General features: G+C 30.9%; 7 protein-coding genes and 1 pseudogene across 12 annotated transcripts in view; 7 read left to right on the plus strand and 1 right to left on the minus strand.

The window, feature by feature from the left end:
- LOC114162355 overlaps positions 1-336 on the plus strand; it is a 3,789-nt pseudogene extending 3,453 nt beyond the window's left edge.
- A 1,483-nt stretch (positions 337-1,819) lies between these two features.
- LOC114196062 (probable 1-acylglycerol-3-phosphate O-acyltransferase) lies at positions 1,820-7,657 on the minus strand. Its single transcript, XM_028086562.1, has 10 exons — positions 7,583-7,657; positions 7,183-7,346; positions 6,791-7,027; positions 6,427-6,473; positions 6,176-6,294; positions 5,913-6,073; positions 4,787-4,896; positions 4,610-4,709; positions 2,524-2,647; positions 1,820-2,199 (listed from the first exon to the last, which is right to left on the minus strand). Exons 2-10 carry the CDS (start codon positions 7,320-7,322, stop codon positions 2,074-2,076), a joined length of 1,164 nt encoding a protein of 387 aa, XP_027942363.1. The 5' UTR covers positions 7,323-7,346; positions 7,583-7,657; the 3' UTR covers positions 1,820-2,073.
- A 307-nt stretch (positions 7,658-7,964) lies between these two features.
- Positions 7,965-14,948, plus strand: LOC114196063 (protein DECREASED SIZE EXCLUSION LIMIT 1). 2 transcript variants are annotated; one of them, XM_028086564.1, is made up of 14 exons: positions 7,965-8,277; positions 8,709-8,823; positions 9,119-9,181; positions 9,280-9,351; positions 9,470-9,526; positions 9,662-9,864; positions 10,677-10,735; positions 10,841-10,928; positions 11,127-11,193; positions 12,494-12,576; positions 12,650-12,741; positions 13,774-13,880; positions 14,476-14,539; positions 14,623-14,948. In XM_028086564.1, exons 2-14 carry the CDS (start codon positions 8,720-8,722, stop codon positions 14,722-14,724), a joined length of 1,161 nt encoding a protein of 386 aa, XP_027942365.1. In that variant the 5' UTR covers positions 7,965-8,277; positions 8,709-8,719; the 3' UTR covers positions 14,725-14,948. The 2 variants fall into 2 exon arrangements, with proteins under 2 accessions (XP_027942365.1, XP_027942364.1); XM_028086563.1 differs by having other exon boundaries at positions 7,967-8,277; positions 8,674-8,823.
- An 11,782-nt stretch (positions 14,949-26,730) lies between these two features.
- On the plus strand, positions 26,731-28,886 carry LOC114162622 (aldehyde oxidase GLOX-like). Its single transcript, XM_028046574.1, has one exon. The coding sequence runs from the start codon at positions 26,984-26,986 to the stop codon at positions 28,706-28,708; it is 1,725 nt and encodes a 574-aa protein (XP_027902375.1). The 5' UTR covers positions 26,731-26,983; the 3' UTR covers positions 28,709-28,886.
- A 7,085-nt stretch (positions 28,887-35,971) lies between these two features.
- On the plus strand, positions 35,972-37,778 carry LOC114164612 (aldehyde oxidase GLOX-like). The gene has a single exon (XM_028049341.1). The coding sequence runs from the start codon at positions 36,021-36,023 to the stop codon at positions 37,671-37,673; it is 1,653 nt and encodes a 550-aa protein (XP_027905142.1). The 5' UTR covers positions 35,972-36,020; the 3' UTR covers positions 37,674-37,778.
- A 4,882-nt stretch (positions 37,779-42,660) lies between these two features.
- On the plus strand, positions 42,661-46,620 carry LOC114162628 (protein BASIC PENTACYSTEINE6). Of its 5 annotated transcripts, none has more exons than XM_028046581.1 (4): positions 42,661-42,820; positions 44,717-44,760; positions 44,927-45,090; positions 45,246-46,620. In XM_028046581.1, exons 3-4 carry the CDS (start codon positions 45,022-45,024, stop codon positions 46,188-46,190), a joined length of 1,014 nt encoding a protein of 337 aa, XP_027902382.1. In that variant the 5' UTR covers positions 42,661-42,820; positions 44,717-44,760; positions 44,927-45,021; the 3' UTR covers positions 46,191-46,620. The 5 variants fall into 5 exon arrangements, with proteins under 5 accessions (XP_027902382.1, XP_027902385.1, XP_027902383.1 ...); XM_028046582.1 differs by having other exon boundaries at positions 42,721-42,743; XM_028046583.1 differs by lacking the exon at positions 42,661-42,820 and adding an exon at positions 42,838-43,924.
- Positions 46,621-51,684: 5,064 nt separating this feature from the next.
- LOC114163831 (protein RCC2 homolog) lies at positions 51,685-58,222 on the plus strand. Its single transcript, XM_028048184.1, has 16 exons — positions 51,685-52,145; positions 52,263-52,324; positions 52,410-52,477; positions 52,782-52,903; positions 53,976-54,081; positions 54,206-54,257; positions 55,216-55,333; positions 55,418-55,448; positions 55,527-55,550; positions 55,689-55,813; positions 56,094-56,175; positions 56,292-56,414; positions 56,518-56,571; positions 56,861-56,930; positions 57,389-57,422; positions 57,620-58,222. The coding sequence occupies exons 1-16, from the start codon at positions 51,950-51,952 to the stop codon at positions 57,988-57,990; spliced, it is 1,638 nt and encodes a 545-aa protein (XP_027903985.1). The 5' UTR covers positions 51,685-51,949; the 3' UTR covers positions 57,991-58,222.
- A 9,493-nt stretch (positions 58,223-67,715) lies between these two features.
- LOC114163089 (protein IQ-DOMAIN 32) overlaps positions 67,716-72,089 on the plus strand; it is a 6,066-nt gene continuing 1,692 nt past the window's right edge. The window contains exons 1-5 of the mRNA XM_028047167.1: positions 67,716-67,890; positions 69,652-69,981; positions 70,076-70,288; positions 70,619-70,699; positions 70,805-72,089. The exon at positions 70,805-72,089 is cut by the window's right edge and continues 477 nt beyond it. Coding sequence (XP_027902968.1) covers positions 67,807-67,890; positions 69,652-69,981; positions 70,076-70,288; positions 70,619-70,699; positions 70,805-72,089 — 1,993 coding nt within the window. The 5' untranslated portion in view covers positions 67,716-67,806. The remainder of the gene's footprint in view (positions 67,891-69,651; positions 69,982-70,075; positions 70,289-70,618; positions 70,700-70,804) is intronic.

Consider the following 72,089-nt stretch of genomic DNA (forward strand, 5'->3'; position numbering starts at 1 on the left):
AGCAACGGATCCTCTTGATCGACCGTCGATGTCTGACGTTGCTTTCATGCTCCAAGGTTGCCGGGTCGGACCGGAAATCCCATCATCGGCGGATCCCACAACACTACCATCTCCTGCTTGATTTTTTATTTTATTTTTTATTGTTGATGAAATTGTATTGCTATTTTTGCTGAATTGAATTAAATTAAATTATCCAAATTTTGGAGGGGGGGTCCGTCCATATGGTTGAGTTCTTTAATAATCTTTTGTTGGTCCTGTTATTATTACTGTTGTTGGCTGCGCCAAAAGAAGAATTCGTGTGGCTTTGACGAACGGCGCCGTTTTCATGTGGTCAAATTACGCTTGTGCGAGAGAGATGGAGCAAATGATTCCCGCCAAAAGGAGGAGCTTCATGATGGCCATCGCACAAAGACATGTGCCCACGTGTCGAATCAGGAACATCCAGGAAAGTTACCGTTATGATGACATGGAGCTTCAAATGGATCAGACAGACGCGTCGAAAATGGGGAATAGGACGTTTGAATATGTCGGGGTTTCAGATTTTTCCTTTCCTTCTACATTTATTTTTAATAATAATAATAATAATTCTGGATCCGAATAGAAAACGAAAAGGTAGGGGAACGAAAAGATTTCATAAAAAAACTTAGTGCAAAGATTTTCTTTAACTTTTAAAAATCTTTTGTAAATATCAAATGGAGTAACATTGTAGTGGAGCAGTGTCACTGAAGTTCGTTTTCGAGCTTTTAAAATTATTATCCTTTGGTTCAGAGAATCATTTGAGTTACACGGACTTCAGTATGATTATATTTGTTGTATTATTATTATTACTATTTTTATTATCTAAACTGTTTCAATATGATTATATTATTATATACTAATACTTTCGAAACATAATTATATCGTTCATTATTACATATGTACGTGCCTTTGTTATTTTGAGTATAGTAAGCTGGGGACGAGGTTATAGTTTTATTTTTTGTTTTGAAGTATATATGTGCAGAGGAAAAATCCAGATAGAAACGACTAATATTTGATGATGACAATAACTGCCAAGTGGGGTCCATGGTAACATTTTTAACGTCACCATCATTTTATATGTTGCTGGAAAATAGACTCAATACAACATTGGATTGAGAGGGGTTGTGCGCAGAGTGCGTTGTGGCAACCTCACTAATTTTGTGAAGCCATTAGATATATAGGCACGAAAAATGTCATGTATGTGATGGGTCCCAGTTAAAGGAATCCAATTCCGAGGCACAGACACGGTAAGATGTTACGTTGTTTGTTTGTGTGATAAAATAAATACGATGTAGGTTTGTGTTGCATTGCATTGTAGAAAGGAAAACAAAAACATGCGTTAATGTTGAATTCATTTGAATATGTAAGAAAGAGGGATGGTCCACAACCCAAAACCCGGAATTTAAAAGCTCATGCACTTCTGCACCTGCCAGATTCAGTGACTCGGCGTATTTAGTGCAGTAAACGATGGGTCCTTTTCAGTTTTCCCTTCTATGACAGTCCACGGGAGAGATGCGAGTGAATAGTACAGGGAAAGCATGTGAGTGTCATTGTATATGACATTTTCTTTTCAATTTAAATCAACTCAATTATCATCTCAGTAGGAGTTTAAAATACATTCATCCAGCATTGGTTAAACAACTTTTCGCACCTGAGAGCAGTGCTGCAGTACCAATACTCCTTTCTTGATTGGGACATCTTTTCACTACAACCAGAGTTGGAGAAAAACCGAAAAGGGGTAAAAAGGTGTAACTTATTAATAACCAGACTCAGCAACGACTCAGAATAGTGAGTGTGAGGGTCAACAAATAAATCAGAAGATATTTTATTTTCTCTCATGAAAATATTTGCTCATATTACAATATTTCCTAAATTTGCCTTCACAACATAGATCTATCGAATGGGTAAAGAAGCTTTGAGTGGAGCAAATTTCAGTAAAGAAATTTCTACTACAAATAGTTTTCTTTTTTTTTTCGACATTGTAATTACAAATTAGTCTCTGTAAACTCTACTTCAGTAAAACTATGCATATATAGGAAGGATTGGCACTAAGACCTATGCAAAGGTTAACCCTTTTGGAAGAGGTTCGTTGTCTGGATCAGGATTAAAAAATCTTCGACAAGCATAAAAAACAGCTGAATGGAAGGCAGTTGAGTTGTCAATGAACACAAAGTGCCCGGCCTGCAACAAGTAATTATTATTTTTAGTTAGAATAATATAAACAAGGTTAAATATATTTTTATTCAGGTGACATTCTGTTTAATCTCTCTAAAATAAAAAAATCGTGTTGTCATGATTTCATTTATAAAATGCATCAGATTATTCTTGACGGGAATTCGTCTCTTATTTTAGTCGCTTTGTCATCATACATGACATATTTTCATAAAATAATAGGATATTTTTTGAAGGGTTACAAGTCAACATTCCATAATTTGAAAGGTTAAAACCATATTTAATCTCATTAAAAATAACTATGCATCAGGAGAAATGTGAAAAAAGATATACCCGAGGAACCCTGATGATTTCGCATGGAACCTTCATATGCTTACGAGCTTCCTGGGCACCCTGATAATTCATCCAGTCTTCGGAACCATATATGAAAGTGGTGGACACCTTCCACTCGGAAGCACTACAACACCAAAGCGATGGAGCATAAACACATGCTTTAACTTGTTCTGTTCCACTAATTTCTTGATCCACCTTCCATGCATTCCAGAATGTATATTTTACATTCAGGAACGTGAGAGGTGACCGGATGAAAAAACAAAAAATTCTCGTGATGCAGGAAAAAAGAAATGGAAAATAATATTTTGACAAACTTTTTTAACAAACTTTTGAAAAAATTTCTATAAATAGAATTAAATAGATTAATTTTTTATATTTTAATCAAAATAAAGTAATAATAGTAATATTTTTTTTACTTAAAAAGGTAATTTGTGGAAAGTTTGTCAAATTATCATCTTCCAAAAAAAAATGGATGCAAGAAAAAACACCGATAAAACATTGTACACGAAGTCAAGAAAACTGGGCCCTCAAGTAAACGAATAACTAGGTAAAGCCTTAACGAGAATTCCAGTAAAGCCCACATACGGTATTGACATTAAAATTTACTATATTTATTCAGCCATGCCTGCAAAGCGAGAAAGTTTATGTTTGCCTCATGGTCTCTCTATGAACTATTTCTTTATAATGTTTTAGTAAATAGATACCTTGAAATTTATTTTCATTCTAATCCATCTTTACAATTGATCTTTTTCAGAAATAGTTATCTATATCAAATTAGAGTTAAATTATTTATGTTGAATGTCAATCATTCATTAGTCATCATCTTCTTTTTTGTTACAGTCCATTTTTTATGAATTAAAATAATCAAATATAAATTTAGAAAAAATAGAAACAATAAAAAAGTCCAATTGATTATTTTAATTGTAAATTTATTGTATTTTAATGTTGGGAAAATTATTTATAAAATATTACTAATAAATGATAGAGGTTTAAGATAAATCAATTGTTAGGATTTCTTCTTTGTTAGTAGTTTAACTCTAATTTAATAATTAGAACAAGAGACTACTTACTAAAGGGTAAGTTTTTACGGATTAATTGAGATGAGTATCTTTAAGAATGCAGATGAGTATCTTTAAGTATACAGATGAGTATCTTTAAGTAGTTTATTCATAAACTTCTTATAGTGGATATGACAGTTGAATAGGAGTGGAAGTTGTAATTGAGGTTCTGCAAGACCTCAATATTAGTTAATATTTATTTAAATTGCTCTTGGTGATATGTGGAAGGTGGTTGGGGTTATATTTAAAACATGCAGATTTGAACAGCAGTGGTGCTTCTAACGTCTGCTAAGATTTTAAAAGGTAACACAAAAGAGTTCAAGGAAGCACTGGAAATCACATCAATATATGGGATGCATGGCATTGAACATAAGGCACCAATATCCAGTAAAATACATGTATTAATTTTTCTTGAATGATTAGCTGGTGGAAGTGTTTTCTGCATCTCCTAATTTGGCTGTATTTCTGTTTTACAGGGGCTTAGTTACACCTTCAACTTAGCTTTTTGCCTGTCCTTTTAATATAATTCATTTAGCTTCAGAAAAGAATTGAGATGAAACTAAAATTGATGTTTATGCACAAAAACAAATAAAAGCTAAAGGATTAATTGGGGCAAAAAATTAAAATTTAAGGAATTTGTTTCAGAGAGAGTAAAGTTAAAGGATTAATTAGAACAGAACTGAAATTGAAGGTGTCTATTTGCATAAAAAAAAAATTAACTTTAAAAGAGTTGAGTACACTTGTTCAAATGTCTGTCAGGAGTCCATCCATCCTTGGACGAAACTGACTTAAAGATGACTCAAACAGTGTTTTTCAACTAAAAACTTGTTTCAGAAACAGTGTAATGTATATGCTGAATTTGTACTATAAATAAAAAATTATTCTAATTATGACATGTGATTGTTGAACTCCAGTTAACGGAAGACTACATCAGAAATCTGAATACATTTTTGAACGATAACAAAGTAAATACGAATCAGTTGAAGACAAATTGTAATTTAACAGTAGGAAGAGAATAATCACCAAACCTGCGAAGAAGGGGCATCCTAGCAAATGCTCCAAATGAAAAAATATATTTTAAGCACAGCTCTCCACTAGCTTTGGCCGCCAATGTGTGGTAAACATAATCTTTAATGCACAGAAAGACTAAAATTAGAATGCGCTCTTACATTTATACCATATTTCAATGAACTATCTTGCAATACCTGTCAGCAATGTTGATTCCTCTTCTGTCAGTATTTCCCCAGTAGAATGTGTACCAAACCTTGCACTCGTATACTTGCGGACTATTTTGGGTCCCCAAGGACCTAAACCTCTGCAAAATATATATAATAAATATATTAAACAAAGACAACTTAATAAAATCAAATGTTCAACTTGGGAAAAACTAAAGGTATGTTGGTATTAAAAAGTGATGATTCCATTGCAATGCTTTATTGTATGGAATATGCGTTCTCATGTTTGTTGACCAAAAACAGCATGACTCATTCCACAGAACTTTGTTTCGCCATTCTTCTCCAAAGAGGCGGCGTTGGTGATTCCATAATAATTCATGGAACGAGATTGAATTTCTTTTCCAAACATATTCTCATTTTTTTAAAGAATGACTATATTGTCAACCTTTATTAAAGTTTATCTTCTATAAAATCTCATTTTATGTTTAACCAAACTGTTGTGTGTAAATTAATTTTAAATATTCATGAAAAAAATTAAAGAATAATGATTATATAGCAGTGCTGTTTGAATGCAATTGTGATCCAAAGTTTTATCAAGAAAGTTTCATGAAAAATGAATGAAGTATTTTATCCAAAACATGTGCATATACTCAATCCTTTTCCAACAAAATAATATATTCTCTAGTTTTTGGTAACATGATTCTCTATTAAATTTATTAAAAAAAATGAATTTAAACAGTATATAGTACAAGAATTGATTCTCATTTCAAGTAAGTGTATTTATATTATTTGGATATTTAATCCTGCATTTATTCCATGTACCAGACAATTGAATTGCTCGGAAAGTTATTCCATTTAAAAAACGAACAAATTGTATATCGGGAATGATCATTTTAACCAACTTCATTCTATTTCAATTCCATTCCTATTCTGTATATTTGTTATTTCTTGTACCAATTGACACAAACATACCAAGTGGCAAACAAAACTAGTGCATTAAAGATAAACCATATGGCTTGATTTATAGATTGGCTGTTAGATGTGGCATACAGAGAATACACATTTCTTCGTTCAAGTAGAATCAATCCCTTGTCACCAAAGCTTGTTTCACCCGAAGGCACTTACAGATAAAATAACAGAGACAGAGTAGTTTTACCTGACAAGTTTTTGAGGTGTAAAATTAGATTCCCATAGATGGTTCAAAACTGCTCCCTTCCATGTTGCTCGAAACCTTGTAATCCGCTCAGACGTTGCATCTGATTCTGGTGAAAATCCAGCCGATCCAACCAGAATCAAGTGTTGTACATGCTCAGGGTGCTATATTAAAATGATCACAACAGGCATCAGAACAATCAATAAAATAAAATAAAAAGTCACACTATGAATTTTTAACGCCGTGCAATGTGGGAAGAGATTCACCTTCAGTGCATATTTAGCAGCAACATAACCACCAAAAGAATGTCCAAGTAGTATAAAATTGCTCAAGTTCTTGGCTTTTCTCCATTCCTCAAAAGAATCAATGAACCATGCCTCAGTTTCTGCACGATCAACAACCAATTGTGATTTCTAGGAAGTTACCCCAAGTAGCGACTTCCAAGTTGAGCAAAACTTCACAGTTCAAATTTCAAACCAACTATATCATTGCATTCTTAACATAACTCTTAACTAACCTTCGGTGCTTTTGCAAGTAAAATCAGGTCTACTTGATCCACCCCAGCTGCAAAATAAGTTTCAAATTTGGGAGTGAGAAAAAGACACGATCATATGCACATGGCAAATTAGAACGCCAAATTTTGACACTGCTTCTCCCCTCAGTTACCATAGTAAACAAAAGAAGCCCATCTCGAAGGTCCAACAGCAACACACTTATTAAAGGGCTCAAATAAGATAGATAAATGAGCACCCATCTTTTTATGATACATCCAATCCACTTATCCTTTCCCAGAACAAAATGAAGCACAAGACCAGAAAAGCAGTTTGAGACAACAATAAAATGCGGCGACATTAGGATGAAGAAAAGCATAACTCACTCACCCAAGTTGATCAACAGCAATGACTCTAAATCGAGAGGCAAGCACATCAAAATTGCGAAAAAAGAACCCCTGGGAAGCAGCATAACCATGGATCATCACAAGCGTAGGAGCATCAGGTTTACTGTCAAATGTGACGCTGTGAATAAACCGCGGCTCGTTACTAGCAGAGCGGAACCATCTCACTTTGGAGCCAGGAGGACCAGCACCTATGTTAATGTGCTCTTGAACATAACCGGTTCTGCCATACCCAAACAATCAATCACCATCGTTTTAATAGCCAAACGCACATAAAAACCCGGGTGTATAAATACAAGATTTTTAATTTTAACACAAAGAATCCCCGAAAATTTTTGGGGCGAATAAATTTGAAATTTAGGGTTTAGAATTAGTTACTTGACGACGGAGAGAAGGCGCTTCTCCGCAGCGATGATATCATCGACGGAAGTGGGAATCCAACGAGGCCAGAACCTGGAGCTTCTCGACTTTTTCAACGTTACTCCTCCGACGTTGTTTTCTCTTATCGTTTCTGACATTATTAAGAATCTCCGGCGCTATTCCTTCAAAATTGATTGTATGATGAATTTATTAACGGTGGTAGATTGCGGAGCACGCAATACCAAAACAAGAAAACAAAAACAACAGTGATTTAGACGCGGAATCAATCAATGGAATTGTAATCAATCGGTTGAAATTATCATTATCATTAAAGTAAAAAATAATGGAAAGAGTTTGAATGCGAATTGAGAAGGCAACGGAATTAAACTATTTATATGAGATAGCAAATTATGGATACCGCAGGAACTGCTTACGCGAGCAGTGACGCGCATCCATGATCATGGTGCATGCTGTAAACGCAAACACGGTATCCTTTGACTTCAATTTAATAGAACAAAAAGTCTCCCGCAAGGTCAAGATTTTATTCAATCTTAAAAGATCATGATACTTAATATAACTTCTTTAAATTTGTTAATAATTAATTTATTCTAATTTCGTGTTTTCTCTTATTAGCCATCTAACATCTTTTCACATTGCTCTTAAGTTTTAGGAATAGGTTTTGTTTTTAGACAATAAATTAATGATAAAAAATTGTCCAACAATTCCATTGAAAATTCACTTGAAAAACCTTCTTTATAAAAATAGAAGATTTAAGTGTTATCACACATTAACAAGAATCCAAGAAAATCAAAATCTTGAAAGAAATTATTTGATAAAAAAATAAGTGTAGATTAGCGAACCAAAACCATTTGAGATCCCATTTGTGAAGCTTGCGTTTTCAACAAATCAAATAAATTTAATTTAGTGAAAATAGATAGTCTTTGAATCGGCACACTAAACTTCTTTCTACTTCTTCTCCTTCTCCCTTTGCCGCTACACAGACCCCTGATAACAAACCCCAGCCACGCCACACGGTAACCATCTCGACTGCGACACTGCAGCAACCTCACTCGACTCCGAGAGGAGCGTTGAAAAAATTCGACCCTCTTTTTGGTAAATTTTCTTCCTCTTTTTTCATTGAACATTTGAAATGTGTGTAGGAATTATATATCATTGGTTCCTTAAACATTTTTTGGGTTTTTGCGGGGCGGCCACGGTCTATAAAATTAATCTTCGTTTAAGATATAGGCTGTACCCGTGGGCTTTTTGTCTTCGGGTGCAGGCTTAAACGGAAGGCTGGCCAAGATTTTGTATTCGGTTTTTGCAGTTTGCGAACTCTACCATCATCACCATTGTATTTGCTGTTATTGATATGTTAAAGGTCTCTGCGATTTTTTCTTTTTTCTTTTTTCGCTTCTCTTATAGTCTTATTTAGGCTTTTAGAATCAACTCTGTCGCAGTGACTGTTATGATTTTATTTTGACCATCCTAATGGATTTTTTATGGAAGGCCTAATGTCAGTTCATTTCAACTGGACCATAAAGGAGAACAGAGAATGAGTAGAAGACCTCCTCCTGATCCCGTGGCAGTGCTACGAGGCCATCGAGCTTCGGTCACAGACATTTCTTTTCATCCCTTTAAGCCGATATTATTCTCCGGGTATTCATTGCAAATGTTTGTCGTTATTTGTTTTATGGGAATTACTCTGGTACACATTTTTTCCCTGGGTATGGTAGATTGGCATCCAATATCTATCAAGCATTTCTTTGGCTGCCAGTTACTTTTATTATAGTTTTTAACACTAACAGTAAAACCTGTGTTCAATAAATGTTTAGACGACTTGCCTTGGATGCCATACCCATCAGTGTGCCATAAGAACTCCCAGATTTAGTTGGTTGCGTATACAATTAGTTTCACTTAATAATTAGTTGCATCATCCTCTTCTTGCTTGCAGTTCTGCTGATGGTGAAGTGCGAATTTGGGATACCCTTCAGCATCGAACTGTGTCATCTGCATGGTGCTTAGTTCTATGATTTTTGGGCATTCATATTTGTGAAGAATATCATTCATTTTCAGAAATTATGATCCATGATACAAATTAATTTTATACTGCAGGTTACATAGTGCTGCACATGGTATTGTTGCTGTTGCTTGTGTTTCTTCCCTCGGAACCAATAAATTTGCCAGGTGCATCCTTTCTACTTGATCTCCCCGTGCATCCTTTCTACTTGATCTCCCCTGGTTCTGTTTTAGTATCTAAGTATATTTTTGCTTTATCGATATTCATTATTCTGTATATGTGTAGCCAGGGTAGGGATGGAACTGTAAAAATTTGGGAATTTGATGATGCTGGTTTGTCAAGGTGTTGTACTACTTCAACTTCTACAAATGTCTCATCCTTTTTTAATTAAAAGGATAGCTTGTGTTTTTTGATAGAAGCTACGGAAATGTTCTTGTTATTATCTTACCTTCTGTTTTTCTGCACCTCCAAACACAGGATCCCATCACTTACAATCAAGACAAACAGTTACCACTTTTGCAAATTTTCCGTGATGAAGAATGATTCTGTTTGGTCAACACAAGGGAAAGAATTAGAAGATTGCTACAGAGGAGAGCCAGGAGGAATGTCTGATAGAGAAATTCCCGAGGTTAAAAGGGACGAGGCTTACACCAATCAAAGTTGTTCTAAAAGCTTTGGAGGTTTGTTAGTTGAATTCTATATTTGAAGTTTATGAAGTTTTGAAACTTCTGACAGTCTTTTTATTCTGAATTTAGAATTCCCTCTTCTTTTTTTTACAATATTAAAATAACAAGGCATCAATGAACTCTAGTGATTTCAATACTATAACTTAAAGGTATTGGATTAGGTAATCTTGTGTTGGCATGATGGTTTTGGAATGATAGAATCTTATCATCTAACTTACGTTGTTTTTATCTTTTGCAACCCTAAGCATCAGCATGCATACCCTGGCTACTTCTGTAAAACTTGTTGTGAATGACTTGCACATTTGCAAAATAGAGGAAAAAACTGTATTTGAGCTTGCAAGAAGTTATGTGAACATATTTATTACTACTACTGCTGTTATTTTTCTCTTATACACATAAAATAGTATGGTTTGACATCATCCTAAAATTTTCAGACCTATATTGTTTGGTTCAACTTATTTTTAAGATATAGTTGCTTACTTTATTAGTTTGAAGAAAAAAAAATCATTTTTCCAAAATTAACCTCAACCAAACATGCACTCAGTACACTTTTGCTTGTGTGCATGATAATAGATATTTGAAATTTAATAGTTCCACTGTCAACTTTTTTATAGGGTCTTCTTTGAGTCCTTTAATCTTATTTTTAAAGGCTGCAAATTTGGAGATACTGCCGTGGTGGACTGAATTTCTCATCTTGCAGTTCTATATTTTTCCTTTTGTGTTCCTAAAGTGTTTATACTTTATATTACTGAAAGATACTTTGATATTATACAAGTGAGATTCATGAAATCTCATTGTATTCACAGAAAATACATGTAGTGAAGGGCTACAATATGTGGCTTTGTCAGGGGAGAACTCTTCAGAGGTATGCGTACCTTTCTCATGTAAAACTTAATTTATTCTTTTTAGATATATTTCATTGTCAAATTATGAACGAACCCGTATGCTCATCTATTCAATCACTTTAAAGGTTGAAATTTGGGATCTCAAGTCAGCTCAAAAAATTGTACAACTCGCTTCAAGCAATCCCAGTAACTCTTCAAGTGTTAGCAACAGAGGTAGAGATTTGTTTTGGGTCTATATTGAGGTTCACCTTTACCATCAATTTTTTAAAAATCTCTTTTCTCAGGATACCTTGTGCTTTCATGATGCTTACATTATTTTTCCATATCAGCATCCTCCCTTCTTTCTAACATTTTGTTGCTTATAATTTATAAAAATACTTTCACTGAATCAGCACAGCTTCTTCTTGTCAGGGATGTGCATGACCCTTCAATTGTTTTTATCATCGGAATCACAAGGATTTTTAAATGTCTTGGCTGGGTATAGTCTCAAACCTCTTTTCTCCTCCCTTCCTCTCTCAGACCTGTAAGTGTATTATGTTGAGCATGTAGTGAAGATGTCTTTCAGTGGAGAGAGCAAAACACGATGCTTGGATCAAGTATATATGGTATAGGGTTAGAACATAATAGTCTGTGACTTTTCTTTTTCAGTGGTCTTGTTCCCCAAGTTCTGATACTGGCCATCCTTGTGAGATTGAATGGTCAATGTTTGTTCCTTTTGGTTCCTTTTGATCTGTTCGAGGTTATATGATGTGAGACTAATTATTATGAAAAGTGAAATGAACCAATGTTGACCATTAATTATCACATGGATGACCAATATTAGAAGTTATTTAGGTGTCACATAATTACTATAAACTTGATGTTCTCTTGACTGTTCATGTTTATTCAATGATCAAGATGTTCTCCTCTAACCGTTAATTAAAAATACCCATAATCGGTGTAGTTCATATTTGCTATAGAATATAAGAAATGTGTTTCGATTATAAAATTTTGATGATTTAAGTTATTAGTCGTATTGTTGCTGGACACTTCACCATGGTACAAGGTTGAGATTACGGAATCAATCTTGGATGGGTTCCTTTTTTGTGGCTTGGTAGTGAAGGCAAATGACACAAGAAATTAACTGTCAGATGAAAAGGAGAAGATTACTCAATGATAAACCCTCTAAAACTCAGTTAATGCACCAAGCCATTGGCTCCACTACCAAAGCTTATACCTGAAAGACTAGCAAAGAACCACACCAAAATTTCTGTCTCTCACACCTGGCCAAAACTGCCTCTCTTGAGTGGATGACCCATTTAAGTATAACTAGCCAAATCAGCAAGTTCTTCCACTCTCTTCCCACTCCTGCCTTTTTTTATATCTTCGGAGAGAACCCTTTCAATTCCAGTTTTTGCTTCTATTCATTCTACCTGTCTGGATTTTGTGTAGTATCTAGCGAAGGTAGCCAAGTTCTGTACTGAATTGAAGGCTTTGTGATTCAGGGAGGGTGCTAGTTGGCAAGTTCTTTGGCTAGTTGGACTAGTTTTCTTTCTTTTTGTGAATGCATGTTTTCTTCCTGTAACAAAACTTTTGCTGGAAGGAGTGTTATAGAATATCTTGAATATCATATATAAGGATTCTCTTAGATTTTTTTTCCTTTTTATGTTTCCCTTTATTTAACTTTTTAGTGGCCTTGAGCTTGTACATGTAATAGGGGTACGTAACCCAATTAGTAATAAATAGGAGTCTAAGGTTATAAGGTATTGACTACAGTCTCATCCTATACCCCAATGTAGATATGAGGATGGTTCCATGCTTTGGTGGGATATACGGAATCCTAGAGTTCCGGTAACTTCTGTAAAATTTCATTCTGAGCCAGGTGTGGAAATTAGCTTCCTAAGATTTCATTTTATCTTTTGATACAACTAGTTAACAACTGATTAATCTTTTAGTTATGAGCATCTGTATTGACGGGTCTTGCAAAGGGGGTATCTCAGGAGCAGCAGATGACAAAATTATAATGTACAGCTTGGAGCATTCTTCGGTAACATCCTTTTACTTTTAATTTCTTCTACTGAAACTTCTTGCTCCTAAAAGTTGTTGTTAATTGTCATCATTCCAATCTTCATGTGATAAGAAGAAAAGTCTTAAGAAGTAATCTGTTATGCTTCTTATAATTAACATTATCTGTAGATCCTGCTTAAGTTAGTGTTTATGTTCCAATTATCAGTTTATTTTGTTTTTATGATTTTCTGACTCTCTGGCTTCCTTGCATACATGGTAAAACAATATCAAAACAACTGTGTTTTCTTCTGTCTTTCCCTTTCGTTATGTTCTGAATCACTTCCTGGCCACAGAACATTTTCCCCTCCAATGCGGACCTATTCCTTTCTTTCCATATACATGAAGGTAATCACAAACCATAATAAACCCCATATCTCTTTATTAAATAAACTCTGCCCTTGTTAATGCTGCTTAAAGTATGCTTCCACTGACTCCGAGAACACAGTACTTACCTCCACCCAGCCATAACAAGTTTTCCAAACCCAATCAGCATGTGAACAAAATGTGTACTAATGATTCTGGTTTAGAGTACACATCGGACAGCTCCAGTCAGAATCCTCGTGAGGAATATTCCTCCTAAACAAGTTATCCCTAGTTGGTAACCTGTTTCAGATCATCCTCCATGTAAAAAAGCTTATCTTTGGTGGTACCTTAGCCTCCCATACTTCTTTGTAAACTTTGTCTTACCGAGTTATTACCTGTTGCCCTGTAGAACTAAGTAAGAAGACTTCACCATATACTCCCCACACGTCACCCTTCCACTCGTCTTGAACTTTTGTTTTAATTTTCACCACCCTACTTACAGTGTTCTCCAACTCAATTAAGCAATCTTCTCCCGCTCAACTAGCTCTCTTCTCCATTTGAACTTCCAACTCCAGGTTCCTTCTTCCGAGGTCCCCATGTCGTTAACACTATCCAATTTTTGTTCTGACTGTACAAACAACCACACATCCAATTATGCCCTGTTTCAGCTTCTTTGTATTTTTTCTTATATAAATCATGTTGACTGTAGGGTACTTGTGTAGTTAAGAAAGAAATCAGTTTGGATCGACCAGGCATATCAGGCGTCTCAATTCGACCTGATGGAAAAATTGCTGCAACTGCTGGCTGGGATCACAGGTATCTATCTAAATGACCGAAATATGTGACTATCAATTGGAGAAATTCCTTTACATAAACTATAAAGTTTATTATGCATTGCACAAGCATTTTTAAATGAGTTAGGATCTATGTGCCAGATGTAATGCTTAGTCAAATAAAACGAACTTTTTATAAAATGCAAATATATTGTATTCAACCGTTGAATTCCATGCCTTTATTGATTAGATTATGTATAGAAAATTTATACGATTTGAAATTATGTAAAAGTTTATCACATCACTTAATTCTAATGAATAATATGATATTTAAAAATATGTCAATTTTCATTATTAGACCATATCTATAAACATTTCAATTATTTGAGATTTGATAGAAATCATTAAAAATATAACAAATCTCTACTATTAGATAGATTGACTGAATTTCTAGTTTCAATATATATTTGATTTAGCATAAATCAAAACGAGTGGTGCATTTCTTTCCTGGGAGGTGATCTATTTAGAACCCATTTTTTTTCATACACACAAGTTTGAGCACAAGACCGGGTTCAAATGCTACTCCTCATTGGTGGTACTAGTGCTGCAATTTGATATCTCTGTTGTGTTTATGGTAGGGTGAGGATATATAATTACCGCAAGGGAAATGCTTTAGCTATTTTGAAGTATCACCATGGCACAGTAAGTCACTGTTTCTTATATCTGGGGCAATCTGAAGTATCTATTTTCATAATTTGACTCACTGTTTTTGTCTGACATTGCAGTGCAACGCTGTAACTTATTCCTCTGATTGTAAACTTATGGCCTCTGCATCGGAAGACACAACCGTGGGGCTATGGGAACTGTATCCTCCTACAACATCATAGTGAATTTACTCAATGCTGTTGGTAGTTCTACAATTTAACTTTACTATTAATGGTCAAGTAATTTTGTGCTAAAAATATTTCATTCTAGGTTTGCACCTGGTATAGTTAATACTAGATTGAAAAAAAATGTTTAGTTTTATATGGACTTTTGTAACTTTGAGTGTTTATTATAACTTTCGGATGCTTTCAAATCTTATAAATATATAGTCTTCTTAAATCTTATACATTTTTAAAAAATGCAATTTCATTATTTTTTTGGGTCTAAAGGTTGACAAAGAAATGTATTCTTTGACTTTGGCCACAGTGTCCATGTGAGAAATGTCTGACATACATTATGTTCATTTAGTATGTGGGTTCCCAACCATTAATCACCAATACAATAAATTCAACAAAAAAAATGAATACCACTCTTCTCAAACTCCAAACAACCCTATGTTTTTAATATTAATGCAATTATCCTCGTTCCATGATTTCCATTTGATCTTCACTTCAAATTGATATGCGACTCATCAATCTTTATCGAACAGTTCCAAAACTATTAATTACGTGATTCCACCTAAATCAAATCCCAATATTTCACTGTAGGGAATAAAACATCTAAATGTTGTTATCATCCACATTTAACAAAACAATAACAACATAACAAATATTTTGGCTTATGTTCAAGTATATTTAGGAATCGACAACGTCGAGATTAAATTGGTTAAAAATATACTTTATGAGGGTGATAATGTTAAAAATAGAAAAAAAAATTAGAATTAATTATCGTGTTTCTAACTCTGAAATGAAATTATTAGTTGTTACTATTTTAGGTTTACTTTTATACTCACGTTTAAAGGTATGTTTAGATATAAGTTTAAAGTGTTTTTAAGATTTTTTTTTTAATTCTTAACACTTTATATTAGCCTCACGATTTATTAATTCATATTTAGAAGTGATATTATTAGGGTACGAACTTAGATTACTTGATTAAAAGTTACATATTGTTACTGTTGTACCGATCAATGTTGTTTTGAATTTAGTTGCGTTTCCATATATGTATCACGTGAAAGAAATAAATGTTTATTTTATTACCAAAAGGATAAGAATCATAAAATTGAATGCATGGGTATACTCTATAAAATTTCTGCAGTAAAAGGAAAATCATTCATAGCAAGGTAGGAATATAAATGAAATTAATCGATCGAGTTGAGCGTATAAAAGTCAAGCTTCATTTATAAAAAGAAAAAAAAAATTATGGTGTTATAAAAAGCTTAATTTTTTTAATTTGATAGTTATTAGACATTTTTCTTCTGACAGAAAAGAAATTTCAAGAAAACTTTTGGTGATACTGGTTAAAAATCTCACATCAACTAAATCTCACATCAACTAAAGATAAGATAATTTCATAATATATAAAATATATAAATAGGGTGCAAATATCACCTCACAAACTGGTTTTGTGAAGGGTTGAGATAGACTTAAAGTCTACTTCTCTAACATGACACCAGAGCAATTATTTAAAAAATGTATGGTTAAATATGTTTTTGGTCCCTCAAGTTTAAGTGAAATTTGGAATTGGTCCATCTTTGAAACTTTTGACCAATTTAGTCATTCTTCTTTAGAAATGTATGGATTTAATTCTTTTAACCAGATTTTGTTAAGTTTATCTAACGTTTCAAGGACATTTCATGATAGTATTTGAATTGTTTACATCGTTTGACCAATTTTCGTTTAAATATTAACTCAAATATTATCATAAAACGCGTTTAAAACTTAAAATAAACTTAACAAAATTTGATTAAAAGGACTAAATCCACGCATTTCTAAAGATGAACAACTAAATTGGTCAAAAGTTTCAAGGAGAGATTAATTTCAAATTTTACTGAAACTTGAGGGACCAAAAACATATTTAACCCAAAAATTTATTCTGTTCACCTCCTATCGGACTATGAATGCAAATCTCACTTTACAAACTGCTGATTTGTGGGATTGGAATTAGACTAAAACCCACTTTTCATCGTTAACAAAATATTAACAATTAATGTTGATAAAAAAATATATAAAGATTTGAACTAGTAAGTCTAACTTACTACAATATATATAGTAACTTCTAAGAAAGATGAATTTATATAAAAAATAATTTTAAAATAGTATTTTTTCTATATTTGTAGCAAAGTGGAGTTTACAAGGATTTGACATTGAAAGAAAAAGGTTTAAAAAATTAGAGGAGGAAGTAAATAATTGCAGTGACATTAATTATTATGAGATTGAATTGAAACTGTGTGTATCATTTCACCTAAAATAGGTAAACATGGTAGGGTTTGAAACAGGTGCGTAGGACCAAATAAACCTAAATGGAAACTATTTGCCTAAATGGCATTATTTGGGTTGATGTGAGAGATTAATTGTTAAACATATATAACACATTAAAATGGAAATTATATTGACTTCAAGTAATAAGCTTTCTGTTTATCAACACTTCTGTGCATAACAACTTACTTTCAAACTGCCACTGAATTCAGAGGCACACTATAATTAAACGATAATTGATTTCGTACCCACAATAGTATTCTATCTTATCAAACAGAGTGCAAATTTTTATTTTATAATGAGTTAATAAGTTATAAACTAACTTATACGTGTAAGAATAATTCTTTAACTTATAAGTATTTGATATAACTGAAATAAAAATGAAGTTTGAATAAATTAGTATGAATGAAAACATAAAAAACATAGATTAACTGAAATAATTTATAAAAATAACTTAAAATAAGACTATGTATGGAATCATCTTGCTTAATCAAATTCACTTATAAGTTAATTAAGAAATTTAAAAATTATTTTAATGTTTCATCTAACACACTTTATAGATTAATTGCTGTAAGATTGTTTAAATCTTAAATTTATGTTGTAGATATATATATATATATAAAAGATTTTTATCATTCAAAATATTTTTATTTAACTCAAACAGGATTATTCTCATGATGCAATGTTTTAGTCGAGTCCAAATTTGAATATCTCATCTTAAAATAAAATAAAATAAAGTAAAATTGATCACTATTCTCATATTTAATGGATATAATTTTTTTTCTCATTTGTCATTTTTATCTCACAACAACAACAAAAATATCATATTATCACATTAAATGACAAAATAATGCACATTTGTTTTTCTCCAACATCAAATATAAAATAAAAAAATTACGATAGTATAAAGTCCAAATAAGATATTAAATAATAATTAAATAAAGCTAAAACAATTATATAAAAGAGTCAAAATAATCAAATGTATGACTTTTAAAAGAGTTATAAAAACAAGGATCAAAGAAGAGTTAATATAAATATTTTATACTACCAATTAACTTGAAAGGTGTGTTAACAATTTAAAATGAAAATAACTATAGGACGGAACTTATACATATTCATTCATATGTTCCCATATCAATTTAACAAAAGAAAAACGGGTATAATCGATATTCATACTCATATTTCAATCAATATAAAAAAAAAATCGTTAAAATTAGAATAGACTTAAATATAGAGATGTTAAAACAGATTTTAACATGAGACAATCCGTCTCACTACGAATAGAAGCTGGATTGGATTGAAAAATATTTAATTTTTTCAAGAGTCGGTTGAACTTAACCCAACTCATTTAACTCACCAACAAATTTTTAAATCTTTTTGTTATAATTATTTACTACTTCTACTTATATAGGTTCACAATCTCATATTTTTAAATATTATAATGTTGCTCAATAATATTTGAATGTTTAATTAATTTATTTGTTAAGTTATATATATATATATATATATATATATATATATTGATTTTAATATTTAACTATTATCTTTATAATAATATTTCGAGAATTGGATTTACACTTTGATTTCACTATTATAAAAAATAAATTAAGTTAATTCATTCTCATTGTAATACAATAAATATATAAAATAAATTATAAAAAAGAAAACATTCGTTAATGAGCAGTGAGTCAACCTATTAACCCATAATGGATTAGGTCGAGTAGCAAAATTTTTGACTCACACAAAAATGAGTCGAGTTGAACTGACCATGTTTTAAGTCAACCTATGATAAGTTTACACCTATGAGTCGAGTTTGTTTGTAATTCTTAATTATCTCTAATGAAAACAGTAGAACAAGATTAAAACTTATTTTCATTGATACTTATTTCAAATATTTAATGAGATCAATTTTGTAAACCTAGGTAAGATCTATCCGCATTTGAAACATGACCGCTTTAACCGAATTGGTTAACACAATACCCATCTGAATCATACTTTACATAATATTTTAGTATACATGATATTATTAAAAAAGAAGGGTTGGGTTGGGTCCAAGTTCTTGAAGCTGAACCTGTAAATGTTGGTTTGGGTAAAGTAGTTGATATTGAAAAGTGTGAAAATAGTGTGTTATAGAAGTAGATGAATGAGACAGATTCCATAAACATGTGGAGAAAAGTTGTAAAGAAAGGAATTCTCCAGCAACTACTTACTTTCTTCTTCACATAAATTCCAAATATGATATGCTTTCACCAAATGAGGAAGAAAGTAACGTATGGTTTTGCTACCTAAGCCACCTAATTATAAGAACTACCTTATTCATTTATGTGTAGACAACTTTTAAATTCGATTTGAAACCCATCCAAAATTTTACCATTAACACGCTCAAATGATTAAGATTTAGATTAAGACACCACAACCACATTTAAATGCCCCTTTTATCGTCTTCTAATTTATGTGCTCAAGTCTCTCGCTTTATCCTTTTTCCTTTTATGTCACCAAATTCCAAACTCAGAACTTCATGTTGTTTTAGCTAATCAGGATACAAATTTTCTGTTCGGTTCAACACCTAATTTTACGCTGTATTTTGTTCTTCAAAATGGTTTTGGGAAAAGACGAATCATTTCAATATGAATAGATACTATTTTTCTTTAAATAAGAGTAAAATTAAAGAACGAGCTGCATGATTGATTCCGAGATTAGAACATGTGATATCCTTCAAGAATCATAAAAGATTATTTTTGTCATCCCCGATCTTATACTTTAAATTTTCGAAATGTACCTGGATTTATAATCTACTTTTACATCTTTCATTTTTTTTTTCTTTTTTAACTTCACGTAAAGAATTTACGAATAACTTTATTGAAAATCTTACATCGATTAGAGATAAAGCAATTTCATAGTACATAAGTAGAATGTAAATCTTACAATATAAACCAATTTTGTAGAATTAAGTTAGACTTCAAATTCACTACTAACAAACAAGTCATCAATTAAATATATAATATTTAGATCAGATAAAGTTTTTATTTTAACCTCAGACTTTTACTTAAAAGTGTACATATTTAGATATGACAACAAATGGAACGTGGATAAGTTTTATTATCTTATCTTCATCCCAAATAAAAATTCACATGCATACTCACTTTTGTTATAAAAAAATATCAAAAATTAAATATAATATTATAAAATATTCAATATAAAGAGATGTATTTAGTGTTATATAGTTAGAAATAAATAGTAATTGTATAACTTTTAAATTAGAGTATCAAATAACAAATTAGATAAAAGTGAAATAATTATATAAAATATTATGCAATTATAGATAAATAAAATTCCATAACAACCAAAACATCCATTAATTTTTAAAAGGTTAATGAAACAAAATTGATCAAGTTAAAAAAAATATTTGAATTTAAAAATATCTCAAATGTTTACTTCCTTTATGTAGATTATAATGAAATATTTTTTTATACATTAATAAAGATTATAATTATAATGTACTATTTAAATAAAACCACGAATAAAAAAAGTAACATTAATTCAAATTTAGACATAAATTCTTAATATTTTGAACTTCATACAATGAAATTAAATTATTATATTATATTATAGTTATATAATTGTGGTGATAAAAATACATTTATAGTAATGAATTAGAAAATTAAAATAATTACGTAAAAAATCGTGAAAACAATATTTTACATGATAAAAAATAGCAACAAAAATATTAAAAAAAAATAAAAATGATCAAATATTTGACATATATATATATATATATATATATATATATATATATATATATATATATGATTTGATACATCATTAAATGAAATTGTATATATAAGATATATGTACAATTAAGTGTGTGATAAGATAAAAAATATATTAGAGATCAGAAAAAATATTCTAAATATCCAACTAGTTGAACTAGTAAGAGATAATGAAAATTATTTTAACAAAGTAAAAAAAATTATTCAAATGAAAAAAAATTTAAAGAAGGTTTATGCGATTGAAAAGTTAAAATTAATAAAGTAAAATATTTTCATGTAAAAATAGTCAAATATAAGACTATAAAACCATTTAATTAACTAAAATGGATGATAAAAAAGATACATTGAAAATTGAAGTGAATCTTATGAATATAAAACAAGCTAAATAATTAGAAGAATTACGAAATTAAATACTAATACACACGTATATATCACATCATATTGGATTTTTGCATTATCACGTGGTGTATCATATTACATCATATTGACTATATACATTTGTTAATATCATTATGATACAATTATTGAATTTTTGCATTAGCACAATTTGTATTGGTTAGAGATTCCCAACATAAGTACCTCTTCAATGTGCATCTCCTTTCGTTTCTTACTTGGCTTTGCGATAATTCTAAACTCATTTTTTAACCCAAATGATGTCATGACAATATAAGATGATATAACATATTCTTGTATCTATTACCATATATAGTTATCATTACTTACCGGTAGAAACAAATAACGACGAAGCTCATAAGGGATAGAGTAGTCACGTCATATACACTATTTTTGTGATTAGTAAAAAATAACTATAATAACTTTGCATTTGCATGAATATTAAACATTAAAATTACATAAAAGAAATAATGGATTGATTTGCAATGTGAAAGGAGGAATAAATGAGTTAGTGTAGATGCAGATGGAGAAGGAAAAGAAAAAGTAAAATCTTCTACCAAACCATTTATTCTCACACCTATAACATTAAATTCGCTCCTCCATGGCTTTGCCCAGACTCTGATTAACAACAAAACATAAATATTCTGTGTTTTATTTTTTACAAGAAAACAAACCGAAGACCACCGACGAAACAGAACATTTGATGTCAAAAATGAAAGAAAAAAAAAGTGCGAACGAGTTGAAGAATGTTAGTCGTTAGTGACTTATTGAGAGAGAGAGAGAAAGAGAGAGAGAGAGAAAACGATTTATGTGTGTCTGTCCTGTACGCGAAGAAGACATAGTATATGGTTCTCCCCTACGCCCACGCGCGTCGGACCCTATTCAACTCTTTCACCAAGTTAACATTAATGAATCTATACTTTATTTTACAAAAAATATTTTTTTTAATTGAAATTTTATTATTTAATTTATCTATTAATAGGAGTGTCACCTTATTAAGTTGTTTTTACATTATTTTGTATTAATATTAAATTGTATTTAATTTATCTATTAATGGGAGTGTCACTTTGTTAAGTTATTTTTACATTATTTTGTATTAATATTAAATTGTACCTCTCTAGTGGCGTCTGGACAATCTTAGTGTCCGATCTAGATCTAACTATCAATTATATCTTGAAAGTCCATCTCACCTTTTATAGGTAACGATTATGAGAAAGGACACATCTTCGAGTAGATATTAGGGTCACATCAGTATATGAAGACGACTCACTTACTTCCACAAATTGAGGGAAAGTTGAGATCAAGTACTACAGTGGTTAGATATAAAGAGGGAAGTGTCATCTTGTTAAAGGGGCGAGTCAGACTGGCCAACACTAGGGAGAGAATCTCAATTTCATCTCAACTTCATCCCAGTTTCATCTCGACCTCATCATGAATCTTAAATTAACTAATTCCACTCAATGTCTCCTCGACTAGGGGTGGAAAAACGGGTTGGGCCCAATGAGTCAACCTGTGTTAAAAGGAACGGGTTGGGTTGAAGATTTCAACCCGTCAACCCATTTTGGCCCGTCTCGTCTAGCCCATCAACTTGACGAACCAAAGTACGGGTTAGGCCATCCCGACCCGTTGGTCAGTTTAAAAAAAATAAAAATAAAAGTAATCAAAAAGATTAATTTTTTATGGTATATATTTTAAATGTATAAATATATAATATTATTATAATTTAAATCATTAACACCTACAAATTAAGTTTGAATTATTAGTTATAATTTAATAATTTAATATGTAAATTTAATAATTATTTTAACTTATCTAATTAAAAACATTAACTAATCAATTAAAAGTTTAAAATATATTTTATTTGATTAAATATGACTTTAATAATAATTTATATGTATATATTAACAAATTTTAAAAATAAAAAAATAAAAAATTTGAAAACAAATTAAAAAACTTAAAAAAAAAAATTGGATGGACCAGCTCGACCCGATTTGTTAGCCCATTCTATATGGGATGAGTTGTGATTATTGGTCCGTTTTTGTTTGACGGGTCAGTCCGACCTGACCCGTTTTTTACTGACTATATACGGATCAGGCCAAAACGAGTCGGACTGGCCCATTTTACCACCCCTACCCTCGAAACATTGACGAGAACATAAATCATATAATTTTGTTATTGATATAAGGTGACTTTTATTATTGAATGAGAATAAACCGAAATCAAAAGTAAAACAAAAATGTAAATATAGTGTTGGGAAATTATAGAAGTTCGTCCATAGAAATGCCTATCATATAATATTATCAAAGACCATTTTTTACTCGTATGTTTATTCAAAGATCAAAGTCATCAATTACATAATTTGATTATTATGTTTCATTTTGATCGGTTTACGTTAGTCAAATAAGTAGTATTATGTACTTTTAAGTGTTTACAATTTCACGCCGTTTGTGTTCCAACCTCACTTTTGTTCCGCAACTTTCTAACACAATATTTATGTTTTTGTTTTAGTTTATCCTTATCTGACAATAAAATCACCTCTTATTAATCACAAAACTATATCGTTTAATATTAGTAAAAAATAATAACATGTAAAGATAATTAAGATAACATCACATCACTCAATTAATAGAAAAATTAACCAATGATATCTTAATTAAAAGATATAAAATTTCTTATTACTAAATAGGTAAAAAAAAAATGTAATAAATACTAAACTAAAAATACTTAAATTTATTATAAACTTAAAATTTAGTTGAGTGTGTATTAAATAAAAACATAATAAATTGTTAAAATTCATGTAACAGAATCTTTTTGTTGTTGAGCTGAGAGGATTCAAATTCTTAAATTATCACAAAAAAGTTGAAATTGTAAGTAATTGTTAAAGTAAAAAGTAGTTTTCTAATTTTAACCAAACAAAGAGCGACTTTTAACTTTTTTCACAAAATCTCAAAAGTAATGAGTTTTGTATTAAACTGGTGAGGGTTTAGAATCTTCTCCTTCTTACCTAACATGCCATTGTTGTCCCAGCATTGGACAGAAGGGATCTAAGACTTTGCTTTCTGCTTTCGTTTACGTTTCAAACCAAACAAAAAAGTTTGTAAGTTCTTCTCAAAAGTCCTTTTCAATTGCTCACTATGCTTCTCACAATTATTGCTTCTCATGTAAAACTAATTACCATATCCATTTCTTTCAATAGCCTCTTCAAAAATCGTATTAAAATGAAAGTAATTTGTATTAAATAATAATCAGTTGTAGACCAATATTTTAATATTTAACCCTGATGTGTAGGACAATGATTAAATATAGTTATTTAATTTACCACCACCACTAAATGTGGTAAAAACAAGAAAACATGGAAGAGAAAACAGTGAGAAAAAAGAGAGTATAAACCTGTGCTTTTTATTTATATGATTTATGGCATAATCGATGAGAAAAGGAAAGAGAAAATAGAACCCCAATAAATGTTTCTTGTTTTTATACTAAATAAACAAAGGGAACAAAATTAATACCAGAACTGTTGTAGACCATAGTTTTCTTCCTGGGTTTTCTGCTACTTTTCAACAAAATGAAAAGAAAAACATTGCCTCTGATGTAATCATCATCCTACCATGCATAGAAGGATACTTCAATTTTTTATGATATATGGTGGAATTTTATCACCAATATTGATTTGAGTAAATTCTAAAATATTATAGTTTGAAGTAAATCGTCATGGTTTGATAATTTTGGTCTAAATAAATCACAATTGTTGAATTTAGCATCAATTTTTTCTATAATAAAGTCATATTTTAATATTGATTTCTTTCGATAAGTGATTATTTCAATAAAATTTTCCCTTTTTCTTTTCAACAATAAATAGTATATTAGTGGAATAAAAAGTTTTCAGGTCTATATACATCAAAAAGCAGAAATAAAAATACAATAATAATTTATACTCTCCAAATTACTAAGACTTTTTTTGGACCGATAAAAATAACATCGATCCTAACACTTTTCAATACAATACAAAATTTATATAATCTGTCAAATATAAAAAAAATATAAAATTTATCATTTAAACAATGAGTACATCTTAAAAATAATTAAATATCTAAATCTTATTTTTAAATATAATACTATTACAAATATAAATATAAATTATAAAATTTTAGTTGACAGCATAAATAATTTTATTATATATTTTTATAACTAGTTTATATACTTATATAATTAATAAAAGAAAAAAAAATAATTATTAGAGTGATTTCCCTCTTAGAAAAGAAAAGTCATTATCATATTAATGACTTTAATGTAAAAACAAAGTCAAAGATATCCATTCAATGACTATTTATCTTTTTTTTAGTTATTTACCCCGATAAATTTTTGTTAAGGTTGTCTTCATTTTGACATTTACTTTTTATAGACTCAAATATATGACATCATTTTAATATAAAAATGTTAAAGAAAAATAAATTTCGATATTCTCTTTTAAAAGTAATTTCTTAACAACTCTTTTTATTTGAATAATAAAGTAAATAAATTCATTACTATAGTAATAAAGTGAGTGGTTAAGTAGTTATTATTTTAAATCGCCTTTTTTTTTTCCTGAAATCTATATTTCAATTAGGTTTTCTAATAGGCGGCTAGTTAGCTTGCTATAATTGTCTTCAAATTTGTCAAATGAAGCTTTTAATGGTGAACCATGTTCCAGGAAATTCATCTTTATTTTCCAACTGTTATTCACGTCAATTCATAAATCACGATAACTTATGTTCTTACTTACCTCAGATTTTTCAAATCACGTTCTTTCCTCTAATAGAAATACAACTGTTCATCATACACACACTTAACTTTCTAATATTAAATGTGAAAAACAGTAATGTTAATAGTCCTCTTTTGAATCTACATAATCATACGACGTAAATGCTCTCTAATAAAATAAAAATGTAACTGTTTTGCAAAACCAAAAAATGTCATGTGTTGCACAAAGGAACATGCTAGTGTATATTTTGGTGGTTGTTTATGAGACATCCTACGTCTGATTCATGCATTTTATGCGACAATAAAAGAAACATAAGTAGCATTGAAGAAAACTATAACTAAAACGCACCAGTAAGTCCTACCATTTTCCTCTCCATCCAAACATAGTTCTTTATTGTTGAATTTACTTTTTTCTTTTTGCAAGTTTTTCTTTTTACATTTTTGTTATTCTCTGACTCATAAACTTTCTACCGTTGACCAAAATTAAAATTCTGTAATACTAATTTTAGTCAAATGGTTATATGTTTTCATATATTAATTTCGGTAAATTTAAAAGTAATTAATCACTAATTTAGGTAAGGAAATATATATGAATTCTGACCAGATTTAACTTCCATGTCAGAATAGACAAAAGTTTTTACAGTTCATTTTAAACTACAGATATGTTTGGCCATGATTGGATAGGTCAATACTTGCGTTCTTAGAGTTTCACTTTACTTCCACAACTTGTCCAAATACGACCTTCAAGAGTGGCAATAAAAGCTCAACCAAATAAGCCATGGCAAGCTGCAGCTACCGATCTTTTCACCAACCTCTTCTTCAAAAGCCCCCCAAAAAAAAAATCAAATTTTTATAGATCTAACATACAGAGGAATCGTGACACCAAAACAAAGAAAGAAACTAAAGCACGTTGAAACTGAACAAATCTAAGTGATTTTGAGCGTGCAAAAGAGACTTGAGCAGAACCCACGCGTTGGCTTGCGTGTGGGATAAGTATTTCTTAGATTCTCTATCATTCATCTTCAACTCTTGGTATCAGAAGTATTTAAAGCCCTTTAGTAGCCATGCTCTACTGCACTGCACCATATCTCACCCCACAACTTTATCACTCTTCCCTATTCTCCAAGCCGCCAAACCCACCAATGATCCCTTCACTCTCACTCCACATTATTCCTCTTCTCATTCTTCAGCTCCTCGTCCTAGCACCGCCGTCGCCGGCGGAAGCCGGCAAGGGACAGTGGCAGCTCCTCCAAGAAAACATCGGCATTGTCGGCATGCACATGCAGCTCCTCCACAACGACCGCGTCATCATACTAGACCGCACTGACTTTGGATTCTCCAACCTAACCCTCCCCGACGGAAGATGCCGCAAAAATCCAAATGAGATGGTCGTCAAAACCGACTGCACCGCACACTCCATCGAATACGACGTCGCAGCCAACACAGTACGCGCCCTCTTCGTCCAAACCAACGTCTGGTGCTCCTCCGGTTCGGTTTTTCCCGACGGAACACTAGTCCAAACCGGAGGCTTCAACGACGGAGACCGCACAGTCAGAACCTTCACCCCATGCCGCACGTGCGACTGGCGCGAAGTTAACAGTGGACTCTCAGCACGAAGATGGTACGCCACCAATCACATCTTGCCAGATGGACGACAGATAATAATCGGCGGGAGAAGACAATTCAACTACGAGTTTTACCCCAAGACACAAACCACGGCCAAGAACACTTACAGTTTACCTTTTCTCGTTCAAACAAACGACGCCTCCGAGGAAAATAATCTCTACCCCTTTGTTTTCTTAAACGTCGATGGCAACCTTTTCATCTTCGCAAACAACCGCGCTATCTTGTTCGATTATAATAAGAACCGTGTCGTCAAAACCTACCCTCAAATACCCGGTGGAGACCCACGGTGCTATCCCAGTACCGGTTCTGCGGTTTTGCTTCCGTTGAAGAATCTTCGAGAATCCAATGTGGAAGCCGAGGTTTTAATTTGCGGTGGAGCCCCGAGAGGGGCTTATCCGGATACCCTCTCGGGTCGGTTTACCGGAGCGTTGAAAACGTGTGCTAGGATTAAAATAACCGACCCGAACCCGAGTTGGGTGATGGAAACCATGCCAGGTGCGAGAGTCATGAGTGACATGGTTTTACTCCCAAACGGCGACGTTTTAATTATTAATGGAGCTTCACAAGGGACTGCGGGCTGGGAAATGGGTCGGGACCCGGTATTGGATCCATTTCTTTATAAACCGAATAATCCGATCGGGTCGAGATTTGAGATCCAAAACCCGTCAAATATTCCGCGAATGTACCACGCCAGTGCCATTGTGCTTCGTGATGGTCGCGTTCTTGTGTCTGGGAGCAATCCTCACACGTACTACAACTTCACCAACGTAATGTTCCCAACGGAGTTACGGTTGGAAGCGTTTTCTCCTCCTTATCTTGAGCCCGAACTCTCTAACCTGCGTCCCACGATAGTGTCCCCTTCGTCCCAAACAGTAGTAAAGTACGGGGAGACATTGAAGGTTGGATTTGAGGTGACCGCGAGTTTGTTTAAGGATTCGGTGTCGGTTACGATGTTGGCGCCGCCTTTTACAACGCACTCCTTCTCCATGAATCAGAGGCTATTGGTTCTGGAGGCGCAAGATTTGAGCGAGGTTGGGAAATTGTCTTACGAAGTGGAAGTTACGGCCCCGGGTTCCAGTGTTCTTGCACCACCGGGTTTCTATCTGTTATTTGTGGTCCATCGAGAAATTCCAAGCCACGGTATATGGGTTCGGATGGTGTGATTTTTTCTCACTGGCTGCTCCTTCCTATTCTTGTTATTTTATTTGTGTTTTCTTCTTCAATTTAAGTTATTATTTTTGTGAATGGCAGGGAGACAACAGATTTGTTGGTGGGCATTTATTAACTGTAAGATATGGGGAGATAAGAGAGTCAAATAAAATTATTTATATTCTTCTTCCATTTTTCTTTTCTATTCTTACACATTTCTAATGTACACTATTCAAATCAAAACTTTCAGTTTATTCTGAAATTAATGTACACTATATTTTAAACTATTTTTGTTTAAGGGGGAAATATGGAGAAAGAAAGTGAAAAGGAGAAAGATAAATTATAACTTTTTTTTTCTTTGAAAGTGAACAAAACGATAGAGAATTCATTTTTAAAGGGGACCACGAGAACAAAAATCTCTTTAACGAAGTATTTTTTTTCAATAATTTTTTTATGTCATAAAATAATGAAATAAAAGGTTAAATTTCGAAGTTTAATATATATATATATTATCTACCTACTAAAGTTCACTATGGCATCCTCCATTTAAGAAAGTGGAAATAAATTTTTCAAGTTTCTTTTTTTCTTTTTTATCCACTAAATAATACATTTTCTTATCTATTCATTTCTCCCCTTATTTTCTTCTTCTTCTTTATTTCATTCACAATATATATATATATATATATATATATATATATATATTTTGAATGAAATAAAAAGGATTTAATATATATATATATATATTTCATTCACAATATATATATATATATATATAATTCACGATGATTTAATTTTGAAACACTTACGCTAAAAAAGTTTATACAGGAAATCAGTTTAAAATCACTCTAGATATAATATTCAATATAATTATTATAAAAAGGATTTTTTTTTATCTATAAGAAGATTTATAATTTGAAAGGTAGGTTTATATTAAGAAAGTGACACCTTTTTATTTTCTATACATTATTTAAGACTTCTTTAACCTCTGTGTTTTGGATTGAATTATGGATTTGAAAAAGTGAATTTGAGTGAATATAAGATATTTTGAATTAAGTAAAAAATAGTGTGATTTTAGTAGATTTGAGAGAAAAAATTGTATATGATGTGATAAGTATAATAAATGTAAAAATAATTATTTAATAAATAAAATTATATGATTATTATTTTATCTTTGATGATAAATATAATATAAATTTAAATAGAAATAGGAAAAGAAATATTAAAATAAAATTGAAATTGTTATTTAATATACAAAAATATAATTTACTAGTATTGCTATAATTATTATTACAGAAATATATTTTAAATATATTATTATTATTATAACTTATAGCGCCTCCATTTCGATGCAAATCGTTGAATACAAACCCACTCTACACTTCCTTTTCTATCTCTGAAAACATACTTAAGGTTAAATCTACACTTTTTTTTAATCTTTATTGTTCAATAGAGTTTTAACATTTTAAACCAAACTATAATGGTTTAAAAAAAATAGTTGATGCAATATAAACTATTTACCATAAATATAAATATACTTTATATGTAGAAAAATATTTATTTATGGTGTATTTTAATTATGATATAACTTGTTTAGTAAAAGATATTAATTTATGACAAATTTTAATTATGAAGAGTAAACCTTTATTCTATGAAGTACACGTACTAAACTACTAGTTCTAATATTTTAGTCATTATAATATGTTCCATATGACTGAAATAGTAAAATGTATAATATATAAAAAAAATTAAACACCAAATAATTATATTATAGTTACAGTTCGTCCTGCCATCTTTAAAAAAAAAAAAAAAAAAAAAAAAAAAAAAAAAAAAAAACTCTTTAAGAGTACCCTCACGTGTAAGAGAAGGTTTCTTAATTTGTGTATTGTGAAACCTAAATCAATACTTTTGGAAGTGGAAGAATCTAAAATAAAGGGAGCGTGAAGAAAAGTATGGCAATAGTCTGTCTGTGATGTGAGTCCAATTCATGCTTTCTGTTCAAAAAATATATATAAAAAAAATGCAGCTAAATTAAAGTGCATTGCATTGTTTAAACAAATGCTAGTACAGATTATAGAACTTAGTGATGAAGGAATGCATAAAACTATATAATTTTATGGATTAAGCATATATAACATACATAAAACTATATAATCAATTAATGATGACTATTCTTAATGACCTAAGATTTTGTGAGTATTTATGAGGGAGGAGATAAAGACTAAATCTATTGGTGAAACTTAGTTGCAGTATAAAATTTTATGTTTGGCGAACTATAAAACTTAGTTAATGTAAGTTTATAAAACTTTGTAAAATTTATAAAAAATTAAATTGAAAGAAAATTTGCAAAAAATGTGTTATAAGAGACGTGTAAAACCTTTTGTATTGGGCTTGTCCTAACCAGCAAGGCAAAATGTGACACTTCACATTGTAATGTGCTGTAGCATATACATGCTTGAGAAATTTTATTCACATGCAGCAATGTCATTTAATATTGTATGGTCGTTTTCATCCTTAAAATATAGGAATCTATTTCTGTTTGTTTTCTGCATGTGCAACTACCTATAAATTTAGTTATTAAAATTTAAAAAAAAAATTGTAACATATATAAACTATTATCACTTTGGTTTCTAATATATTTCTTTGTATTTGTCACTTTAGTTTTTAAAAATAAAATTATGTCTTTGAACCATCTCTCTTAACTCCACATATCCAAACTCATACCAAGTCTAATTTAAATATCATAATAACTCTTCTTAATGGTCATTCTTCAAAACCCTCTCCATTATCTAACAATTAATTTTTATTACTTTTATAATATTTTATATAATCTTTATTAGACACTAATAGATTTGCATATACATATTTTTCTTAAAATTTTAAAATAAAGTCATGTTAGATGTATTATGAATTTTAATATCTCAATTATGGTCATATTTCAAATCTCATTAATCATTTGTTATTACTTAGAAATTTATTAAAAAGAAAATAACATAAAAAAATAAAAAAATACAGGGGACCACAACAAATTCATGATAAAAATTACACTTCTCAAAACATAAACAAATTATACCTATTATGAAAAAATATAAATAAATACGTACAGGTAAAATATTAAACCACTTATATTATTTTATATAAATCAAAGTCAAATTAACTAACTTATCAGCATAATGATTTCCTTTACGAAAAATATGAGTAACTTTACTTTGCATATTCTTACAAAAATGTAACATCAACGTCATTTTTTTCTAAGAGCCTAAAAAATCACTATTTGATCCAAATAATCATGATAGGCTAAAGAATAATCACTTTGTAACCAAATTTTCTGAAAGTCTTCCCTCCAAAGCATAAATGACACCATAAACTTAGCATAAATAGAAGTTTGTTCCCTAAAAAAATGGAAAAACAACCCACATATCTATCCCGACTTCCTTTAAAAATACCAATAAATGAAATCAAATTAGGACAATCCCTAACTACACCATTAATATTCAACTTAAGCCAAATTAACAAATGAAACTTGCCATATGATATCTAAGAATGAAACCACCCATTTAAGAAGCATATAATATTAATTATATACTTCTTAAATTTATTTCCAGCCATACATACTAACTTTTTAATTTGAAAAATAACAGAAAAAATGCAATTGAATTATAAAATTTATTATAATTTTTGATCCTCCAAATCATTCAAATAAGTACATTACATACAATTACTTTAATCATTTTAAATAAAAATAAAAAGACTTTATAAATTTAACAACCGAATTCAAAGAAAAAAACATATTTTTTTGAAGATACAAAAATTAAGATATTACACAGTTCATTTTTAAAATCAATAGTTTTTTATATTATTATCTTTTATTCAATCTAAAATCTGTCTACCTCTTTCTCGAAGTCAAAACTAATCTTCTAAAGTATTAAAATTCATTCAAGACAGTTACAATTTCGTATTTCAAAAATATATTCTGGAAATACCAAAGTCAAGGTACAATAGCTTTAAAAAGCTTTAATTAATATCAATAACTCTTTTATAGTAATATTTTTATTCAGACGTCCTTATTTACAAGTATACAATAATGAATATTCATCCAACATATAATACCAAGATAATCATAGCAGTTGTTTATTTTATATCAAATGGATTAGTTATAATAACTTTAAAAATTATATTCAAAATATCTATCATTTAATTAGAGGCATAAAAGTATTACAAATGTATGAAATTAAACCCGGATATTCAAAAAGTTAAAAGTTTGGGATGAAATAGTACCCCTTTCCCTCCTTTGATTCGAGTGTTATTAAGATTAGTAGTTATATCAATATTATGAAAATATTCCACTTGACTCCAAGGTAGCTGTCATTTGATTTGTATATATAGTGTAGTAATAAAGTGTGTTAGTCCACCTTTAAAATAGTGTATTCAATTGTTTTTTAAAATTATCATGTAATAATTTAATATCTTAGTATTTTAAAGAACGCATATTTATCATTATTTTTAGTTTATTTTATAAAACTACTTTTTCTGATATTAATAAGAAACTAGTACTCAAATGATATTTTTATTAAATTATTAATAATTTAAATATTTTTAATTAAATTCCTTATTTCATTTATTTTTTACAGTATAAATTTTATTTTTTTCTTATTATCGTTATTAATATAATATATTACTGTATTAGGCTCTAGTGTTTATAAAGCTTTCAAACTTTTCTTTATCAAATTGGATTGATCATGTATTTAGGAAAAGATTTATGATCCTCCATGATAGTATTGGGCTTTCTAGTATTAATTCTTATTATTTAATTGAGATTAACATTTCTTTCAAAAGATAAAAATGTTATATTGGTTTTATAGTAAAATATGTATCTTAATATTTCTAAATCAATATCATCAAAGTAATTTATCTTTATATGGTTTTAAACATGTGAGATATGCAGGTATGAGTATATATAAATACGAGTTTTACGTTTCCCATTTCATTCTTATGTTAAAATATATATTTTAATCCACTTAGTTCATAAATATTGTTAAGAACATCCTTGTAAGATTTTAAGTATATATTTTATTAAATTATTTTGACATACTAATTTATTCTTGGCTCACTTTATATTTTAATACAAAAATATTCAAAATAAATAGAAATGATGCTAAATAATATTTGAGAAAGGTAAGCAGGGGACAACTGTTATATGTAAATAAACATGTTACCAATATGTATATGCATGGAATATTTTTAAAAACATTTATTATTACTTTATTTAAAATTTGAAAATTTAAAATATCTTTTAACGCATACGTCTATTATTGTCATCATTTATTAAATTTAAATGCAAGCTTGAAACAATTTTATTATATTTTAATTAATAATGAAAATTTAACATAAATACACAAGTAGATTCACTAAAACTGTCCTACATTTCATATAAATATATTATTATTGCATTGTCAAAATACATATATATAGGAAAAAATCAACTTATATATGTTTATGTAAATATTAAATTAATAGGATTAATTAAATACTATATTAATTATCATGCTCAATTCTATTTTATTTACATTTAATCATTTTCCCTTATATTAAAATTAGTTTATTTTAAATTCAGCATTAATGTTATACCAAGAAATTTAAAAGAGTAATTGTTTGTTGAAAATAATAATTTTTTAAAATGGTGTGAATGAAGTTAGATTGGGTGAAGTGCAGTGCACATGAACATATTCACAAGATGGCATGAAACCTTACATTAACCAAGTTTCGTATTGGAAACTTCATAAGCTTCAACAAACATTAAAATATTGGCTTCATTGGCTTCTCGATTTTCTGCAAAAACGCGGTTTATCAGTGTGTCGGATCATACTGTTATGTTCAATCAACTCTGAATTCTTCTTCACGGGCCATTGTTTATAGTAATCAACTTCCAATACCAGTATATGTCATTAGTATTAAGTCTAATTTATTTATATTAGTAATAATCTAATTGAAAAGACTTGTTTTACGGATTTTTAAATAAAATTAGTTCATAAAGTAGTTTTCAACTGGTAATTTAATCGTTATAGATAAATTACTTAGTAGGTTATAACTTATTGTTTTATAAATTCTATTTATTCCAGAAGAAATTCTAAAAAGATAATTTAGTGATTAGAAATATTCAATAAAACAAACTGTTGATAAACTAGTAACTAATATAAAACGAAGAATATAATTATATAAATAAACTGTGTGTTTTTATGTTAGTTATTTATTTGTTTGACAAGAGGCATTCTACAGATTCATGAACTTTAACAATCTGTTTATGAAATAATGAATACAGAAGTATGCGTCGAAATTAGGTTGATTTTACGCAGACTTGTAACTATCATTCCAATTTAGAGATTCAAGAAACATTCAATTTATCTCTCCTAAGTAGAAGAATTGCTAGAAAGGTTTTATAAGAGGATGTACAATTATTTTTATCAGGAATGAGAAAATCCATACTCTATTATTTTTATCGTTAGATTAAATAATTCATTTTTTAAAAATTGAGAAATTCACTGGGTTATTTTTATAGCAAACTACAGATAAAGTCTAATTTTTATATGTAACATAATCTCTTTTTGCAATGATGCAAAATTCAACATGTTCAGACATTAATGTATCTTAATGAGGCGTAAAGTAAAATATTTATTGAAAAAAAAATCATCTAAACACGTAATCAGTGGAATTGTTATTCAGCAAGGCCATTTCTTTTATCAAATGTTTCTGGCCTGTTCCAGGTTTCAGTGAGGATGAGGCGAACAAGAGAAGGGAAAATTAATTACAGTTAATTCGATTAGACAAGATACAGAGCATGCTAGTACCATCATTAATCGAATCTGTAAATTTAATTGTTTAAACTTCATCAACAAGCATTTTTAAATATCTTAAAAATTAGCCATTCTTAGAATGTGAAACATTAAAAAAATTCAGATTTAAAAAAAATTAATGGAGGAAATTACATGTATTACTTAAAATTATCTGAATAAAAAAATGTTTACAAGTAAATAAATTATACAAATATATATATAATCAACGAAGTGTTTTTTTTTTTTTTGAAAATTTAAGGTGTATTAATAAACCTTAAATGATGCACCAAAATAACAGTGATGATGTGAAACATAATAGCCTCGCCAGTTTGAATACTGGAAAATGAATGCATAGTGCACGCATATATAGAAAAAGAGCAGTGCTGTGCTGCAAATGCAGCTGTATTTAAGGACTGGCATTGCATGCAACCACACACACTCATTGTCAACTTCAAAGCATTAACTCAAATACCATCTTCCAACAACACCTTCTGCTGTTATGGCTACGCATCATCTTCTTCTTCTTCTACCTACCATCTTCTTCCACCTTCTTCTCCTTCCCTTCCCCTCCCAAGCTTCCAATGCCCAATGGAATCTCCTACAAAACTCCATAGGCATCGTCGCTATGCACATGCAGCTCCTCAGCAATGACCGTGTCATCATCTTCGACCGCACCGACTTCGGCTCTTCCAACCTCGCTCTCCCCAACGGCACCTGTCGCCACGATCGCTCCGAAATGGTTATCAAAACAGACTGCACCGCTCACTCCATCGAGTACGACGTCGCATCCAACACCTTCCGCCCCCTCTTCGTCCAAACAGACGTCTGGTGTTCCTCCGGCGGAGCCGTCTCCGACGGCACCCTCATCCAAACCGGCGGCTACAACGACGGAGAACGAAAAATAAGGTCCTTCACTCCATGCGAAACAGGTGAGGACTGTGAGTGGCAAGAAACCGACAATGCTCTCGCAGTAAAAAGATGGTACTCCACCAATCAGTATTTGCCAGATGGACGACAGATTATAATCGGAGGGAGAAAACAATTCAACTACGAGTTTCATCCTAAGAGAGACGCAGCAGAGAATAACAAACCCTACGTGTTACCGTTTCTGTTGCAGACTATTGATAAGGGCTCCGAGAATAATCTTTATCCGTTTGTTGTTTTAAACGTTGACGGGAATCTTTTTATTTTCGCCAACAACCGTGCGATTCTGTTTGATTACCAGAACGACGCCGTTGTGAGAACGTACCCCGAGATACCCGGGGGAGACCCAAGGTGTTATCCTAGTACCGGTTCAGCGGTGTTGCTACCTTTGAAGAATTTGGAAGCGGCGAGTGTGGAAGCTGAGGTTTTGGTCTGCGGTGGGGCCCGCAGAGGGGCTTTTCAGCTTGTGCCCAAGGGGGTTTTCTCCGATGCGTTGGATTCCTGCGCGCGGATTAAGATAACGGATCCGAATGCCACGTGGGTGGTGGAGACCATGCCGATGGGGCGGGTGATGAACGACATGGTCATGCTCCCCAACGGCGATGTTTTGATCATAAACGGAGCTCAGTCTGGAACAGCGGGGTGGGAGAATGCGGAGAATCCGGCTCTTCAACCGGTTATTTATAAAACCAACGGTTCGGGTGGGTCGCGGTTCCTGTTGCAATCCGCTTCGAATATTCCTAGGATGTATCATTCGACGGCCGTTTTGGTTCGTGATGGAAGAGTGATCGTAGGTGGGAGCAACCCTCACGAGAAATACGTATTCTCTAATGTGTCATACCCTACAGAGTTGAGATTGGAAGCTTTTTCTCCTTACTATCTGGACTCTCAGTTTTGTCCTCTACGTCCCATGATTCTAGAACCTTCTTCTTACGTGAAGTTGATGTATGGCGAGAAATTGAAGATGAGTATTAAGGTGAACGGAACCCTTGTGCCTGAGTTATTGTCCGTGACGATGTTAGCGCCGCCTTTTAACACGCACTCTTTTTCGATGAATCAGAGGTTGTTGGTGTTGTCGATGGGTGAAGTTAAGATGACGGGAAATTCAAGTTGTGAATTTGAGGTGACGGCGCCAGGTTCAGCTGTTCTTGCACCACCCGCGTTTTATATGCTATTTGCGGTTCATCAAGAAATTCCCAGCGAGGGAATTTGGATCAAGATGCTATGATTTTTCTTCTTTCTTTTTTTTTTTCTAGCTGCTGAGAATAATTCATTCTGTCTCACTAATTCTGTAATTTTATTTTCAATTTGTGTTTATCTTTGAGTATCTAGATGGATGAAATGAAACTCATGTCCTTGAGTTTTGTTTGAAATTAAAAAAAGTTAAAAAAGTATCAAATCTTCTTTTTACTTTTTTGTAATTATTTTAATTTGGTAAAACAAAAAATAACTGCATCTGACCATGTAACGTAGACTACTAATATTGTGTTTCAATTTTTTTTTATTAAATATGGTAATGAAAGGTGAAAAATAAACACAATGGTTTTAAAGTGATAATGTATCGATCAAAATAAAGCATATGTGAACAGAAAAAAAATAAAAACTAAATTCTTACTTTTTTTATGGATAAAATTTAAGTTCTATAAATTTTTGAGCAATTATGTTGCTAAATTTTTAATTTCTTTTAAAATTTTCTATTTAAGTACAAAAAGAAAATCTCAAACACTTTACAGAAATTTTACAACAGAGAAAATTTAAAATTAATTGAAAAGAGATAGTTGAAATTTTCAAAAAATTAATTAAAAATACTTAATTTAGTAAAATTAAAAACAAAAAATGAATAATTTATAACCTTTTAATACCTTGCAAAATCTGACTAATCCAAATTTAATTCTTTCTTCTTAAGTTGATAAACCTCACATCTCAACAAGTACACTTGTGAAAGAAAAAATCACATAATGTGTTAATGTGTTTCCTTCATGATGAATTTCAAGTTTTCTTTTTTTTTTATTGAATAAGGTAATGAAAAGTGAAAATGAAACGCGATAAAAAAAGGCTTTTGGTTGATAATGGTTTTAAGGTGATAATGTATCGATGAAACTAAATTCTTACATTTTTTTTTATAAATAAAATTTAAGATATATTTTTAATCAATTATGTTACTAAAGTTTTAATTTCTTTTAAGAATTTCCATGTCATGAAACATTTAAAATTCTTTATAAAAAAAGTTATATTTGAAAAAAAAATTCTCAAACACATTACAGGAATGTTACATGTTACAGTAGAGAAATTTTGAAATTAATTGACAAGAGTGAGATAAAATTTTCAACAGATTAATTAAAATTACTTAATTTGATAAATTGAAAAATTAATGAATAATTTATAAAATTTTAATAACTTGCAAAGTCTCAAATTAATTAAAAGTACTTAATTTGATAAATTAAAAAAATTAATTAATAATTTATAAATTTTCAATAACTTGCAACTCAGATTAATTAAAAGTACTTAATTTGATAAATTAAAAAAATTAATGAATAATTTATAAATTTTTAATAACTTGCAAAGTCTAATTAATCTAAATTTTATTATTTCTTCTTTAAGTTGATAAACCTCACAAAACTCAAGTCTCAATAATCAATAAGTACAGTGATGAAAGAAAATTTGTATAAGAGATATTTTGTTTGTTTTCGATGATGAATTTAAAGGAATAGAGAGGAAAAATAAAATTGTTTATTTTGAGGGACCAAAAGGTAAATGATTTTGATGATTAATTTTTTTTAATAAATAAAATTGTTAGATTATTTTTTTCCTTATAACTAAAATTAATAAAAATAAAATGTAATTATAATTATTAGTATTATCATTAATATTATTATTATAATTATTATCAATTTTTATATAAACAATAATAATATTAATTATTATTATTAATCTTATCATGATGATTATTACTAATGATATAATAATCATTTTTATAATAATTATTAATATTTTTATAGTAATTACAATAATATTAATTAATATTATTAATGTTGTTGTCATTATTATTACTATAATTAGCAATATCTATAACTATATATAAAGGGAATTTTCTTTTTTGTGTCCACATTTCATAATTCCAACTTTACCCTTTACAATTTAATTATTTATTAAATTTTTAAAAATTAACGGTTACTTTTACAAGTTTTTATAAAACTATTTACTTATTTCTTTCTTATTTTTTTTTTTACTATTTATCAACAGTTATTTTTCTCATATTTTTTCCATACATTTTACTTTATTTTTATTTTGTTTGTTAACTTAATAATATTACAATATCATCAATTATTAATATAATTCAAAAAATGCGTACACACTGGCGCGCATGTGTTTACGCTAGTTATTATCAATAATAATAATATTATTAATATAATAATAATAATATTATTATTATTATTATTATTATATTAATAATATTATTATTATTATTAATATTATTAATATTTATCGATAAGGTTTAATAATTATTAATATTATTATTAATTATTTTTCAAAATTCTACATTAGTAGTATTGATATTGTTATGTTATTATTATCATCAATATAATAATAATAATAATAATAATAATAATAACTAGCGTAACACAGTGCTATCGCGCCTGTATAGATTTTTTAAATATACGTGATATTATATTAATAGGTGATATTATATTATAATATATATTAAAATTATATTTATTAAAAATAAAGTGAAATATATCAGAACAGATAAAAGACTAACCATTAATAAATAAAGAAGAAGAGAAGAAATAGAAACATCTAACGGTCAATTTTTAAAAATTTAATAAATTATTATATTTAAAGTGGTACAGTCAGTATTTTGAAAAGTGGACACAAAAAGGGGAATCCCCTATATATTGTTATAGATAATAATAAAATTATTATTTTTCAATAGTATTAATTTTAAAATTAACATTAGTATCGTTGAGATGTCATTATTATTATCATCAATGTTATTATTTATATAATTAAAAAGAAAATAGGAAATATTTATGTAAAAATTATGGGTAAAATTGTGAAGATGTATTTGATGATATTGTTTTCCTTCTTATCTATTGGTTTATGTGGGAATGAGAATCTTGGATATCTCAAATTCATTTTCTCATCCCTTACGGCAAACACATACATGACTCTCCCTTCTTCACTCAAAGTAAATCTGTCAAAGCAAACATGTAAAATTCTATGTATCATCAGTTTATTACATGAAAAATTATTGTTATCAGTCACTATTGAGAAACTAAATTTAGATATTAAAAGGTCATATTTTTATAATTATCTAAATAAACCCAAATATCATAAGCCCAATTATAAATGGAGTATTTCTTCCTGCACCCCCATGAAATTTATTATCCCAATTTTATCCCTGCAGCAAGGTCCACCATCTTCCTTTGTAGAAGAGGTATGGCAATGCTCACAGTTGCACTACACTCTCTCACACATTTCCTCATCACAGTTTTCCCTCTCACTATTGGTTGTCGCACTCATCGTCGTGTTCGTGTCACCAACCAGAATCCACAAGAAGAAGAACCACGCAGCGGCTTAAAAAAAGTCACTGATGGTCGACACTATGCAGTGTCGTGAACATCTGATGGTGCTTCTGGTGGAGTTGCATATGCATGGGTTTGCATGGGCTTCCGAATTTTTGAATTCAGCGAGAGAATTCACCATTGTCATGATTTACTTTTACTCCATCAACCACTTAGTTGCATTTTGGATTGATCAATTCAAAATTTATTATGTTGACAGCCATCTGAAGATGATAGAGATGAAATTGGTGATGGACGAGGAAGATGATAAAAATAGCACTTTGTAAACAAGAGAGGTCTGTGTGAAGAAAGGAGGAAAAATTAGGATTTTTAATATATTTTATTCAGGGATAAAATGGCCATAAAATATTTTATGGGGTGCAAAAGAAGAAAGGGGGTGCAGGAAGAAATGCCCAAGTGGTGTTATAATATGTTAGCCCAAAGTTGATATGAAAAACATGAAAAGGGGAATTGGGCCACGCGTGATGTACACTGTTCAAAGGAACAGTATAGCGACAAAATAAAGACCCGACATATTTGTTTTTCTCACCCTGTATTTATTAAGTTCGCCTCCAACTTTCTGAAATGTAAGAATACTGCTAAACCAACTAATTTGAATATAGTTTTTCGTGTGTATTTGCACTTGAACTTTTGAGATATTTATATAAACTAAAATATAAATAAAAATAAATAATGCTAAACTGATTAAGAAAATAGGTTGACATGTTTCAAAAAAAATATTTCAATTAAAAAAAATTTCCTTTAATGTTTCAAAATAAATATTACTATGGGACGAAGGGGTAATTTATTTTAAATATATTTAAGTGTAGAGTGGTACGCGATATTAATTAACAGATTTATTTTAGTAGTGTCCGTGAATAATATTGATTTAGATATAGAACAACGATATATTTCCATATATGATAGATTTTGTATAAATACAGAACAAAATCTGAAATTCAGTTCTTACTAATAAAAAATACGATTGAAATTGAAACTAAATTCTCTGATTAGTAACCGAGTATTATTAACGAAATTTGAAGCATTACATGAACAGTAATGGCGAGTGGTGCAGGCATGAAGTTTTCTGGTAAAGGCCACAATGAATCAACTAAAAATGTTTTTGATGACATGGTGGTGGCAAGCAACAAGACCTGTGCCACTAACTTAAAGACCCATCTTTCTTTACTTTCAACCAAACCAACCCAACAAATCACAACCCTAACAAACACACGTGCCCCATGTCACACACCACACCAACACAACACTAATATCTTCCTTATATTTCTTTCCAAACTCATCACAAATATAAATTACATGGAAAAAAGATGGATCAGAAAACAATATTTTAAACAACTTTTAACTATGAAAAGAATAATTTCTTTGTCCGTATTAATTATTTGGCAGCATGGTCGGTTTTAGCTTTCATAAAGTCAAGATCAAAAAGGGTAAAAAAACTGAAAATAATTAGAAAAGGTTATGGAAAAAAAAAACAATAATTATGCAGCGGTAAATAAATATGGATGTGCATCGCAATTGGATGGTTGAAAGTGGAAAGACAGACAGGAACCGGTGACTTGATAATTCACGTATTTCATTTATTTATTTTATTATTTTTTCTGCGTTATAAGAAATGATAAAACCGAGAAAAAAAAAAAAAGGAAGTAAAGAGAAAAATGTAAGTGGAAGAAGAGAAAGTGGCATCGCATAGGTACAGATACAGACACAACCCGGTAAAACCCCCCTCACCCTAGTGCCGCACGATTTCTCTTTCTTCTTCTCTCTCTCTGTCTTTCTCTCTCTCTCTGAGGTTAGGGTTTCTTTCTTCGTTCATTTTTTCAGTCTTTACTTTCGTTCTGCTATTTATCGTTAATTTATCGCTGTTTTATCGTTCCGACTCAATCCAACTTCAGTTTATCGCTTCGTTTTGTCTTTGACTTGCTTTGACTTTGTTTTCTCACCTTCGAGTATCTGAATCTTTGTGCATCCTCTGATTTTGGTTCTTCTCTTAAATATTTGCTCACGTTCGCTGCAATTGCTTCTTCTAGATATATATAATTTTTTAGTTCTAGCCTTCCAGCTTTCAGGTCGGGTGCGACGTTTCACTGTGTCGGAATCTGTTATTGGTTCAAAATTTGGATCTTCAACCGCTTGAGATCCAGGAGGCGTGGTTTTTAAAAAATTGTACGGAAATGAGTTTCAGTTTTGTCGTTTATTGACCCCTCATGATTTAAGGAGGGGCTGTGGTGATAGATTTTGCTCTGTTCCGGAGAAGAAAAGTAAAAGCCAAAATTAGCCTTTAGAGAAATTAAATGAGAGGCCTTTTAAGAAAGTTGAAGCATCTAATTTGATTTTAGATATTTTTTATGATGGGTAGTTTATTTTAGTTAATTGGGCAAACTTCATTTATTTTAGTTAATTTTTTCTAAATAAATATTTATTCAGAATTCTGTCCTAACAAGTGCTGCTACTGGCCTATGGGAAGAGCTAGTAGCGAGTGTTTTGGGTGTTTGTCTTTGGTTAGATGAAAAGCAAGTGCGAATGAAGATATATTTATTGATACTTAGAATTCATCTGGTCATGATATTCAGCTATATACATTTGCTGAATGTAGTCAGGAGGATTATAGTTTTGGGTAATAAAAAGAATGTCATGCGCCTGGCTATTAATTGATATCAAGTTATCCATCAGGTCATAAATACGATTGTCTTTTTTTTAAAAACTCAGTTTTTGCTGTACTATCGTATCCAAATATGAGTTCCGGAATGATCACTTCTTTACCTTATTTCCTCTTGCAGTACTCTTCCACTGTAGTTTTCCTTTTTTATTAAGTTTTGGAGTTGCACTGGAGTGCTGGATTGTTTATGAAGAATTTTTTGTGTGGGTCTTTGCTTGACTCGTATTAGATCAGGAGGTTGTTATGTCTCCCTTCCACTTGTTTATCTTCTTTTAATTAGCAATCAACACAGGATATTTTTGGATTTTGGATGTAAATTATATTATGTTTCAGAGCAGTGATTTTTAAACTTGCTTTTCTGTCAAATGATATTGGGTTTTTAGGAGTTTGGTCTTCCTGTCTTGTAAGAAGTACTGCTTGAAGAGGAACTTGATCATATTGTTGTCATAATTATTTTTGTGATATTTGCCCATGCATTATGTGGTCAGAACATTATAGTCACATTAGGATTCTTTCTATCCACTCATTTTATCTCTTCCCCCGCCCCCAACATGCTTTAACTTTCTTCATTTGTTCTACTTTAATGTTTATTTTCGGCTTCCATGGAAGCTCTGAAATAATAACAATAATGACTAATTACTTTGATATGATATTGTGGTAAATTCTGGAACTTCAGTCTTTTTCTATTGTAATTGCTGTGGTAACTTCTTAGTTCGTGGCTACTATTGATGTATCTGTGGTAAACCTGCTTACTACATTATTACCATGTCTGCCATTCATATCCAACTGTTCCATTATTTCCTTTCAAGGTTTTTGGAAACTTCTAACTGTCTTTTATGCTTAAAATGCAAGTATTTTAATCATACATGAAGACCAATAGACTTCCCCTGCGCTGCCAAAGTTTCCTTTCACTATTTTAATCCCAGATTTTCCTGTAGCTGAATATTCAAGTCTTTTATTAAGTGGCAGTTGTTTGTAAGTTTCATTCATTACTGTTTGTGAACTTACCGACTTTACATTCTTGTATAGGTTTACTTTTGATCAAGTACCTGCTATCCCTATGTATAAGCATGGTAAGTATTTTAAATTTTGCGACACCCGTCCCGTTCTTCATGGAAATTGTTGATCGAGTGATTCCTTCCTACCCAGTACTCTTCAACCTGAGAAGGAAGAGGACAAAAGAGATACACTAACTATCTCAAGTTGCCAATATAAACTGAAAAGTTCCTGTGAATGCAGGACTTCTGGCATACTGTTGTTTGATCAATCAGGTTCCATATTGGTTGAGGAAGCCTAGAGTCAATATTTAGTTATTGCAACCGGTTGTGTTTCTGATGGATGATGCTGGGCATCGTGAAAATGGTAGGCACAAAGCAGATCAGTATAAATCTGCTCAGGGGCAGGTATATTAAAATACATTTATTTATGTTCGTGTATAAATTCATCAACAAATTTACTATTCAATTTTCCACAAACAAACAATTAGTAACTGCAATGCCTCCTCTCTGTTAATTAAGATGCTGACTTTGATAATATTTATGTTGATGTTGCGTTGCAGTGGCTGATGCAACATCAGCCTTCCATGAAGCAAATCATGGCAATTATGGCCGAAAGAGATGCAGCCATCCAAGAAAGAAATCTGGCCATTTCTGAGAAGAAGGCAGCATATGCTGAGCGTGACATGGCATTTCTGCAGCGAGATGCTGCAATTGCTGAACGAAATAATGCAATTTTGGAACGGGATAATGCGATTGCAACTCTTCAGTATCGAGAAAGCTCGATAGGTAGTGGCAGTATGCCATCATGTCCTCCAGGATGCCAAATTTCACGTGGTGTGAAGCATATACATCATCCCCAGCAACAGGTACACCATATACCTAACATGGGTGATCCTTCTTACAACGCAAGGGAAATGCACACAACCGATGCCCTCCCTGCAGCTCCCATCACTTCTGAGGCAGGGAAATCAAGACGGGCCAAGCGGCCCAAGGAACCGAAGTCAACTTCACCTAATAAGAAGACTCCAAAAGCAGCAAAAAAAGTGAAAAAGGAGAGTGAAGACCTGAATAAGGTTATGTTTGGCAAGGCACATGAGTGGAAAAATGGTCAGGAAATGGTGAACGGAGGCGATGATCTTAACAAGCAGTTAGTAGTGTCTAAGGCTGATTGGAAAGGTCAGGACTTGGGATTGAACCAAGTGGCTTATGATGAGTCAACGATGCCAGCGCCAGTATGTTCTTGTACCGGTGTCCTGAAGCAGTGTTACAAATGGGGGAATGGAGGTTGGCAGTCTGCCTGTTGCACAACCACTCTTTCAATGTATCCACTTCCTGCAGTGCCGAACAAGAGGCATGCTCGTGTTGGAGGTCGGAAGATGAGTGGTAGCGCTTTCAACAAGCTGCTTAGTCGCCTTGCCGCAGAAGGTCACGATCTGTCAAACCCTGTTGACCTCAAAGACCATTGGGCCAAACACGGGACGAACCGATACATTACAATAAAATAGATGGTGAGAAATTGTTTCTGGAGCAGCATTGCATGAATAGAAACAGCTTTTAGTGATCAATTATGGATTATCGAGTCGAGCGAGGGAAATAATGTCAAGTGTAAAGGTTATCTGGGAAAGCTTAATGGTTGCAGTATGGCCGTACCTATATTTAGAATGCGTAATGGTGTTGGCTAAATGAAGGGGTTGAAGAAATGACCAAGTAATCAGCCATCCTTGCCGTTCTGGTGGCACACATGGCAAGTGTAAAATGTCTGCATGGTGGATAAATAGTTGTTAGATAGTGTTGATTAATCCATGTAGCTCTTAAACCCGAATAATTGTAGACTCGTGCCCTCAGTCATCCTGGAAAACCCTTTCTGCGTTAGTATGTAAAATCGACTATGTATGTTAATTATATCCCTGTTTCATGTTTGTTATTTCCCTCCAAGGTCAATCTATCTATGACTACCACTTTAGTTCTTATCGGTGATTGTTACAGGAGAAACACAAGCAATTTGCATTTCAGCCAAGTGAAAGCCTTTCATCGTTGTCTACAAAAAGGTAAACGTGCATTATCTCGTTCTTAACCAACACCATCTTTGGTTTTGGAAATTCATAATCATAGAGTTCACATTCCAGCATTGAAATAATCAATCACAATAAATGGGTGTCATCCACGAGAGTATAATAATAAACGTACAATAAAAAAGAGGATCGCTTTCCAAACCAAGATTTGAGATTGTATGGTGAATTGACTCAGTGACGATTTATTACACCCAAATCAAGGTTTGCGCTCTCAAGAAATTTCAAGATTATAGGGTGAATCGACTCCACTTGATTTAAGATTTTTGTGTTAAAATTCTACATATATGGGTTGTGTTCTATGTCACCATGTGGAGTTAGTAATAATGAGCTTGTACTTGTGATTTTTATGAGCACTTTTTACCAATAATCATATTTTCCCCGAGTATACATTATGTAATTTATGGATCTTGTAAAAATAACTATATTTAATTTTGAGCAACTGGAAATTAGATAAAAGGATGAATATAGAAAGATAATAAAAACGTAATCGATATAAGAAATGTTAGAGAATTTATTTATATCTTTTTCTATAGATTTCTACCTTTTTAATTGATGTGAAAATTATGATTATCCACTTGAGTTTATTAAGAGATTATTTACTCCTAATTGCTTACATAGACAAACATATTCATTGAATTTTAATCTCTAATTATTTACGAAATTTAATAGAATCGTGAAGGATAATTCTGGTCTTAGTTGTAAACTAGTTAGATATGCTCAAAGTCTAATATATTCTATTTATATTTGTTAGTAATCTTCCATCTTTTCAATCGTGAAACTACTCATAAAATGAACATCACTGACCATAAATAAAATATTGGAATAATTAAAATTAATTAAACATGAACTGTCAAGGTTAAAAACTATAATCCAAATTATTACATCAATCTCAAAATTAATAATGTAAGAAAAAGAAATAATTGATATGTGTGTTTGCTTCCCTCCTGTGTATGTTCAGATGTTCCACAAATTGATAATAATCGTGGGTGGTTACTTCTATTTGATAACTGTTTTTCTCTTCTTTTTTTTTTGCTTTTATTGTTCTTCTAAATCTAAGTCTATTCTATAACAATATACAACAAAAAAGATATCCCATTTTATGTTAATATTTCGTTATTATTTTAGAAATTAATTATTTTATAAATAATTTATCTTTAACGATAATTCTAAACTTTTTTTTGTCTTAACAGTTATTTTAAAGTATTTTAGTATATATTTTATTTTTTTAGTTTTACATTTAACAATTATTTTAAAAATTAATTATTCTTTTTTATTAATTTTAACTCAAATTTCTATAAAAAATATAAAATACAAACATACATGTGTAACAACGTCTATATTTTCATTTGTAACATTAAAATTAATATTTGTTTATGAAAAAACGTGAAATTTTACGATTTAAATTCTGCACTACTATACAATAATCCACAAGTCATAAAATTTCATTATGGAATTTTCTTATTTGTTTTCTTCACATTATCTCACTCTATTGTGATTTTAACTTATGCATACAAAAGAGATACAAAAATCTATTTCAAATAGAAATAATGTTAGATGAAATCATTTAAATAATACAATAATGACATGAAAGTCACCTAAACTAAGGTATAAATGCAAAAACATTTTATTTACAGGTAAAAAATTTGTTATCATAATTACGAGATAATTTTTACATTTCAATATTAGTAACCCATCAAACATATGCATGTTTCACTACAAAATCACCGTACTTCACTCTCTCAAGTTGTTGTTGAATCAAAACTTCCAATATTAAATTCTTTTTGATGACAAGTTTTCAATGTATAAATATAATTATTCACACACAAGCATTAGTTTTCTCAAAGTTTTATAAGATGTTTTTTATAATATTTGTTTAATTATTATGTTGATAGTTATATTTTGTATGCATATAAAATTTAGTTTTTACAATTGAATGTTCATCAACCACATACACCATTATAGATAAAATTAACTAAACATTAATTCCTCATGAACAAACTAAACGATAAGAAACCTAAATATTTTATTAAATTTCAATTCCTAGTTTTTTTAGTAATTTTATATTTCCATTAATTCTTTAAAATGCTGAGATTATTTTAATCGTTTGTCATGTAAATGTTAATCTCTACCAATTTCGTAGACCCTGTTTTTTTTTCTCAACATATGTAAATAAGAAATATTCTACTCCTTATGTTTGTATGTTTGAATTTTGTAAAACAAGTTGTTACCTCTGGGTTTTGTGATCGTTTATTTTGAAAATTAGCATGATTTAATAATCACTTAGTATTTTCTTATTTATAAGTCTTTTTTAACCCATTGAGATTATATATGCTCGGTACTCAAATCCCAATCTCATAAACATTATATGTAATGTTGCTTGTCATCTATTACCTCGTAGAATCCCGTTTATAGTTTGATTTTATTAAATAATCACTGATCTTATATAAGTTTGACATTAAGTTTTTTATTAATGTAGGTTTTAAGTTACGTAAAATATATATTTGAAAAAAAAAAAACATGTTCTCATTCTATTATTGAAAATTAAATACATTACTACGACTGATACTTGAAAGCTATCAATTAATCAGGATAATTTGTATTATCATGCCAATTTTTGTAATCATAGAATCTATATTTTGAGGAGGGTATTAACTAACTGCATTTTTAGAAAGTACATAAAGCACAAAAAAATAAACAAATAGTAACATTGTATCCAACAAGTATGATGTTTTGTTCTTTTTCAAGTATATTGAAAAAAAAAATAAAAAAACAGTTTCACTTGTTCTTTTGTTGTCCGTGTCATCGTTAACAAAGAAAAATGTAAATTTAAAACTACTTAGTTAAACTCGGTCAATGACTAAATAATTGAATGTAAGTATCTTGTAATTGAATTATGTAATCTTGTAAAGCTTTAAATTTACTAAATTCTCAATATTCATTTGTATCTTCTTATCGTTGAGTTATATATTTTCATATATGTTTTGGTTATATATGGATTATGTTTGATGTCATATGGGTGATTGTGGTTCTATATATATGGCATAAGTCTTACACATATAAGACATTTGACACCACTTTGCAATGGTGTTATAGGTCTTTATTCTTATATAGTGTTTAACTTTGTCTATTTTATTCAATATGAGACTTTAACTCACACTTTGACTGTTCTCAACAATCTCCCCTCAATGGTGAGTCTCTTCTTTTGTTTTTTTCTCCCTCTCATATGAATATATTTTCCTTTAGGTGTATGAGTGACCCCTTCTTAGTTATGGTTATGCGGTCAATCACTTTGGTGACCCCTCTTTGGTTATGGTTATGTGGTTATGATTATAGTCATTGAGAGATTGTGGCTGCATATGGTTATATGACATTGGTTTTACACATAGAAGGTATTTGACACTATTTTTACCCAAAAATGATATTATGGGTCTTTATTCTTATATAATATTTAACTTTATCTATTATATCCAATGTAAAACTCTGACTATTCTCAATAGTTATAAGAAAAAAAAATTATATGAGATCATACTTGTGACATAAAAGCTACCATAATGTATAAAAAAAAACTATTTGATCATATTATTATTGAAATTCAAAATTTTCAACATTTAGCATGGATGCTTTAAAAGATATATACTTATATTTGATGTACAACTATTGTATATATTAAAATTATAAGTAATAATAAAAGAGGGAGTCTCCCTTAAAATCATCACTTGGTTCAGATTGTCTTGGCATCAAATTAAAAACATTTTATTTTTTGTCTTGAGAGAAATGAACTGAAAAATGCAAGTATTGTTTACAACAAACAAATCACAAGAGAACATAAAGGAAACCAGAAAAAAAAAAAAAAAAAGACAACAAACTATTTTTTTCACTGTTTGATACCGTGTAGGATAGGGAAGAAGGAATTGAAAGACGATGAGAAAAAAGAAAGAAATATAATATTATGGAGATATCAAAATAACGAAAATGCATTTGTTTTCATATACATATATAATGAGACCCTTTAGTCAATTTCTCTACTTTTCAAGTCTTTTTATAATTTTCCATTCATGGTCTCTTGACTTTCCGAATTCCTCTCAGGTTTCATATTTAAAAAACTCTTTATTAGCTGTTATATTAAATGTTTCTCCTTCGTTAACCTAATAGCTAAATCTTTTTTTATATTCTCAAATTTTGCTAACTTAAATTTCTACACTTAACCTAATAACTAAATCGGGAATGAACCTAACACAACAATAATTATTAAAATTTCTCATCTTAATTTTTTTGTTCTCATTAACGAGTCATCTTCTTTCACAAAAAGAATAGAGTATCTTTTAATCCATTTATTAAAAAAATACAAAAAAAAATGACTAAAAAGAAATGGAAAACAGGTCTTACAGAAGAAATAAAGAAGTAGGGGTGTGTTGCGTGGATCTAGTATGAGTATCTCTGTATATACCAACACGAAGGAAGCATTAACTGTGCGCGTGACAAGCTACTTGATTTTCCATTAATAGTTAATAATGAATTCAAAATAAAATAAATAATTTAACAGAGTGTAAGGTTTACGCTACCTGCAAGATCAATCAGAGCTTAAAGAATAATAAAAGAATAATAAAGTCTAAAAAATGTATAAAGAGTAACTAAAGAAAGAGAGAGGGACAAATTCCGACGATAAAAGTAGCAAAAGAAAAAGAAAATCTGCAGACAGCGACAGAGCAGAGCCAAAATATAATTTGACAGACAATCAAAATATTAATAAATAAAAAATAATGATTTGTTTAATTTATAATAATAATTTTATCCACTCGGAGTTTGTTTTCATTTATTAGATGTTAAGTGGTTAATAATAATAATAATTTAGAGGAATAATCAAAAGTTGGGTTGTTGCTACTCTCGAAAACCCAAGGACAATCCACTCTTTATTATCTTTTTTTATATTTGAGAGCACTCGCGCACACACTGAGTCGGTAAAATTCAATTAGGGTTTCATTTTCTTCTTCTTCACCCCACTGTCACTGCGCAAACCCAGTTCTCCCCTTACCGTCTCCCTCGCTCCTAATATTTTCCCGCCATTTCCCGCGCTTCGTTTCCATTGATTTTGAATACTAGCCGTTAGATCTGTCATTTTTCATTTTTTTTTTATTTTTTTTTCCGCTTTTTCGAAAACTTTCGACCGTTGCTCTAGCCGGAGTGAACGGGAAATGTCTGCATCTGAAGCGGAGAAGAAGGTGGAGGAAGAGAGGGAGGAGGTCAAAGGGGGAGAGCTCTTGTTCTGCGGTGCCACGTGTTGGGATATCATTGGCCGGCGCAAGGGCGCCGTCGACGGCAACCTTGTCTCTCCCTCGCGCCTCCGTCCTCTTGTCGGTGTTGATATTCGTTACGTCGCGTCCGGTTGCGGTAACGTGAACATGCTCGTTTGTTTTTTTATTTGGCATTCACTTTTTTAGAACTTATTCTGCCCTGCCGTGTTATGAGTTATTGTTTTAAAATGTGTTATCGTTGGTGAGAGTGCAGTCTCTTGTCATTGCGTTGCATTGGACGTCGAAGGACGATGCTACACTTGGGGACGGAATGAGGTATATTTATGAAGTTTATGCGCCCACACTTAGGTGTTTTAGTTATTGAAGTTTTTGCGTCTAATTTGTGAGATTTGGTGTGCAGAAAGGGCAACTGGGGCATGGAGATACGATTCAACGTGATAGACCAACCGTTGTGTCTGAACTTTCTAAGTGAGTGAATGATTTGGTGTGATTAATGTTGATTTGTTTTTTCCGGAATTTTCCATTTGGTTATTATGAATATAGTTTTACTTTTTTAGTGTTGCCTAAGAGCCTTGACACACTTTTAGGAAGAACCATAATTGTTTTTGCTTTTGGGTGGTTGTCTGTTCTGTGATTGTCTAATGGAAAAAAGGCACTCTCTCTATTATTTCTCTAACTTTAATACGATCGTTAAGTTTAACATCTGTTTATCTATAAGCCCTACTCTAAGGTTTAATTTTGTATTGATCTGTATTTTGTTCTGTCATTGAAGGTACAAAATTGTCAAAGCTGGATCAGGGAGGAGCCATACAGTGGTTGTTACGGAGGATGGAAATTCCCTGGCCTTTGGATGGAACAAGCATGGACAGCTAGGTTCGGGTTCTGTAAGAAATGGTATGTTTTTTTAGTTATCTGTAAAATTATGCAGTTTTTGCTAATGTATTTTAAATTACACCCATTGTTTGCTTGAATGTTAGCCTGCTCCACGTTCTTTCTTGGCATCGTTCTGATTTTTATGAGTGGAAATATAGTAAAGCTTTTCAATATTTGGGTATCCAATGATGGAATGGAAGTTCTGGTGGAAGTGAGTAGAATGAAAATGTATTGTTCCAATTTGTCCTTATTACAGAAATCTTATTTTTCTAATACTATCTTAATTCTTTTCCGATTATTATTCTTTTTGTGAAGTATTTTATCCCTAATTCAGGAAAAATAATGCATATATTTTTTCAAATGAACATCCATTTCACAATTTGAGAACACCAAATGCAAACTTCAAAGTGCTTAGAAGACAGTAACAAAATAGCAAATTGAAGCATGGGGAAGGATGAAGTGCAGTGCTGTAACTTCTGTACCAAAATCATACACTTGTAGACCAAAAACACGGTGGTTTCTTCATTACTTGAAAACAGGGTGGTTTGACATGGTTGGTGCAAGTAGATACTGGTTCTGGAACATGGAAGAGGAAAACAATGGCAAATCCACAAGCAATAAGGAGAAAGAGCTTAAAGAAAGACAATAATTTTGTAGTTATGATAGTAGATATAAATTGGTTTCTCCTCTTCACAGTTCAGACTCGAACAGAATGGGTTACAGAGTGGAATGAAGTCCATCCAATTTTGTTCCATCCCAACTTATTTATAAAAGCCCAAACAAAGAAATCCCTTATCATTCTTATTAAGAGTCTACTTCTTTTCACCCTTACCATTGATCTAGACTAATAATTATTTTCAGTCTTCCATTATAAAATTTGTCTAGAATAATGATTGCATTGTTATTAGTTATTGGGATTCTGTTGGTAATTCTTGTTACAACTCGCTGGTATATATTGTTCTCCAACAAAATGTGATTAATAGCTGATGTACAACGTTCTTGATCTTCCAGTTGTACTTTTGTTTTCAGCAGTAAGGATTGCTTTATCTTGTTGAAAATAACAAATTCATTTTCTTTCATGTGTCTTGTACAGAAATTGAGTCATCACCTGTTCGCTGTCTTGTGTCTGAAGTAAAACATACTGCGTGTGGTGGTGACTTCACTGTGTGGTTATCTTCTGTTGAAGGAGCTTCTATACTGTATGTTTTCAAAATTAAGATTGCATTCTGTTTTTGTGATTTCTGTTCCCGGGCATGGATATTCTATTCTTTCATGGGATGCAATTGTTGGTGATTTTCAATTTTTTTTTTCTTTAATTCCCAGAACTGCAGGGCTTCCACAGTATGGACAGCTTGGGCATGGTACAGATAATGAGGTATTCTCAAGGATGATGTTTTCATGATCTTTGTTGTCCCAAGATGTGTGTCCTTATCTTAATTTAAACCCATGGGACGCAGGAAGCTGTATTCTAGTGGTTGTATATGATCTGTTATCTTCAGATTTAAAGGCCAGTTGATCCCGTGTGCTTGGGGCCATTTAGGTACCAGAGCTTGTAATGGTTGCCTGGGTTTAGCAATTCTTACAATTACAATGATTGAATTTTGATTTGTATTTCCCTCTTGCTATGGCAGGCATATGTTTTAACACAGATTTTTTAGTGCTGACATCTTTCCCTTGGATTTACTGCATCAATTTTGTTTATGTTTTCTTCAAATAATTATTTCAGCATACTCGGTTTAAGTAAGTACATGCAAGTTTCAGAATAATACTGGATTCCATATTTCAACTTTCAGCAGACTAGATATTTATGCGGTCTACTGTTTTTCTGTATTTTATGGATTTAAGTCCTTGATTTGTCCTGCTATTGGTTGAATAATCTTTAATAGGTACTTTCTCCTGTGCTATTTACTTGATTTCCTTAAATAAGGGTAGGAATGCTTAATAATTTTTGTTGTTGCATTGCAGACTCAGAAGCATTACAAGAGAATTATTATAAAATAATGGATTGAGAGGACTGAAACTAAATAAGTAATTATGTTTTTGAATCAGACATTTACTAAGTTCATCTGTCTTGTGAAATGTCACTTATTCTCTAGTTGCCTTCTATGGCTGGTGTTTTGCCTGATCATCTTACATGTCTACGTCAATTATGAGCATTGTATCACAATTTTTATGTAATAATGGGTCATTATTTTTCTTCAAGAACAACTTAATTTTCTTTTTTATAATATGACTAAATAAAAAGTTGTTATTCTCCATGGTTTTTTATTTTGTAATGAAGTACTTTTTTTCATTCCCATGCTTATTCTAGTTAATTTTGCATATATCTGTAGTATAATTCCAAAGACAGCTCTGTGAGGTTGGTTTATGAACCCCAGCCACGCCCTCGAGCAATTGCTGCTCTTGCTGGGGAAACTGTTGTGAAAGTGGCATGTGGAACAAATCATACAGGTGCTTGTTATTCCTTTCTTGATCTTGGTTATATGCTCTTATTTACTACTTTTCCTTTAATGATTCTTTGTTTTGGATATTTAGTGGCGGTGGATAAGAATGGCTATGTCTACACGTGAGTAATCCTAGAGTTCCCTACTTCAATGTTTTGGTTCCTTTCATTTAAAGTTATAATTATTATTTGTTTGTGCAGGTGGGGTTTCGGTGGTTACGGAAGGTCTGTGCTTGGTTTGAGATTGGGTTGGCAATGTTTTGAACTCGCGATAAACTGCAAATGAGATATTCTTGTTTGAATCGGTTTTTAATATTTTGTCCCTTGTGCTCAAAATTTCATAAAACCGTGTGGGTTGTGTAGGCTAGGACATAGAGAGCAGAAGGATGAGTGGGCCCCACGCCGTGTTGAAGTTTTCCAAAACAGAAATCTTTTACCGCCTGATGCCATTATTTCTGCTGGTTCTGTTAATTCTTCATGTACGGCAGGTATGCGTTGCAGACATAAATATGAATATGTTCTTCTATTGATACTTAATATTTGTTTTAAATTGTTGTTTAGTGGTTAGTTAATGGTTTGAGTCCAACCTCTATGGTCTTCTCATGCGTACTTAATTACAATTCATTACATAAGGGAATGAAAAAAGTCTCATGTCAATATTAGCAATGGTTAAATCAATTTATTCTACTGGTATTACCGACTAGGGATGAGTACTTTACACATAATAGCTTTGGCTTTCAGTTTCACCTCGTTCTTATTTTGTTTCAGGTGGAGGGCAGTTGTACATGTGGGGAAAATTAAAGAACACTGGTGACGACTGGATGTATCCAAAACCTCTAATGGATTTAAGGTTGTAGTATATTCCATGGTTTGGATAATAATGCTTGGTGTATGTTATTTTTCTTAATGAGTTTTCTTTCCCAACTTGATGTTGATTAATAATTCCATGTTTTCTTTGATAAATAGTGGGTGGAATATACGATGCATGGATTCAGGCAATATGCATCATTTTGTTGGGGCTGATTCCTCTTGCATAAGTTGGGGACATGCTCAGAATGGCGAGCTGGGATATGGACCTAGTGGACAGAAGTATGTTTATGCAACTCATTCTGGGCTGATATTGCTGTGGGGAGTAATCTCTAATTATTTTTGTTGCCTTAATTTTGTAATCCTGTTTGTACTTTTACTTTAGGTCTTCAGCTGTACCCAAGAAGGTGGATATACTTGAGGGTATGCATGTAATAAGGTAAGTAGTGAGCATTCCATTTTGTTCTATTTTATCATACCTTCCTCTTTTGTGGATGTTCTGATTCTATTTTTGACTCTGAATTTTAATTGATTTTCTTTTGTTTCAATTGATTTTTTGGTAGCCAAATTTTGGTTTTAATTGATTTTGGTATCATATTCTTTGATGCAATATTATATTTTAAACAAGTTGGTTTTCAATGCGTTATCTTTTTATTCAAGTAAGACTAAGACTGCTATCTATATCAACCAAATACGAAATGATCTAATGTTTTCTTATTTTCTAACAGTGTTGCTTGTGGTATGGGGCATTCCATGGTTATTGTTGATAGAGCAAATGTTGCTGATCGACTTGACCAGGTAACTCTTAAATCTTGCATGCTATTTTCTTAGGAGTTCATTAGCGCTCAAGTTTATTCTATTAAGTTCTCAAAGAATCGAACAAGGTCTTCTATTGTATTTTGGCTGCCTATGGCAGACATAATAGTATCGTAGTGAGCGTTTTTCGAAGCTATTTATCTGTTCAATACAGAAACCAGTACATTCTTTGTAACAAGGTTTTTTTTTTCTGTTAGCATTTTGTCTATTTGTTGAGCACTATGAATAGATTTAGGAGGCCATGAGTTTAGTCTGTTATCGGTTGTTATTATCATGCAGTAAATTTACATCAATCTTGCATTTATATCTCTAAAATGTTCTCCCTGGCATATCCTCGTCATCACATGTCGGATGTAGTTTATTTTATGTTCTTACGGTGTGTAGTTTACTTTATCTTACTTTACGATGTATACAACGTCTAACATCTCCTTTTTCTGCAGCTTGATATATATGATGGGAAAGCTGTTGGTGAAGGTATGCTACTTTGCTATAATTGAAATTAGTGTTAGGTCTAAAATTCAATCTGTACAAAATGCAAAATACCTCGGCATGTTTTATTTTATGACTGACTTAAGGGTGGTGGGAATCTGTCAAATCTGTTCAAAAAGAAGACTTCTAACAATCTGGTTGGAATCTGAACTGGTGCTGAATTCATTGTGCTTTGACTGCAGATAATGAGGCTGTAAAACCGACTCCACCTCCCAAGCAGGCAGCAAAAAAGGGTGCCAAGGCAGCTGAGAATTCGAAGAAGAGGAAAAAGTCGAAAGATTCATCGGAGTCAGAAGATGAAGAGGAAGAGGATGCTGAGGAAAGTTATGATAGCGAGGATGATGAAACTAATGGCGAAGCTGAGGTGAAAAGGTCGCGTAGTTCTGGCAAAGGCCGAGGTAAGGCATCCAAAACGTCCAGTGCCAAGGGAAAGGGCTCGGCTGCAAAAGGAAAAGGTGGTGGCCGAGGACGCGGTGGCACTTCAGCTAATAAGAACAGTTCTAAATCCCCTCCGGTGAAATCTGGTAAGAGAGGAAGGCCCCGTAAGTCATAACTTAGGTTTTTGGTTGGAAATTTTGTTCTCTATGTAACCACTAGAGAAATGTAGCGTGTAGTTCATTGGCCGGTGATTATACCTAGTGTTTCAGTACTACTCAAATTTAATACCGCTAACTATGCAAAATTTTTAGAAACACTGGAATTTTCCGACTGTTTTGGAACCCAAAGGCAAGAATTGCCCGCTTGTTATTATAATTTTTTTCAAGGTGATGCTTTTATTGCTTAAATAATACGTGTGTGCGTGTGTGTATGATTTCTGCTGACTTTGAGGTGGATTAAGTGTTTATTTTGTTTTATATCCGAAGTGAGTTTTGGCTCAACGGTTATGGGCGTCTCAGTTAATTAACAGCTCCAAAAATCATAATCAAAAGATATTAATGTTTTACGTTTTTGGAAAACTGTTGTGTTTTATGTTCGATTTAAGAAAATTAATGTAAAAACAATTAGCAGGTTTTCTTGTTGTAAGTTTTTATTGTCTTAGTTAAGAATATTAACTCAAGGTCGAAGAATAGTTTTTACTGCCTTCTACTACCTGAAGTGTTTTAGACAAATTTTCTATAAGAGCAAAGAACATCGAATCATTTAATTTTAAAAGAATGTTAGTTTTAACAATTTGCGTGATTAGATCAAAAATACAAGTTATTAGTTTGTGTCATTTTTGGTTGTCCACGAGTGAGTGAAGATTCGTGTCCAAAGGGAAGTGTATCAAACTGCTAAGAAACTTCTGAGGGTCAGAAAAAAATCTTTAATAATTTGTTAATAAAATAAATATCAAATAATATGTGATTAAAATAAAATTTAATTGCAATGAAAAGGAATCAAATATTGTGAAAAGTAGATCTAGAATCGATTAAGTCAATCAACTTCCCTTCGAGTAATCCACGGTGTTCTGCAACTTCTTTGGACAAAACGAATAATGCAGAAACAGTTCATATTCCTAAATTTTGTTTCTATATTCGTCTTTCGTAATTATTGAAGCTTTGTAATTCCTAAATTTTATTATTAAGGTGGAGATTGTAGGAGAATTTGAGTGGAGGAGTATGTTAAGTATATTGTTGTAGCCTCATCCTCAATGTTTGTGCAGTTTAGGTAGCTTTACTATAAAGCATCCAAATCATAATATTTGATTGAGGAACATATAAAGATGAGTAGATTTGACTGAAAGGGAGTAGTTAACACTGTTGTCTGCGTGTTGTTTAAGAGAAGTAAATAATGATCTAAGTCATCATACATAGGTGCTAAGTTCAATGTTCGGTTTGTTATTGTAGTTTTTTTTTTGTTTAGTGTTATAAGGTTGATATATACTTCAACATGGTGAAGTTCAGTTGTTTTATAATGACAACGTGAAAATTGTGGTTTGAAGAAAGGCCCAGAAGTGATTTTGGATGCATTTGGGGTGTGAGAGTGGAAGATTGGTCCAAGTGTTGGTGTGTTTAGTGAAGGGTTAATGATTAGTTTGGAAGAGTGAGAGAGAGGAAGGTAGCATGTGAAGTATGTCAGGGGGATAAGCTTTAAACGAGAAGAGGGCATGCACATGCACACAAGCTTTTATATAATGGACGAAGTATTTGACGAAACAACAATGTATGGTTGGCTTTGTTGGATCCCATGTGACAGTGGGCACCACCATTCATTGCCTCACTCTACTTTCCTTATTTCACTACCAGTTTAATTTATAGGTCTGGCTAATCACTGTCATAGATGATTAATATCTATTAAATTTTAAAAAAATATATAATTAAGTATGATATTAAATAAAATTTAATATAACCGTATGTTATTTAAAAAACAAAAATGTGTATAAATATTGTATATATGTATTTAATATTATTTAATGTTCACTAGTTAAAATTTAAAAATAATAAAATAATTAATTTTAATGTTGTTAAAATCAAATATAATTAAACATACGTTTAAATTAACAGAAAAATAAAAAAAAAATAGTATTAAACGTCTAAAAAATTTACAAAAGTGAAATGTAGTAGATATATTTTTTTTTGGCTTTTGAGTAAAGACTTTTAAAATTTTAAAAATTTTATTTTGTTTTAGAAAGTTATTGTCTAAAAATTTAAAAGGTGTTTTTACTTTTATAAAATCTGTTATATGTATTTATATCATTTTAATTAATATACTTAGTTATTTTAGCTTTTAATGTAAAAATAATAAAATCAATACGTATTAATTATCTCTTAAGTAGTGTTTTAAAGACACCAAATACCAGTTAATATTCTCCTAATTGATATTATATAAATAGATACAAACTTCATCTTATAAATTTAAAATTCACTTATTAACAATTCTAATTAAAACTTTTTCTTAAATTTTGTTAACGTTTATGCCCGCTTATATAAATTTTTTGATATAATAATATTAATACATTTAAATTAGAATATTTCAAATAATTTAAACAATTTAAATATATTAATCATTATTAAGAAAGTCTATCCCTCAAAAATATTTTAATATATTTTAAAACATCAAATCAATATTTATAATTGTATTTTGAAATTTCTGACAGAAAAATAATAAAATTCAAAAACTGAAAAAAAAAATTCAAACAATTTTCATTCATCACTTTTTCTTTCATTCTCCAGTCCTATTTTACTCACAATCTAACTAACGTTACGTCCCTCTCTCATGATTGGAACACTCTGCTTCCACTCACATCATAATCCTACCAAAAATTATGGATCAACCTTATCTATCAGACCAACTAATTAACCAAATAATTTACCATTCTCACACTGTTTATGCACCAAAACATGAGATAAAGCAATTTTGTGCGGTAAAAACTTGTGGACCAAACTTGTCCCATATATCCAATACCTAATCATTTTTTCTATCTTTGATTTGATATGATGTTCACGCAAGTATGGGCACGACACAACACAACACAACGTACGTACGTGCCATCGAGAGTTATAGGTAGTGGGTAAATACATGTTTTTTAATCACTGTATGATTGAATAATCATGGTGTTTTTTTGCTTTAAAATCACTGATTTTAAATAATTAGCTATTTCAAGTTAAGTTAGGTAAAGTTATTATGGATAACATACTCTATGATTCAATTTTCAACGCAAGTGCAATGTAACGAACTTGAATTCAAAATCCTTGTTTATACTAAACCTGTTTGTCTCAGTTTATACTTGTATTTGGTGATCAATTATTTGTGATTTGACAAGTGAAGAGCAAGATTTGAAAAGTGAAATTGCTAACGAATAAAATACTAGTCCTTGTTTTTCCGTGTCTTTTGTCAAAAATATGGTTCTTGTTTCAAATATAATTTTGAACGTTGCCAATGGAAATTCGCCAAGTCACATACAAATGAAAGGATCGGACACCAAACATGTTATTATCACTGTGAATGGTTTTGAAGGAAATAATAATACACAAAAATTCGTCCGCTAATATTGTAAAACTAATAAATGTATTTTTGAGGTATTATCTGTTTTAAAGTGTAGAATTATGTCATTTTATCCTTTAAAAAATCTCAGAAAATAGGAAAAAGAAAAGATATTTAAATTACATTTGATTTCGAGTTTTAATATTTAGAAATAATGCAAAACCTATTTTTCTATAAATTTTAAAACAGTATATTCTAGTAAAAAATAAAAAAATAAAAAACTGATTTTTTACTGAAGCTAATTAACTTGATTTTTTTGTATATATAAAAATAGGCTACAAAGTTGGTCAACTACTGTTGACGATAACATATCAACTAAGACAAATAGTTTGTATATTTAACTTTATTTTTCAAATCAAGTGTTTTGAAATTACATTTATCACAAACCGCTCTAATAAACAGTTAACGAAACTAGTCGAGTGAGTCTTTAATAATTGTTTTAACTTTCGTCTAAGTATCAATTAGAATAAATGTCCATGGCGATTGATAAGATGGGGACATGTTTTAATAAAATTAATTGGATTTATGGGGAAATTTAATTCATTATATTTGATGGTTTTTAAATTAACTAATGTAAGATGGAAGTCTTTATTTTTAAGAGATGAAGGGTCTATTTCTTGGAAGTTAGAAAGTGTCACAATAAGTTAAAGAGTCTATTTGTTAAGAAAAATAATAATTTTAATTATTATTCATCAACCAATGATCAATAAGAGGAGAATAGACCCATTTGATTTCGTTCAAAACAAGACGCTTTTATAAAGATTGCAATAATTAAAAATTACAGTGACTAGTAAAAAATGATGGTTTTATATAAGAAAAATAGTTATTGGTCTAAAATATTTTATAAGCCAAAATTTGGTAGAAAAGTGTTGCAAGATGTGTGAGGGTAGGTTACGGTTGGGAAGTGTGGGGAATAAAAGTAGAGGAGTTGAATGAATGAGGGACATGAGTGGGTGATCATAAATAATTTAATAAATAATTTAACACATAAGGTTGGGGTGGGTGGACTAATGTTTTTTTTGTTTTTAATCAAAAAGGGTCTTTTATTCAGATAGATCATTGTCTAAATTACAATGTTTCATCAAAATTAAATTTAAATTCCTATTTTGTTTAAATAATTATCTTCTGTACTAATGTTTTCGAAATTAATAGAAAGTTTGTGTGTAATTTGACAACATCTAAAAGAGTCTCGAACTAATTTATATAATATATATATATATATATATATATATTATATTATATTATAGTTATTGTTTCTGCAAATTATTAAGATGAATTTTGTATTATTTTGTATTACATATATGCACGCATAGATATTGTAAAGTACATTTTTATGTAAGCATTTAAATTATACAATGTGAAAATTGTATAAGATAGAATCGAGATGGTTATATCTCTCTTGGAGATTATCTTTAACCAAATTTAAGATCTGCGTTAAAATAGCTAAAAATTAATGATATGAGTTGTACATCCTAAACATTTTTAGAGTGAGTCTAATCTATCTCACTTAGCCTTACTTAAGTACCTATAAAAATGATATAAAAAAGAAAATTAAATAAATACGAAGGTTGTAATCATCTCAATAAAAACATAGAAAGAACAAATCTTAAAAAAGCATTTTTCATCCTTAGGAAGAAAAATAATTTATATTTAATTCATATATAGGATAATAGAAGTAATGAATGTCCAAAGAACGTATTTTATGTTTTTATCAATGTTTTACATCAAGGGTATTGATTATATATTTTTATATTATTTTTAATACATATTTAATTATCTCGTCAATGATTTAAATATCATTAATATGTAACGATGCAGGTAAATATTTTATGAAATTATTAAATAAGTGTATTAGGTGTTTTCATAATGTATATTATGTTGAAGATCATTATATATTAAAAATAAGATAAATTCATAGTATGTCAATAGTGTAAATCTAGTATCTTAATAGTGTAAATCTCATTTTATAAGTATAAAGTTCATTTCTTAATATTGTATTAAAATTATGAGTCTAAGTTTATCATAACAAAATTTATTATTTGTTAAATTTATTGTGCTACCCAAGTTAAAAAATTGATTATTTGTCGAATTTTTATTATATCATTTATTGTCATACCACTATTAGTATTTAGTCACACATTTAAAAAATATATATACCTCAATGTTAGGAAATATGTTAAAGATCCTATATTTTGAGTTTGACTTATTCTTGATAAAATTAGACTTATGTTATAAAGTTATTTTATATAAATACTTTTGATGTTTTATTTAAGATGTGTTTATATATCATTAAATATAACTTTTGAAGTTCCGATTAAAGAAATAATTGTAGTTTTACCATAAAAGTTATTGGTGATAAATAGCAAGGTGTAGAAGATCTAGCTTAAAAAAAAAGATGGACGTGATAATGAGTCGAAGGTTGTCCATGTTAAGGTGGAATATGATAATGCTTTTTATTATTAATGACTTGTGTTGTATTGTATGGCACAACACCCATGTGCTCCTCTACGTATAAAAAAGTCAAGCCACGTGGCAAGCCAAGACAAAATAGTGATCAATGAGCTTCTCGCTTCTTTATTACGTTATAGTCGAATGTCCATAGATGCAAATATAGAATCTTAATGCCATGTGATGTTTTGTCTCCACAAATAAATTCTATATGCAATTTTTCTTTTTTAATTTGAACCATAATATTTTGACTATATAACTTTTGACAATAATATATATATATATATATATATATATATATATATATATATATATATATATTTTCGATTCTCAAACATAATTTAAAAAATAAAATATTATTAATCCTTAACCATGATAACAATTTTCTTATGTATATACTGTCGATAGTTATTTATATAACATAAGTTAAATAGTCTCAAAAGTGATTATAAAATTATACTGAACAATTTTTTATTGAATTACCTAAAAAAAATGTAAACAATATAGATTCATTATTATTTGAGTTCAATGTGTCGATATTGAGTTGACAATTTTAAAATAAAAACTAAATTAGTGAGATGAGTTAACCCGTTACTCTTCACAGTTTATCAAAAAATAAAAAAACTTGTACATGTTTACGTAAAAAAAAAATGTTAAGTTTTAAGTTCAAAGAGTGTGGATTAAATTTAATCCACTTGGCAGACTTGTAAAAGTGGATCAAAACTTCAAGACTTGTCACTTTCCTTACAAATTAAGAATATTCGCTAAATCATTTAGGTGAGACTAATTTAAAGGACTCACTAAATTTAATTTTAGATAAAAATAAATACACAACGTAATAAATGAATTATTATTTATGAATTTTTTTTATCAAAATTTAACTCTTCCACTCTTTTTGAGTGTTCGTCTTTTTCAATGTTTTGGATTTATTGATTAAGATAAAATTGATATTAAAAGTGGCAAAATTGTTATACGTTTATTTTATCAAAATTAATTTCAATGTCATTTAATATTGATGAACAAAAAAAATAACACATTAATTTTTTTTTATATTTTTAAGAATTATATTTTTGTTTAGAAAATTTGTTATATCATTTAGAAGTTTAAAAATTAGTAAAAAATATGTTATCGTTAGAATTTTTCTAATTTTTTTTTAAATTCTACTAATTTTAAAACCAAGTGGATGAATCTATCTAACTCCCAAACACGTTCTAGTTAATTCAGACAATATGTGAGATTCAGTAGAGTTTAATACACAGATTAAGGTGGTTAAACCCAATAATCAGTTTTAACCACTTTACACGGAGAATTTTGTGCTATTATTTTAAAGAATCTTGACTCTTTTATGTAGAGTAAGAATGACGTAAGTGCTTTGTGGTATATAATTTCAAAATTTGTTAAACTGACTTCAATTGAAATCGAATGTAACGGATACATTAAGGATAAACCTAAGTCTATATGATTTACAATCATAATAAATTAATGTTAATATAACAGTTTACATGATTTATTTAGTATTAGTCTTTTTACCATCATTTCATACCTGAAAAAATTATCAACTGGTACGTATATCTTTTATTGTTCTATATTTGCTATAAGAAAGCCTTAGAATTATGCGTTCTCATTTTTATTTTATTTTTGGGTAAAAAAGAAGTAGTAAGATAGATAAAGGGTAGTGAAACCTATATATAAAGTTGAACATGCCGACAGTACATTAAAGATGTATATCATTAATAGGTTAAATAGATATTTATGATTTGATTTTTTACATAAATAGATATTAACCACAAATAACACCATTCAATTAATAAACAACTCATAATTTCTAAAAAAAAAACATAAAAAATATAATAGAACGTTCCTTGCAACTAATTATGAGAAGATTTATGATTTTGAGATACCAACCACCCTGAGGATAAATCTCTACATAATTATTATACGTCATATTCCAATATGTAATAAGTCAGCAGCATGCATTCTCAAATTATATTAAACTAAATCTCTAAATTTTATATTGTGAAAATTGTTTTTTGACTTACATAGATACTTTACATTACACACCATAAATTGAGCTAAAATATATGTATATTGATTTTTCCTTTATATAAAATTTCGTTCACAAAAAAACCCTAAAATTATCGACAGATTTTTTATCATCAATAATTCATTAATAATATTGATTTAACGATGAATTTTATTATTATTAACGAATTTTAACCGTTGATAATATTTTTTTTTAATGATTTAATCAACAATATTCATAATATCTTCCTGATTAGATGATGATCTGATTCCTATCAGGAAAAAAACAATTATAGTGTCATATTTCTTTGGAAACCAGAGACAAATGAAATTAACTAAGGCTTCGTGGACCCACTTGCCACAAGCAATGGTTGGTTTATACACCTCTTGATTAGATATGAGTGCTGAAACTTTCTAATAGGTAGGAGCCAAATCATGATTCTCATCAATACCTTCGGATTTGTGAAGAGGCATGCCAACTTTTTAATAAAACACAATGGAGTATGGTATATTCATGCTCATGATTATTTGATGCTATATTTAAAAATATTGTTGGTTAACTATTATAAATATAAATTTTTGAAAATATTCGGTAATAAGATACGAGACCTACAAAATGTATAAGTTTAAATGATTTTTAACCAATACAAAATTGTGGCAAAGAAAAAAGAATAATTCTATTAACTACAACGGTATTTATTTTTTTTATCCCTAGATTCTAACTGAGCTCTTCTTCAAATATCAAACTTCGATTTATATACACAGAAGCATAGTAAAGGTTGAGAAAAACGATACCGAGTGTGAAACTCGAGTTATGAAAACCTAGAAGTTAAATTCTAGACAAGTCTATGTCGATTAAGTTACGTGCATATAAAGTAAAACACATCATGATCTCTTAACTAAATAATGATTATAATAACAACAGATTTAAATTAAAAGAATACTTTTATAAGCATGCACTGTAACAAACGACAGCATATTCCTCTTTCGTTTAAGAATTTAAAATGTAGGCTTTTTTTTATTCTTGTTTATTTTTTCTGCAAAACAATTTTTTAATGAGAAACGCTCAAAACACAATGACTGATTAAACTAAATGTGAAAAAAAAATATAGAAACTATAATTCATTTTTTTTTATGAGGAATATTTCGTAGCGGATGCAACTCCCGTTGTAATTTTTAGTCAAACTTATGATCGCTTAGTCTATGCATTAACCAAACTAACTTACACTGCAAAAAACAGTCAAAATTCCAAACTTAATTCTAAAATTAGCTTAAAGAATAAATTAAGTGCTTTAGCGTGAAACCATGAAGAAATTCAGGAGGAATGGATTCCATTAAAAGCTCTTATTCCACGCGAAAAAGAAAAAAAAATCAATGGTAAGAATCTGTATTTACTTAAAAGAGAAAATAGGAAAATCCAAAAAGAATGAAAAAATGACTTGAGTAGAAGGTAAAGGGACCACAGCACGCTGGATCTTAATGGTAGTGGTAATGGTCCTATATATCCTAATCCTAATCAACTGCGACAAAAGGCAAAATCGTCTTTCTTCACATTTCAAACGGAGGAGTGTATAGATAGATAGATAAGATACGTTAAAAAAGTTAAATTGTAAATAATATATATATATATATATATATATATTGTATTAAAATAAAAAATTTGTGACACCATAAAAAGTAAAAGAAAATAAAAAAAAATAGAGAGTGATCCATTTTATTTGGGTAGGTGAATGAGAAGGGAGATGAGATGAAGTGATGCAAAGAAAGAAACGGAACGCGGACTCCAAGGCAAAAACATAAGGCAGATTTAAGGAGGGGGTTGAGGTCCGTATATTTTAAGCTTATTACCTTTCTCTCTTTCTATTTCCATTTTCCAATACGGTAACCAACCGCAACACAAAGCTTCTCTTGTTTTGTTCCTTTCCCAGACTGAGCCATGGGCAAATCTACCTCCTGCTTCAAGCTAATCACTTGCGGTGGCGATGCGGCCGATAAAGACGACTACCACCAAGTCGCCGAGGTAATTGCTTCCTCAATTCAGCTTAACCACTCTAACTCTCTTCTCTCTGCATGTTTGATCCCACCTTCTTTCTCTTCTTCTTCTTCTTCTTCTTCTTCTTCTTCTCCAATTCACGTGCTAGGGCTCTCTTCTGCATCCGCCATTCGTCAATCACTACCTTCGCCTTCCATTTCCTTCACTCCTTCCCTTCTTTTTTTCTTTTCCTTTTTCGATAGCTTATTAAAAGCCTCTACAATGTAGTCTGATGCGCTTTTTCCATCATTTACTTTCCTTTTTTCGTTTCTCCCTCCCTCGTCATTCTCAGTTTCATGATTACGGTTGGATGTTCACGGAGCTGCACGTGTTCTCTCTTCATTATATTGCAATTATTGTGCTCACTTTGTTTTCCTTAATGTGGAAATTTTTTGTTTGCATTGCCAATGCATGGGAACGATCCACAAACTGTATGCGTTAGCTGATTTTTTAAATCCGGCGTCTGGCAACTTCGTTAGGATTGTGACATTTTGCGTTTTTGATGTCGAGTTACTATCGACGTTATTTTTAGATCTGTGCTTCTTGGTTCATTGTGTTTTCTCTGGATGAAGTGTATGCATTGCACATGTAACTTCAAATAGCTGCACATTGCTTTCTAGTAAATTTCTTTGAGTCGGTGAAAGATTCATACGAAGACCTTTGGCTGTTGGCATTATCAATAAGAGTGCAGAAGGTCTTAGATGCATAATGCATTAATCGTAAGATCATTGAAACAAAATTCATTTAGGAATGTTTTTATGAATTTAGTTAATTGAATATATGTCTCCTGTCGTCTTTTGTGACTAATGATATCTGGCATGTGGAAAAATTGTCTGTATTTCTCTTTGTTTTCGTTTTTTCAATTCGACTGTATAACTGATTAAAAGCTGGATTTGAAGAAAACACTGTAAAAGGGTGTTTCACGAGCTGACTTTTCTTTTGCAAAATTGCAAGAGTTCTGCATCTGAACAAGATGGATCTTTCATGATTGAAGCATCATTCCATTTCAATCTTACATTTTAGACGCAGCGTCAATGTAGTTTTAGATAAATTACAGGAAAAAATAAAAATATACATATTTTAACTTGCTTAGAGCAAAAATATTCTTTGTAATTTACTGTTGTTTCCAGTTCTAAGTTCCGTACTAAAACTATTTGAAAGCTGAAATTAAAAGGAGTACCATAAAAAACTTTTGAATACCACCAGAATTTACTTTTGTTAAGTTAGTACAGTTAATATTTGACTGCATTTCAAACATCATGGTTCTGTTGTGACTGAAATAACCATCCATTTTGGCCATATGTTTTGGACAAGGAATATGGGAAATAGTTTGTAGTTTTAAATAAACATGTATTAGAAAATGCTTATTCTAGCTTACCAATAATCAGCAATCCCACTCTATAAGTAGGATTTATATTGCACTATTTGAAACCCGAAGGGTGGGATGTAAACATCCTCGTCGTACTGAATATGTTTTAGTACTAAATGTAGGAAGTACCATTTGAGTTCAATGAAGCTAGGAACGGAATCACGTTCCTGGCTTCTTGCATGTAATTCATGCTGGAAAACTATAAATTCCCATAAATACTCTTGTGGAGGATGTTTGGTAGAAATATATTTATATTGAGCATTTCTTCTTTCTACTTTCTTGCTAGCAGTAAGAAGAAACTGAGGTTATGTATTCTTGCTATTGTTACATGCGTGGCTCCACGTTTGTTTTTCACACATTTTTTTAAAATATTATTCCAGATCAAGGAGTCTAATGATAAACGTGGTTGGAGTTTCCGCAAAAAATCTGCAAGGCATCGTGTGCTTAGCAATACAGTGATAGCAGAGGCTCCATCTTCGACAAATAAAGAAAGTGCAGAATGTACTAATTTTAATTTTCAACCACTTTCTGAACCTAATGTTGTTGAGAAGGTTTACACAACGAATTGCTCTGATGAGAAGCCCCAGTTATGCTCCTTTGAAAACTCACAAGTAGCGGAAACGAATGTAATTGAAACTGAGAGGAAGGTGGATGTGAATCCAACAGAGTCTGATGTCATCGTCATCCAGACAGCTATTAGGGGGTTATTGGTATGTTTACCTTTGGAAATTTTGCTAATCCAGAACATTGAAAGAAGGAACAGTTTTAACTTCCTTTTCTGTGTATTGGTCTCGTTGCCTTCAGGCTCAGAGGGAACTGCTACAGCGTAAGAAAGTAGTGAAGTTGCAAGCTGCCATTCGTGGGCACTTGGTCCGGAGCCATGCTCTGGGAACCCTGCGTTGTGTTCAATCCATAATCAAAATGCAGGTCCTTGTGCGAACTCGTCGTGCTCAGCAGTCACATCTGGAAAATCATTTAAATCACAAGGATGACAAAAAGGATGCCTCCGAAATTTTGGTATTGTTATTTCAAACTTGAAATTAGTGATTGGCAATTGATTTGTCCTCAGTGTAATAAGTTTGATGATTATTGCCCAGTTGTTACTTGTTTAATTTGCTTCAACTTGGCACATGTTTAGCCCATAGAATTTTCCCTCCGTAATACTTTAAGCATTCAATACGATTACTGGAAATCTGGAACATAGGATCTTTGTTTCATTGTTTAATAGTTGAATTTTTTATTTTTTATATTGTAATTTGGAAGAGTATCATATGATCTGTAGTATCATTAATTGATATGCTGGAAACCTTGCTCTAAGTATGACCATTTTTTTTTACCTTTGTTTAGGGAAAAGAAAATCTGATGACCAAATCAAATGTGAATTACACTTCCATTGAGAAGCTCCTTAGCAATAGGTTTGCAAGTCAGGTATGCTGAAGATGGATATGTTTGTTCACCACTTCGCAGTTCCTATATTTGTTTATTATCTCACTAGATCTCTTCCCATCCTTTTTTTTTCTTTTTACATTCAAGCTGTTGGAATCAACACCAAAGAACAAACCTATCCATGTCAAGTGTGATCCTTCTAAAGCCGATTCTGCTTGGAAATGGTTGGAAAGGTGGATGTCCATATCATCAAAAGATATTGCAGATTGCAATGAAAATGAAACTAGTTCTCTAACAGAACAGTCAAAGGAAAGCAAGGATAGCGCCCCTGTGTTTCAATTTGAAACTGGTATTCCATCTGAACCCTTTCCCTCAGCCACTGACTCAATACCCACTGTTGAAGATTCATCTCTGCCATCTGAGGATGAAGAAAAGTCAATTACTTATGACGCTAATAACTTTGAGTTTCAAGCAAGCTGCTCCGCACCATCTATTGTAAAAGATGACTTGGAACAGGTTCCTGCTGAAGAAAAGACTTCATATGATGCCAAAGTTACCTTAGCTGATACCAATTCCTTTCAAAATGACAATTCAGCATCAGATGCAAGTGCCGCACCAGAGCTTTACTCTCTTCACAAGGGACCTGAAATTGCCCCATCATCAGAACATACTTCTCTTCATGGGGAGCCTGAAATTACCCCACCACCAGAGCATACTTCTTTTTATCAGAAGCCCGAAATTGACAGTGAGCAGAACAAACGATCCGTGAAAAGATTTTCTTCAGACAAACTAGAGTCTGAAGGAAAGAAAACTGTGAATGGATCAAAAAAGGTCAGTAATCCTGCATTTATTGCTGCACAGTCAAAATTTGAAGAGCTGAGTTCAATAGCAAATCCAGGCAGGACAAACAATTTGTCCTACCAAGATTCAGTAGTTGAATCACAAGGAGACACCTCTTCTGTTGGCAATGACAGTGCATATAAATCAAAAGAGTTTGCATTTGAAAATCCTGCTCTTTATCTTTCTAGGCTTGCTGGTTCTGATTGTGGCACTGAACTCTCCATTTCTTCAACTCTTGATTCACCTGACATATCAGAGCCTGGTGTAATGGAAAATGAACGAGATGCCAAAGATTTGGTGGAAGGGATTGGTAATCTTGAGAACACAATAAACCGTGATGATGAGGCCAATGTTTCATCTTCCATCCCAGCTTCTAATGTAGCTACTTCTGTTTTGGATCAGTCGGAGGTTGTTGATGACATTAGTGGCAATTTGGGTCACTCTTTGGTGGCTGTGGACTCTGGAGAGCCTGCTATTAGTAATATTGAGAAAGATGCATCTGATCTGCAGAGAGAACCAGAAGAGACTGGTCTGCAAGATTTAAGATCATCTCCAGAAGCATCACCTAGAAGCCATTTGACTGTTCCTGAAT

The sequence above is a fragment of the Vigna unguiculata genome, chromosome 9 (genome assembly GCF_004118075.2).
Source record: "Vigna unguiculata cultivar IT97K-499-35 chromosome 9, ASM411807v1, whole genome shotgun sequence".
Lineage (NCBI taxonomy): Eukaryota > Viridiplantae > Streptophyta > Magnoliopsida > Fabales > Fabaceae > Vigna > Vigna unguiculata.

Bases quoted from the DNA above. Each gene is read 5' to 3' on its own strand.
- LOC114196062 (XM_028086562.1), bottom strand. From the start codon at position 7,322: ATGTCAGAAACGATAAGAGAAAACAACGTCGGAGGAGTAACGTTGAAA. The intron at 7,028-7,182 runs GTAACTAATTCT...TGGGTATGGCAG, and splicing joins CGCCTTCTCTCCGTCGTCAA to AACCGGTTATGTTCAAGAGC. The intron at 4,897-5,912 runs GTAAAACTACTC...TATATTTTGCAG, and splicing joins ACACCTCAAAAACTTGTCAG to AGGTTTAGGTCCTTGGGGAC.
- LOC114162628 (XM_028046581.1), top strand. From the start codon at position 45,022: ATGGATGATGCTGGGCATCGTGAAAATGGTAGGCACAAAGCAGATCAG. The intron at 45,091-45,245 runs GTATATTAAAAT...GTTGCGTTGCAG, and splicing joins ATAAATCTGCTCAGGGGCAG to TGGCTGATGCAACATCAGCC.
- LOC114162622 (XM_028046574.1), top strand. From the start codon at position 26,984: ATGCTCTACTGCACTGCACCATATCTCACCCCACAACTTTATCACTCT.
- LOC114163831 (XM_028048184.1), top strand. From the start codon at position 51,950: ATGTCTGCATCTGAAGCGGAGAAGAAGGTGGAGGAAGAGAGGGAGGAG. The intron at 52,904-53,975 runs GTATGTTTTTTT...TGTCTTGTACAG, and splicing joins TTCGGGTTCTGTAAGAAATG to AAATTGAGTCATCACCTGTT. The intron at 55,449-55,526 runs GTGAGTAATCCT...TTGTTTGTGCAG, and splicing joins AAGAATGGCTATGTCTACAC to GTGGGGTTTCGGTGGTTACG.
- LOC114164612 (XM_028049341.1), top strand. From the start codon at position 36,021: ATGGCTACGCATCATCTTCTTCTTCTTCTACCTACCATCTTCTTCCAC.
- LOC114196063 (XM_028086564.1), top strand. From the start codon at position 8,720: ATGAGTAGAAGACCTCCTCCTGATCCCGTGGCAGTGCTACGAGGCCAT. The intron at 9,352-9,469 runs GTGCATCCTTTC...GTATATGTGTAG, and splicing joins GGAACCAATAAATTTGCCAG to CCAGGGTAGGGATGGAACTG. The intron at 9,865-10,676 runs GTTTGTTAGTTG...TTGTATTCACAG, and splicing joins TTGTTCTAAAAGCTTTGGAG to AAAATACATGTAGTGAAGGG.